Source organism: Pseudophryne corroboree, unplaced genomic scaffold (assembly GCF_028390025.1).
Source record: "Pseudophryne corroboree isolate aPseCor3 unplaced genomic scaffold, aPseCor3.hap2 scaffold_581, whole genome shotgun sequence".
Classification (NCBI taxonomy): Eukaryota; Metazoa; Chordata; class Amphibia; order Anura; family Myobatrachidae; genus Pseudophryne; species Pseudophryne corroboree.
This window is the reverse complement of record NW_026970180.1, coordinates 1-68,531: the sequence shown is the minus strand read 5'-3', so window position 1 is coordinate 68,531 and position 68,531 is coordinate 1. Positions and strand designations below refer to the sequence as shown.

At 48.3% G+C, this 68,531-nt stretch overlaps 27 non-coding genes and 3 pseudogenes across 27 annotated transcripts; 24 read left to right on the top strand and 6 right to left on the bottom strand.

The window, feature by feature from the left end:
* Positions 1-42,429: 42,429 nt before the first annotated feature.
* LOC135034393 (U1 spliceosomal RNA) lies at positions 42,430-42,593 on the top strand. The gene has a single exon (XR_010229632.1). It is a non-coding gene; the product is annotated as a U1 spliceosomal RNA (small nuclear RNA).
* Positions 42,594-42,745: 152 nt separating this feature from the next.
* On the top strand, positions 42,746-42,908 carry LOC135034356 (U1 spliceosomal RNA). Its single transcript, XR_010229600.1, has one exon. It is a non-coding gene; the product is annotated as a U1 spliceosomal RNA (small nuclear RNA).
* Positions 42,909-43,582: 674 nt separating this feature from the next.
* On the top strand, positions 43,583-43,746 carry LOC135034338 (U1 spliceosomal RNA). The gene has a single exon (XR_010229583.1). It is a non-coding gene; the product is annotated as a U1 spliceosomal RNA (small nuclear RNA).
* A 152-nt stretch (positions 43,747-43,898) lies between these two features.
* On the top strand, positions 43,899-44,061 carry LOC135034354 (U1 spliceosomal RNA). Its single transcript, XR_010229598.1, has one exon. It is a non-coding gene; the product is annotated as a U1 spliceosomal RNA (small nuclear RNA).
* Positions 44,062-44,731: 670 nt separating this feature from the next.
* LOC135034396 (U1 spliceosomal RNA) lies at positions 44,732-44,895 on the top strand. Its single transcript, XR_010229635.1, has one exon. It is a non-coding gene; the product is annotated as a U1 spliceosomal RNA (small nuclear RNA).
* Positions 44,896-45,047: 152 nt separating this feature from the next.
* Positions 45,048-45,210, top strand: LOC135034345 (U1 spliceosomal RNA). Its single transcript, XR_010229589.1, has one exon. It is a non-coding gene; the product is annotated as a U1 spliceosomal RNA (small nuclear RNA).
* Positions 45,211-45,881: 671 nt separating this feature from the next.
* On the top strand, positions 45,882-46,045 carry LOC135034394 (U1 spliceosomal RNA). The gene has a single exon (XR_010229633.1). It is a non-coding gene; the product is annotated as a U1 spliceosomal RNA (small nuclear RNA).
* A 152-nt stretch (positions 46,046-46,197) lies between these two features.
* On the top strand, positions 46,198-46,360 carry LOC135034367 (U1 spliceosomal RNA). The gene has a single exon (XR_010229610.1). It is a non-coding gene; the product is annotated as a U1 spliceosomal RNA (small nuclear RNA).
* A 671-nt stretch (positions 46,361-47,031) lies between these two features.
* LOC135034414 (U1 spliceosomal RNA) lies at positions 47,032-47,195 on the top strand. Its single transcript, XR_010229652.1, has one exon. It is a non-coding gene; the product is annotated as a U1 spliceosomal RNA (small nuclear RNA).
* Positions 47,196-47,347: 152 nt separating this feature from the next.
* Positions 47,348-47,510, top strand: LOC135034370 (U1 spliceosomal RNA). The gene has a single exon (XR_010229613.1). It is a non-coding gene; the product is annotated as a U1 spliceosomal RNA (small nuclear RNA).
* A 671-nt stretch (positions 47,511-48,181) lies between these two features.
* LOC135034343 (U1 spliceosomal RNA) lies at positions 48,182-48,344 on the top strand. Its single transcript, XR_010229588.1, has one exon. It is a non-coding gene; the product is annotated as a U1 spliceosomal RNA (small nuclear RNA).
* Positions 48,345-48,496: 152 nt separating this feature from the next.
* On the top strand, positions 48,497-48,659 carry LOC135034365 (U1 spliceosomal RNA). The gene has a single exon (XR_010229608.1). It is a non-coding gene; the product is annotated as a U1 spliceosomal RNA (small nuclear RNA).
* An 8,219-nt stretch (positions 48,660-56,878) lies between these two features.
* Positions 56,879-57,042, top strand: LOC135034384 (U1 spliceosomal RNA). The gene has a single exon (XR_010229623.1). It is a non-coding gene; the product is annotated as a U1 spliceosomal RNA (small nuclear RNA).
* Positions 57,043-57,194: 152 nt separating this feature from the next.
* On the top strand, positions 57,195-57,357 carry LOC135034358 (U1 spliceosomal RNA). The gene has a single exon (XR_010229602.1). It is a non-coding gene; the product is annotated as a U1 spliceosomal RNA (small nuclear RNA).
* A 660-nt stretch (positions 57,358-58,017) lies between these two features.
* LOC135034390 (U1 spliceosomal RNA) lies at positions 58,018-58,181 on the top strand. Its single transcript, XR_010229629.1, has one exon. It is a non-coding gene; the product is annotated as a U1 spliceosomal RNA (small nuclear RNA).
* A 152-nt stretch (positions 58,182-58,333) lies between these two features.
* LOC135034351 (U1 spliceosomal RNA) lies at positions 58,334-58,496 on the top strand. Its single transcript, XR_010229595.1, has one exon. It is a non-coding gene; the product is annotated as a U1 spliceosomal RNA (small nuclear RNA).
* A 670-nt stretch (positions 58,497-59,166) lies between these two features.
* LOC135034385 (U1 spliceosomal RNA) lies at positions 59,167-59,330 on the top strand. Its single transcript, XR_010229624.1, has one exon. It is a non-coding gene; the product is annotated as a U1 spliceosomal RNA (small nuclear RNA).
* Positions 59,331-59,482: 152 nt separating this feature from the next.
* Positions 59,483-59,624, top strand: LOC135034374 (U1 spliceosomal RNA; annotated as a pseudogene).
* Positions 59,625-60,319: 695 nt separating this feature from the next.
* On the top strand, positions 60,320-60,483 carry LOC135034405 (U1 spliceosomal RNA). The gene has a single exon (XR_010229643.1). It is a non-coding gene; the product is annotated as a U1 spliceosomal RNA (small nuclear RNA).
* A 152-nt stretch (positions 60,484-60,635) lies between these two features.
* On the top strand, positions 60,636-60,798 carry LOC135034353 (U1 spliceosomal RNA). The gene has a single exon (XR_010229597.1). It is a non-coding gene; the product is annotated as a U1 spliceosomal RNA (small nuclear RNA).
* Positions 60,799-61,469: 671 nt separating this feature from the next.
* Positions 61,470-61,633, top strand: LOC135034400 (U1 spliceosomal RNA). Its single transcript, XR_010229638.1, has one exon. It is a non-coding gene; the product is annotated as a U1 spliceosomal RNA (small nuclear RNA).
* Positions 61,634-61,785: 152 nt separating this feature from the next.
* Positions 61,786-61,927, top strand: LOC135034369 (U1 spliceosomal RNA; annotated as a pseudogene).
* A 695-nt stretch (positions 61,928-62,622) lies between these two features.
* Positions 62,623-62,786, top strand: LOC135034406 (U1 spliceosomal RNA). Its single transcript, XR_010229644.1, has one exon. It is a non-coding gene; the product is annotated as a U1 spliceosomal RNA (small nuclear RNA).
* Positions 62,787-62,938: 152 nt separating this feature from the next.
* Positions 62,939-63,101, top strand: LOC135034340 (U1 spliceosomal RNA). Its single transcript, XR_010229585.1, has one exon. It is a non-coding gene; the product is annotated as a U1 spliceosomal RNA (small nuclear RNA).
* A 2,075-nt stretch (positions 63,102-65,176) lies between these two features.
* Positions 65,177-65,340, bottom strand: LOC135034413 (U1 spliceosomal RNA). Its single transcript, XR_010229651.1, has one exon. It is a non-coding gene; the product is annotated as a U1 spliceosomal RNA (small nuclear RNA).
* Positions 65,341-66,034: 694 nt separating this feature from the next.
* Positions 66,035-66,177, bottom strand: LOC135034372 (U1 spliceosomal RNA; annotated as a pseudogene).
* A 152-nt stretch (positions 66,178-66,329) lies between these two features.
* LOC135034398 (U1 spliceosomal RNA) lies at positions 66,330-66,493 on the bottom strand. The gene has a single exon (XR_010229637.1). It is a non-coding gene; the product is annotated as a U1 spliceosomal RNA (small nuclear RNA).
* A 670-nt stretch (positions 66,494-67,163) lies between these two features.
* On the bottom strand, positions 67,164-67,326 carry LOC135034375 (U1 spliceosomal RNA). The gene has a single exon (XR_010229615.1). It is a non-coding gene; the product is annotated as a U1 spliceosomal RNA (small nuclear RNA).
* Positions 67,327-67,478: 152 nt separating this feature from the next.
* Positions 67,479-67,642, bottom strand: LOC135034407 (U1 spliceosomal RNA). The gene has a single exon (XR_010229645.1). It is a non-coding gene; the product is annotated as a U1 spliceosomal RNA (small nuclear RNA).
* A 671-nt stretch (positions 67,643-68,313) lies between these two features.
* Positions 68,314-68,476, bottom strand: LOC135034355 (U1 spliceosomal RNA). Its single transcript, XR_010229599.1, has one exon. It is a non-coding gene; the product is annotated as a U1 spliceosomal RNA (small nuclear RNA).
* Between the last annotated feature and the right edge of the window lie 55 nt (positions 68,477-68,531).

Sequence of the window (68,531 nt, the reverse complement as noted above, 5' to 3'; positions counted from 1 at the left end):
AGAGAGCTTTATGACTACCTGGTGTGCACTGGCTCCTCCCCCTATGACCCTCCTCCAGACCTCAGTTAGGATACTGTGCCCGGAAGAGCTGACACTAAGGAAGGATTTTGAATCCCGGGTAAGACTCATACCAGCCACACCAATCACACCGTACAACTCGTGATATTATACCCAGTTAACTGTATGACAACAACGGAGCCTCTGCACAGATGGCTCTCAACAATAACCCTTTTGTTAACAATAACTATGTACAAGTACTTGGGATGGGCGCCCAGCATCCACTACGGACTACGAGAAATAGATTTACCGGTGAGTAAAATCTTATTTTCTCTGACGTCCTAAGTGGATGCTGGGACTCCGTAAGGACCATGGGGATTATATCAAAGCTCCCAAACGGGAGGGAGAGTGCGGATGACTCTGCAGCACCAAATGAGCGAACTCCAGGTCCTCCTCAGCCAGGGTGTCAAACTTGTAAAATCTTGCAAATGTGTTTGACCCCGACCAAGTAGCAGCTCGGCAAAGTTGTAAAGCAGAGACCCCTCGGGCAGCCGCCCAAGAAGAGCCCACCTTCCTCGTGGAATGGGCTTTTACTGATCTAGAATGCGGCAGTACCGCCGCAGAATGTGCAAGCTGAATTGTGCTACATATCCAGCGAGCAATAGTCTGCTTTGAAGCAGGAGCACCCATCTTGTTTGGTGCGTAGAGGATAAACAGCGAGTAAGTTTTCCTGACTCCAGCCATTCTGGAAACATAAATTTTCAGGGCCCTGACTACATCCAGCAACTTGGAATCCTCCAAGTTCCGAGTAGCCGCAGGCACCACAATAGGTTGGTTCAAATGAAACGCTGAAACCACCTTAGGCAGAAATTGGGGATGAGTCCTCAATTCCGCCCTATCCATATGGAAAATCACATAAGGGCTTTTACATGACAAAGCTGCCAACTCTGACACACGCCTGGCCGAAGCCAGGGCCAATAGCATGACCACTTTCGACGTGAGATATTTTAACTCCACGGTTTTAAGTGGCTCAAACCAATGTGATTTAAGGAAATCCAACACCACGTTGAGATCCCAAGGTGCCACTGGAGGCACAAAAGGAGGCTGAATATGCTGCACTCCTTTAACAAAAGTCTGAACTTCCGGCAGGGAAGCCAGTTCTTTTTGGAAGAAAATCGACAGAGCCGAAATCTGGACCTTAATGGACCCCAATTTGAGGCCCATATTCACCCCTGACTGTAGGAAGTGCAGGAATCGACCCAGTTGAAATTCCTCCGTTGGGGCCTTCCTGTCCTCACACCAAGCAACATATTTTCGCCATATGTGGTGATAATGTTTTGCGGTCACGTCCTTCCTGGCTTTGATCAGCGTAGGAATGACTTCCTCCGGAATGCCCTTTTCCTTCAGGATCCGGTGTTCAACAGCCATGCCGTCAAACGCAGCCGCGGTAAGTCTTGGAACAGACAAGGCCCCTGCTGCAGCAGGTCTTGTCTGAGCGGTAGAGGCCATGGGTCCTCCGAGATCATTTCTTGAAGTTCTGGGTACCAAGCTCTTCTTGGCCAATCCGGAATAATGAGTATAGTTCTTACTCTTCTCCTTCTTATTATCCTCAGCACCCTTGGTATGAGAGGAAGAGGAGGAAACACATAAACCGACCGGTACACCCACGGTGTCACTAGAGCGTCCACCGCTATCGCCTGAGGGTCCCTTGACCTGGCGCAATAGTTTTCTAGCTTTTTGTTGAGGCGGGACGCCATCATGTCCACCTGTGGCCATTCCCATCGGTTTGTAATCAGCCGGAAGACTTCTGGATGAAGTCCCCACTCTCCCGGGTGGAGGTCGTATCTGCTGAGGAAGTCTGCTTCCCAGTTGTCCACTCCCGGAATAAACACTGCCGACAGTGCTAACACGTGATTTTCCGCCCATCGGAGAATCTTCGTGGCTTCTGCCATCGCCATCCTGCTTCTCGTGCCGCCCTGTCGGTTTACATGGGCGACCGCCGTGATGTTGTCTGACTGAATCAGTACTGACTGACTTTGAAGCAGGGGTCTTGCCTGACTTAGGGCATTGTAAATAGCTCTTAGTTCCAGAATATTTATGTGTAGGGACATTTCCTGGCTTGACCATAGTCCCTGGAAATTTCTTCCCTGTGTGACTGCTCCCCAGCCTCGAAGGCTGGCGTCCGTGGTTACCAGGACCCAGTCCTGTATGCCGAATCTGCGGCCCTCCAGAAGATGAGCACTCTGCAGCCACCACAGTAGAGACACCCTGGTCCTTGCAGACAGGGTTATCCTCTGATGCATCTGAAGATGCGATCCGGACCACTTGTCCAACAGATCCCACTGAAAGATCCGTGCATGGAACCTTCCGAACGGAATTGCTTTGTAAGAAGCTACCATCTTTCCCAGGACTCGCGTGCAGTGGTGCACCGACACCTGTTTTGGTCTTAGGAGGTCTCTGACTAGCGATGACAACTCCTTGTCCTTCTCCTCCGGGAGAAACACCCTTTTCTGTTCTGTGTCCAGAACCATCCCCAGGAACAATAGACGTGTTGCAGGAACCAGCTGCGACTTTGGAATATTCAGGATCCAGCCGTGCTGTTGTAGCACCTGTCGAGCAAGTGCTACTCCGATCAACAACTGTTCCTTGGACCTCGCCTTTATCAGGAGATCGTCCAAGTACGGGATAATTATAACTCCCTTTTTTCGCAGGAGTATCATCATCTCGGCCATTACCTTGGTAAACACCCTCGGTGCCGTGGACAGACCAAACGGCAGCGTCTGGAATTGGTAATGACAGTCCTGTACCACAAATCTGAGGTACTCCTGGTGAGGAGAGTAAATGGGGACATGCAGGTAAGCATCCTTGATGTCCAGTGATACCATGTAATCCCCTTCCTCCAGGCTTGAGATAACCGCCCTGAGCGATTCCATCTTGAACTTGAACCGTTTTATATACGTGTTCAAAGATTTAAAATGGGTCTCACCGAACCGTCCGGTTTCGGTACCACAAACATTGTGGAATAGTAACCCCTTCCTTGTTGAAGGAGGGGTACCTTGACTATCACCTGCTGCGAATACAGCTTGTGAATTTGCCTCTATCACAGCCTCCCTGTCCAAGGGAGACGTTGGCAAGGCAGATTTTAGGAAACGGCGAGGGGGAGACGTCTCGAATTCCAGCTTGTATCCCTGAGACACTACTTGTAGAATCCAGGGATCCACCTGTGAGCAAGCCCACTGATCGCTGAAGCACTTGAGACGGGCCCCCACCGCACCTGGCTCCACCAGTGGAGCCCCAGCGTCATGCTGTGGACTTAGCGGAAGCGGGGGAGGACTTTTGTTCCTGGGAACTGGCTGTATATATATATATATATATGCACACACACTCATGTATATACATGTATACACAAATACACGTATGTACATGTTTATGTATGTATAATACACTGATAGAGTACATTATATTTATGAATTAATTGCTTCCCGATTCTGCAGCAGCATCATCAGCACCATCAGTGTTACTCACAGTCACTTCACACTGACTGCTGCACAACATATCACTTAATTTCCGGGCCGCCCGCCACCTGGTGAAGAGACATGGGAGATGAAGGACCAGCAGTGCCACGTTGAGCGGAAGTATTGTGAATTAGTTACCCACACACTCCTTGTGACACCTGCTCCCCGTCTGCCCTCCCACCCGCCGCCTGCCATCCGGAACCCGCACTGACAAGTAAGTCTCAGCAGAATGTGTCTGCCGGCGGCTCCCAGTCCCCCCTAGAGGAACACTGCCAGTGGTGTGGCAGCCGCGGCACACTAGGACTGAGAGACCGCAGCGGGAGGAAAGCACGGGTGGGCGGGAGGAGAGCATAGGCGGACATCACCACGTCACATTGCAAGGTGACACCAGTCCCCCCAGTGAGGCCGCCGACGAATGCACTCAGCATAGTATTAGCAGCAGGCAGAGGGGGGGCGGGCGCAGCGGTGGTGGGAGGTACGGAAATGAGCTACAGGCTAGGCTCCACCGATCACACACTCAGCGATCACTGTGCTACAACAAGCGTGGCGTGCAGCGGTGCTGGACATTAGGGAGTGCCTGTGCGCACCGGCCACCCCCTGTACGCACGCCTATGCGCTACCACCCCCCATATGCCACACTACATCACTATGCTATAGCCCTCCCATATGCTGCACTTCATAGTTACACTATACCCCCCATACAACATACTACATCACCACACTACACTACTCACAATAAAATTAAAACATCCCAGTTCCTCATTCTTAATGAGCCACGTGAGTTCTCTCCCCAACGGAGCTCCAGACCAAGTAAGAATGAAGACACCAGCAGCGTGTAGGGGGCAGGCCTGGTCCACTTGTCAGGAGAGAGCAGTCACTGGAGGGTAAGAAGGGGGCGGGGCCTAGTCCTACAGACGGGAGAGAGCACAGACAGGAGAGAGCAAGGTACAGGGGTAGAAGGGGACGGCTGATGTGAAGGGGGCGGGGCCTATTCTTGCATCCTTTCAAAATTCGACTTTTTAAAATTCGACATTTGACAAATTCGACTTTTCTGCAATGGTACAAATGCGGCAATTCAACAAAAGTATATTCAATTGAAGTTTGTCAATTTGACAACAGTGCTTTTAAACAGTAAATTCGTCATTTTCAATCCGCCACACTTTGCAGGCGGAATCTAATAAAAAAAATTTAAAACATGTTTTTTTTGGGGTAATAGCATATCTATTTATATTAGAAGGGATTAGGTACTTGGTTTGTCTTTTTTGGAGGCACAAGTATTATTTATATATTTTTTAAAAGATTATTATTATTTTTTTTTTTTTTTTTAAATGGAATGTGAAAAACCCAGAAAAGAAAAATTGCGTGGGGTCCCCCCTCCAAAGCATAACCAGCCTCGGGCTCTTCGAGCCGGTCCTGGTTCTAAAAAACCGGGGAAAAAACGGACAGGGGATCCCCCGTATTTTTAAAAAACCAGCTCCGGGCTCTGCGCCTGGTGCTGGTGCAAAAAATACGGGGGACAAAGAGTAGGGTCCCCCATTATTTTTACACCAGCATCGGGCTCCACTAGCTGGACAGATAATGCCACAGCCGGGGGTCACTTTTATACAGTGCCCTGCGGCCGTGGCATTAAATATCCAACTAGTCACCCCTGGCCGGGGTACCCTGGGGGAGTGGGGACCCCTTCAATCAAGGGGTCCCCCCCCAGCCACCCAAGGGCCAGGGGTGAAGCCCGAGGCTGTCCCCCCCATCCAAGGGCTGCGGATGGGAGGCTGATAGCCTTGAGAAAATTGAAAGAATATTGTTTTTTTCCAGTAGTACTACAAGTCCCAGCAAGCCTCCCCCGCAAGCTGGTACTTTGAGAACCACAAGTACCAGCATGCGGGAGAAAAACGGGCCCGCTGGTACCTGTAGTTCTACTGGGGAAAAAATACCCAAATAAAAACAGGACACAGACACCGTGAAAGTATAACTTTATTTCACACCTGCCGACACACACATACTTACCTATGTTGACACGAAGCAGTCGGTCCTCTTCTCCAAGTAGAATCCACGGGTACCTGAAAATAAAAATAAGAATTTACTTACCGATAATTCTATTTCTCGTAGTCCGTAGTGGATGCTGGGGACTCCGTCAGGACCATGGGGAATAGCGGCTCCGCAGGAGACAGGGCACAAAAATAAAGCTTTAGGATCAGGTGGTGTGTACTGGCTCCTCCCCCTATGACCCTCCTCCAAGCCTCAGTTAGGATACTGTGCCCGGACGAGCGTACACAATAAGGAAGGATATTGAACCCCGGGTAAGACTCATACCAGCCACACCAATCACACCGTATAACTTGTGATCTGAACCCAGTTAACAGTATGACAAACGTAGGAGCCTCTGAACAGACGGCTCACAACAATAACAACCCGATTTTTTTGTAACAATAACTATGTACAAGTATTGCAGACAATCCGCACTTGGGATGGGCGCCCAGCATCCACTACGGACTACGAGAAATAGAATTATCGGTAAGTAAATTCTTATTTTCTCTAACGTCCTAAGTGGATGCTGGGGACTCCGTCAGGACCATGGGGATTATACCAAAGCTCCCAAACGGGCGGGAGAGTGCGGATGACTCTGCAGCACCGAATGAGAGAACTCAAGGTCCTCCTCAGCCAGGGTATCAAATTTGTAGAATTTTGCAAACGTATTTGCCCCTGACCAAGTAGCAGCTCGGCAGAGTTGTAATGCCGAGACTCCCCGGGCAGCCGCCCAGGATGAGCCCACTTTCTTTGTGGAATGGGCCTTGACAGATTTAGGTTGTGGCAAGCCTGCCACAGAATGTGCAAGTTGAATTGTGCTACAAATCCAACGAGCAATCGTCTGCTTAGAAGCAGGAGCACCCATCTTGTTGGGTGCATACAATATAAGCAGTGAGTCAGACTTTCTGACTCCCGCCGTTCTTGAAATATATATTTTCAATGCCCGGATCACGTCCAACAACTTGGAATCCTCCAACTCGTTAGTAGCCGCAGGCACCACAATAGGCTGGTTCAGGTGAAACGCTGACACCACCTTAGGCAGAAAATGAGGACGCGTCCGCAGTTCTGCCCTGTCCGTATGGAAAATCAGATATGGGCTCTTATATGATAAAGCCGCCAATTCTGATACTCTCCTGGCTGAAGCCAGGGCCAGTAGCATGGTTACTTTCCATGTGAGATACTTCAGCTCCACCGATTTGAGCGGCTCAAACCAATGGGATTTGAGAAAATCCAAGACTACATTAAGATCCCACGGTGCCACTGGGGGCACAACCGGGGGCTGTATATGTAGTACTCCTTTTACAAAAGTCTGGACTTCAGGAACTGAAGCCAATTCTTTCTGGAAGAAAATCGACAGGGCCGAAATTTGAACCTTAATGGACCCCAATTTGAGGCCCATAGATAATCCTGTTTGCAGGAAATGTAGGAATCGACCCAGTTGAAATTCCTCCGTGGGGGCCTTCCTGGCCTCACACCACGCAACATATTTTCTCCAAATGCGGTGATAATGTTGTGCAGTCACCTCCTTCCTGGCTTTTACCAGTGTAGGAATGACCTCTTCCGGAATGCCTTTTTCCTTTAGAATTCGGCGTTCAACCGCCATGCCGTCAAACGCAGCCGCGGTAAGTCTTGGAATAGACACGGTCCCTGCTGAAGCAGGTCCCGTCTTAGAGGTAGAGGCCACGGATCCTCCGTGAGCATCTCTTGAAGTTCCGGGTACCAAGTTCTTCTTGGCCAATCCGGAGCCACTAGTATCGTTCTTACTCCCTTCTGCCGTATAATTCTCAGTACTCTTGGTATGAGAGGCAGAGGAGGGAACACATACACTGACTGGAACACCCACGGTGTTACCAGAGCGTCCACAGCTATTGCCTGAGGATCTCTTGACCTGGCGCAATACCTGTCCAGTTTTTTGTTGAGGCGGGACGCCATCATATCCACCATTGGTTTTTCCCAACGGTTCACAATCATGTGGAAGACTTCTGGATGAAGTCCCCACTCTCCCGGGTGTAGATCGTGTCTGCTGAGGAAGTCTGCTTCCCAGTTGTCCACTCCCGGAATGAATACTGCTGACAGTGCTATCACATGATCTTCCGCCCAGCGAAGAATCCTTGCAGCTTCTGCCATTGCTGTCCTGCTTCTTGTGCCGCCCTGTCTGTTTACGTGGGCGACTGCCGTGATGTTGTCCGACTGGATCAACACCGGCTGACCCTGAAGCAGGGGTTTTGCCAGACTTAGAGCATTGTAAATCGCTCTTAGCTCCAGTATATTTATGTGAAGAGACATCTCCAGGCTTGACCATACTCCCTGGAAGTTTCTTCCTTGTGTGACCGCTCCCCAGCCTCTCAGACTGGCATCCGTGGTCACCATGACCCAGTCCTGTATGCCGAATATGCGGCCCTCTAACAGATGAGCACTCTGCAACCACCACAGAAGAGACACCCTTGTCCGTGGCGATAAGGTTATCCGCTGATGCATCTGCAGATGCGATCTGGACCATTTGTCCAGCAGATCCCACTGAAAAGTTCGTGCGTGGAATCTGCCGAATGGAATCGCTTCGTAAGAAGCCACCATCTTTCCCAGGACTCTTGTGCATTGATGTACAGACACTGTCCCTGGTTTTAGGAGGTTCCTGACAAGTTCGGATAACTCCCTGGCTTTCTCCTCCGGAAGAAACACCTTTTTCTGAACCGTGTCCAGAATCATTCCCAGGAACAGCAGACGTGTTGTCGGGGTCAACTGAGATTTTGGAAAATTCAGAATCCACCCGTGTTGTTGCAGCACTACTTGGGTTAGTGCTACTCCGTCCTCCAGCTGTTCTCTGGACCTTGCCCTTATCAGGAGATCGTCCAAGTAAGGGATAATTAATACGCCTCTTCTTCGCAGAAGAATCATCATTTCGGCCATTACCTTGGTAAAGACCCGAGGTGCCGTGGACAATCCAAACGGCAGCGTCTGAAACTGATAATGACAGTTTTGCACCACGAACCTGAGGTACCCTTGATGTGAAGGGCAAATTGGGACATGCAGGTAAGCATCCTTTATGTCCAGGGACACCATAAAGTCCCCTTCTTCCAGATTCGCTATCACTGCTCTGAGTGACTCCATCTTGAACTTATTTTTGTATGTACAGGTTCAAAGATTTCAGATTTAGAATAGGTCTTACCGAGCCGTCCGGCTTCGGTACCACAAATAGCGTGGAGTAATACCCCTTTCCCTGTTGTAGGAGGGGTACCTTGACTATCACCTGCTGAGCAAACAGCTTGTGAATGGCTTCCAATACCGTCGCCCTGTCTGAGGGAGACGTTGGCAAAGCAGACTTTAGGAACCGGCGAGGGGGAGACTTCTCGAATTCCAACCTGTAACCCTGAGATACTACCTGCAGAATCCAGGGGTCCACCTGTGAGCAAGCCCACTGTGCGCTGAAATTCTTGAGTCGACCCCCCACCTTTCCTGAGTCCGCTTGTAAGGCCCCAGCGTCATGCTGAGGGCTTTGCAGAACCCTGGGAGGGCTTCTGTTCCTGGGTAGGGGCTGCTTGCTGCCCTCTCTTACCCCTTCCTCTGCCCCTAGGCAGATATGACTGTCCTTTTGTTCGCTTGTTCTTATAGGACCGAAAGGACTGCGGCTGAAAAGACGGTGTCTTTTTCTGTTGGGAGGGGGTCTGAGGTAAAAAGGTGGATTTTCCGGCAGTTGCCGTGGCCACCAGATCCGATAGACCGACGCCAAATAATTCCTCCCCTTTATACGGCAATACTTCCATATGTCGTTTGGAATCCGCATCACCTGACCACTGTCGCGTCCATAAACTCCTTCTGGCAGATATGGACATCGCATTTACTCTCGATGCCAGAGTGCAAATATCTCTCTGCGCATCTCGCATATAAAGGAAAGCATCCTTTAATTGCTCTATAGTCAATAAAATACTGTCCCTATCCAGGGTATCAATATTTTCAGTCAGGGAATCCAACCAGACGACCCCAGCACTGCACATCCAGGCTGAGGCGATGGCTGGTCGCAGTATAACACCAGTATGTGTGTATATACTTTTTAAGGTAGTTTCCAGCCTCCTATCTGCTGGATCCTAGAGGGCGGCCGTATCAGGAGACGGTAACGCCACTTGTTTTGATAAGCGTGTGAGCGCCTTATCCACCCTAGGGGGCGTTTCCCAGCGCGCCCTAACCTCTGGCGGGAAAGGGTATAATGCTAATAACTTTTTTGAAATTAGCATTTTTCTATCTGGGTTAACCCACGCTTCATCACATACATCATTTAATTCCTCTGATTCAGGAAAAACTACAGGTAGTTTTTTCACCCCCCACATAATACCCCTTTTTGTGGTACTTGTAGTATCAGAGATATGCAAAGCCTCCTTCATTGCCGTGATCATATAACGTGTGGCCCTACTTGAAAATACGTTTGTTTCATCACCGTCGACACTAGATTCAGTGTCTGTGTCTGGGTCTGTGTCGACCGACTGAGGTAAAGGGCGCTTTACAGCCCCTGACGGTGTCTGAGACGCCTGGGCAGGTACTAACTGGTTTGCCGGCCGTCTCATGTCGTCAACTGATTTTTGTAATGTGCTGACATTATCACGTAATTCCATAAACAAAGCCATCCATTCCGGTGTCGACTCCCTGGGGGGTGACATCACCATTATCGGCAATTGCTCTGCCTCCACGCCAACATCGTCCTCATACATGTCGACACACACGTACCGACACACAGCAGACACACAGGGAATGCTCTTATCGAAGACAGGACCCCACTAGCCCTTTGGGGAGACAGAGGGAGAGTTTGCCAGCACACACCCAAGCGCTATAATATATATGGGAACAACCCTATATAAGTGTTGTTCCTTATAGCCGCTTAAATATATAAAAATATCGCCAAAATAAGCCCCCCCTCTCTGTTTTACCCTGTTTCTGTAGTGCAGTGCAGGGGAGAGTCCTGGGAGCCTTCCTCACAGCGGAGCTGAGCAGGAAAATGGCGCTGTGTGCTGAGGAGAATAAGCCCCGCCCCCTATTCCGGCGGGCTTTTCTCCCGGAGTTTTAGACATTTGGCATGGGTTAAATACATACATATAGCCTCAATGGCTATATGTGATGTATTCTTTTGCCATAAAAGGTATTATATATTGCTGCCCAGGGCGCCCCCAGCAGCGCCCTGCACCCTCCGTGACCGTCTGGTGTGAAGTGTGTGACAACAATGGCGCACAGCTGCAGTGCTGTGCGCTACCTTCATGAAGACTGAAGAGCCTTCTGCTGCCTGTTTCTGGACCTTCAATCTTCAGCATCTGTAAGGGGGGTCGGCGGCGCGGCTCCGGGACGAACCCCAGGGTGAGACCTGTGTTCCGACTCCCTCTGGAGCTAATGGTGTCCAGTAGCCTAAGAATCCAATCCATCCTGCACGCAGGTGAGTTGAAATTCTCTCCCCTAAGTCCCTTGATGCAGTGAGCCTGTTGCCAGCAGGACTCACTGAAAATAAAAAACCTAAAAAACTTTTTCTAAGCAGCTCTTTAGGAGAGCCACCTAGATTGCACCCTGCTCGGACGGGCACAAAAACCTAACTGAGGCTTGGAGGAGGGTCATAGGGGGAGGAGCCAGTACACACCACCTGATCCTAAAGCTTTATTTTTGTGCCCTGTCTCCTGCGGAGCCGCTATTCCCCATGGTCCTGACGGAGTCCCCAGCATCCACTTAGGACGTTAGAGAAAGATAATTATACTCACCTGATCCAGGTTCCAGATTAAATCTACGTACTTGGCAAAACAACAAACCGAACACCCGGACCAGACGGACTGAAAGGGGTCCCATGTTTACACATGGGACCCCTTTCCACGAATGCAGACATCCTAATCTCGCGGGAATCCGACAGCGGGATGATGACGTTCGGGCGCGCTCGGGTTAGCCGAGCAAGGCGGGAAGGTTCGAACCTGCCTCGGACCCATGTAAAATAAGATTTTACTTACCGATAAATCTATTTCTCGTAGTCCGTAGTGGATGCTGGGGACTCCGTCAGGACCATGGGGATTAGCGGCTCCGCAGGAGACAGGGCACAAAACTAAAGCTTTAGGATCAGGTGGTGTGTACTGGCTCCTCCCCCTATGACCCTCCTCCAAGCCTCAGTTAGGATACTGTGCCCGGACGAGCGTACACAATAAGGAAGGATATTGAATCCCGGGTAAGACTCATACCAGCCACACCAATCACACCGTATAACTTGTGATCTAAACCCAGTTAACAGTATGACAAACGTAGGAGCCTCTGAACAGACGGCTCACAACAATAACAACCCGATTTTTTTGTAACAATAACTATGTACAAGTATTGCAGACAATCCGCACTTGGGATGGGCGCCCAGCATCCACTACGGACTACGAGAAATAGATTTATCGGTAAGTAAAATTTTATTTTCTCTGACGTCCTAAGTGGATGCTGGGGACTCCGTCAGGACCATGGGAATTATACCAAAGCTCCCAAACGGGCGGGAGAGTGCGGATGACTCTGCAGCACCGAGTGAGAGAACTCCAGGTCCTCCTCAGCCAGGGTGTGCCCCTGACCAAGTAGCAGCTCGGCAAAGTTGTAAAGCCGAGACCCCTCGGGCAGTCGCCCAAGATGAGCCCACCTTCCTTGTGGAATGGGCATTTATATATTTTGGCTGTGGCAGTCCTGCCACAGAATGTGCAAGCTGAATTGTACTACACATTCAAGTCTCTAGTAGCCGCAGGTACCACAATAAGCTGGTTCAGATGAAACGCTGACACCACCTTAGGGAGAAACTGGGGACGAGTCCGCAGCTCTGCCCTGTCCGAATGGACAATCAGATATGGGCTTTTGTGAGACAAAGCCGCCAATTCTGACACTCGCCTGGCCGAGGCCAGGGCCAACATCATGGTCACTTTCCATGTGAGATATTTCAAATCCACAGATTTGAGCGGTTTAAACCAACGTGATTTGAGGAATCCCAGGACTACGTTGAGATCCCACAGTGCCACTGGAGGCACAAAAGGGGGTTGTATATGCAGTACTCCCTTGTCAAATTTCTGGACTTCAGGAACTGAAGCCAATTCTTTCTGGAAGAAAATCGACAGGGCCGAAATTTGAACCTTAATGGACCCCAATTTGAGGCCCATAGACACTCCTGTTTGCAGGAAATGCAGGAATCGACCGAGTTGAAATTTCTTCGTGGGGCCTTCCTGGCCTCACACCACGCAACATATTTTCGCCACATGTGGTGATAATGTTGTGCGGTCACCTCCTTCCTGGCTTTGACCAGGGTAGGAATGACCTCTTCCGGAATGCCTTTTTTTTCCTTTAGGATCCGGCGTTCAACCGCCATGCCGTCAAACGCACCCGCGGTAAGTCTTGGAACAGACATGGTACTTGCTGAAGCAAGTCCCTTCTTATCGGCAGAGGCCCTGAGTCCTCTGTGAGCATCTCATGAAGTTCCGGGTACCAAGTCCTTCTTGGCCAATCCGGAGCCACGAGTATAGTTCTTACTCCTCTACGTCTTATAATTCTCAGTACCTTTGGTATGAGAAGCAGAGGAGGGAACACATACACCGACTGGTACACCCATGGTGTTACCAGAACGTCCACAGCTATTTCCTGAGGGTCTCTTGACCTGGCGCAATATCTGTCCAGTTTTTTGTTCAGGCGGGACGCCATCATGCCCACCTTTGGTCTTTCCCAACGGTGCACAATCATGTGGAAACAACTTCTCGATGAAGTCCCCACTCTCCCGGGTGGAGGTCGTGCTGAGGAAGTCTGCTTCCCAGTTGTCCACTCCCGGAATGAAAACTGCTGACAGTGCTATCACATGATTTTTCGCCCAGCGAAGAATCCTTGCAGTTTCTGCCATTGTCCTCCTGCTTCTTGTGCCGCCCTGTCTGTTTACGTGGGCGACTGCCGTGATGTTGTCCCACTGGATCAATACCGGCTGACCTTGAAGCAGAGGTCTTGCTAAGCTTAGAGCATTGTAAATTGCTCTTAGCTCCAGTATATTTATGCGGAGAGAAGTCCCCAGACTTGATCACACTCCCTGGAAATTTTTTTCCCTGTGTGACTGCTCCCCAGCCTTTCAAGCTGGAATCCGTGGTCACCAGGACCCAGTCCTGAATGCATAACTGTGGCACTTTAGTAGATGAGCACTCTGCAGCCACCACAGAAGAGACACCCTTGTCCTTGGAGACAGGGTTATCCGCTGATGCATCTGAAGATGCGATCCGGACCATTTGTCCAGCAGATCCCACTGAAAAGTTCTTGCGTGAAATCTGCCGAATGGAATCGCTTCGTAAGAAGCCACCATTTTTCCCAGGACCCTTGTGCAATGATGCACTGACACTTTTCCTGGTTTTTGGAGGTTCCTGACTAGCTCGGATAACTCCCTGGCTTTCTCCTCCGGGAGAAACACCTTTTTCTGGACTGTGTCCAGAATCATCCCTAGGGACAGCAGACGTGTCGTCGGAGACAGCTGCGATTTTGGAATATTTAGAATCCACCCGTGCTGTCGTAGAACTACTTGTAGATAGTGCTACTCAGACCTCCAACTGTTCTCTGGACCTTGCCCTTATCAGGAGATCGTCCAAGTAAGGGATAATTAAGACGCCTTTTCTTTGAAGAAGAATCATCATTTCGGCCATTACCTTGGTAAAGACCCGGGGTGCCGTGGACAATCCAAACGGCAGCGTCTGAAACTGATAGTGACAGTTTTGTACCACGAACCTGAGGTACCCTTTGTGAGAAGGGCAAATTTGGACATGGAGGTAAGCATCCTTGATGTCCAGGGACACCATATAGTCCCCTTCTTCCTGGTTCGCTATCACTGCTCTGAGTGACTCCATTTAGAATAGGTCTCACCGAGCCGTCTGGCTTCAGTACCACAATATAGTGTGGAATAATACCCCTTTACTTGTTGTAGGAGGGGTACTTTGATTATCACCTGCTGGGAATACAGCTTGTGAATTGTTTCCAATACTGCCTCCCTGTCGGAGGTAGACGTTGGTAAAGCAAACTTCAGGAACCTGCGAGGGGGAGACGTCTCGAATTTCCAATCTGTACCCCTGGGATACTACTTGTAGGATCCAGGGGTCCACTTGCGAGTGAGCCCACTGCGTGCTGAAACTCTTGAGACGACCCCCCACCGCACCTGTTTGCACGGCCCCAGCGTCATGCTGAGGACTTGGCAGAAGCGGTGGAAGGCTTCTGTTCCTGGGAATGGACTGCCTGCTGCAGTCTTCTTCCCTTACCTCTATCCCTGGGCAGATATTATGGGGACGAAAGGACTGAGGCTGAAAAGACTATGTCTTTTTCTGCTGAGATGTGACTTGGGGTAAAAAAGGTGGATTTTCTAGCTGTTGCCGTGGCCACCAGGTCCGATGGACCGACCCCAAATAAATCCTCCCCTTTATACGGCAATACTTCCATGTGCCGTTTGGAATCTGCATCACCTGACCACTGTCGTGTCCATAAACATCGTCTGGCAGATATGGACATCGCACTTACTCTTGATGCCAGAGTTTTGCATATATAGAAATGCATCTTTTAAATGCTCTATAGTCAATAAAATACTGTCCCTGTCAAGGGTATCAATATTTCCAGTCAGGGAATCCGACCAAGCCACCCCAGCGCTGCCCATCCAGGCTGAGGCGATCGCTGGTCGCAGTATAACACCAGTATGTGTGTATATACTTTTTAGGATATTTTCCAACCTCTTATCAGTTGGCTCCTTGAGGGCGTCCGTATCTGGAGACGGTAACGCCACTTGTTTTTATAAGCGTGTGAGCGCCTTATCCACCCTAAGGTGTGTTTCCCAACGCGCCATAACTTCTGGCGGGAAAGGGTATACCGCCAATAATTTTCTATCGGGGGAAACCCACGCATCATCACACACTTCATTTAATTTATCTGATTCAGGAAAAACCACATGTAGTTTTTTCACACTCCACATAATACCCTTTTTTGTGGTACTTGTAGTATCAGAAATATGTAACATCTCCTTCATTGCCCTTAACAAGTAACGTGTGGCCCTAAAGGAAAATACGTTTGTTTCTTCACCGTCGACACTGGAGTCAGTGTCCGTGTCTGTGTCCACCAACTGAGGTAAAAGGACGTTTTAACGCCCCTGACGGTGTTTTAGACGCCTGGACAGGTACTAATTGGTTTGCCGGCCGTCTCATGTCGTCAACCGACCTTGCAGCGTGTTGACATTATCACGTAATTCCTTAAATAAGCCATCCATTCCGGTGTCGACTCCCTAGAGAGTGACATCACCATTACCGGCAATTGCTCCGCCTCCTCACCAACATCGTCCTCATACATGTCGACACACAAGTACCGACACACAGCACACACACAGGGAATGCTCTGATAGAGGACAGGACCCCACTAGCCCTTTGGGGAGACAGAGGGAGAGTTTGCCAGCACACACCAAAAACGCTATATTATACAGGGACAACCTTTATATAAGTGTTTTTCCCTTATAGCATTTTAATATATATATACATATCGCCAAATAAGTGCCCCCCCTCTCTGTTTTAACCCTGTTTCTGTAGTGCAGTGCAGGGGAGAGCCTGGGAGCCTTCCCACCAGCCTTTCTGTGAGGGAAAATGGCGCTGTGTGCTGAGGAGAATAGGCCCCGCCCCCTTTTCGGCGGGCTTCTTCTCACGTTTTTCTGAGACCTGGCAGGGGTTAAATACATCCATATAGCCTCCAGGGGCTATATGTGATGTATTTTTAGCCAGAATAAGGTATTATACATTGCTGCCCAGGGCGCCCCCAGCAACGCCCTGCACCCTCCGTGACCGTTGGTGTGAAGTGTGTGACAACAATGGCGCACAGCTGCAGTGCTGTGCGCTACCTTCATGAAGACTGAAAAGCCTTCTGCCGCCGGTTTCTGGACCTTCAATCTTCAGCATCTGCAAGGGGGGTCGGCGGCGCGGCTCCGGGACGAACCCCAGGGTGAGACCTGTGTTCCGACTCCCTCTGGAGCTAATGGTGTCCAGTAGCCTAAGAAGCCAATCCATCCTGCACGCAGGTGAGTTGAACTTCTCTCCCCTAAGTCCCTCGATGCAGTGAGCCTGTTGCCAGCAGGACTCACTGAAAATAAGAAACATAAAAACTTTTTCTAAGCAGCTCCTTAAGAGAGCCACCTAGATTGCACCCTGCTCGGACGGGCACAAAAACCTAACTGAGGCTTGGAGGAGGGTCATAGGGGGAGGAGCCAGTACACACCACCTGATCCTAAAGCTTTAGTTTTGTGCCCTGTCTCCTGCGGAGCCGCTAATCCCCATGGTCCTGACGGAGTCCCCAGCATCCACTTAGGACGTCAGAGAAAATGGGTGAAGATCGGGGGGTCCGGATTCCGACGAACTGAACCCACTCATCACTAGTATGTACGTGTGTGTCAGGTGCCGTGCGCATACGTACGTACGTACGTACGTACGTACGTACGTACGTGTGTGTCAGGTGTCGTGCGTGTGTCAGGTGGCGCGTACCTACATGTGTGTATGTCAGGTGCTGTGCATGTGTGTACGTACACGCGTGTATGTGTCAGGTGCCGCACGTGTACGTGTGTGTGTGTGTGTGTGTGTGTGCCAGGAGCCACGCGTGTATATGCGTGAGGGTGTCAGGAGCCGGGCGTATACGTACATGCGTGTAGGTGTCAGGTGCCGCGCGTATACATACGTGTGTGTGTCAGGAGCCGAGCGTGTACGTACATGTGTGTGTGTCAGGAGCAACGCGCGTGTGTGTCAGGAGCCACACGTGTGCATACGTGTGTGTGTCAGGTGCCACACGTGTACGTACGTACGTACGTACGTACGTGTGTGTTTGTGTGTGTGTGTCAGGTGCCGCACGTGTACGTGTGTGTGTCAAGTGCCGCGTGTGTACGTACGTATGTGTGTGCCTGGAGCCGCGCGTGTACATGCATGTGTGTGTGTGTCTCAGGTGCTGTACGTTTATGTGTGTGTCTCAGGTGCTGCACGTGTATATGTGTGTATTTCAGGTGCTGCATTTGTATGCGTCAGCTGCCACGTGGGTGTCAGGTGTTGAGCGTGTTTGTGTCAGCTGTCGCATCTGTATGTGTGTGACTGTCAGGTGCTGCGCGTGTATGTGTGTGTCAGGTGCTGTTCATGTATGTGGGAGTGGCAGGTGCTGCATGTGTATATATGTGTGAGTGGCAGGTGCTGCGTGTGTATACGAGTGTGTGTGAGGTGCTGCGAGTGTATGTGTGTGTTAGGAGCTCTGAGTGTATATGATTGTGTGTCAGGTGCTGTGCGTGTGTGCGTTAAATGCCACATGTATATATGTGTGTCAGGTGCTGCGTGTGTGTGTGTGTGTGTGTGTGTGTCAGGTGCTGCATGTTTGTATGTGTGTGTGTGTGTGTGTGTGTGTGTGTGTGTCAGGCGCTGCATGTCTGTATGTGTGTGTGTGTGTGTGTGTCAGGCGCTGCATGTCTGTATGTGTGTGTGTGTGTGTGTCAGGTGCTGCATGTCTGTATGTGTGTGTGGGTGTGTCAGGTGATGCATGTGTGTGTGTGTGGGTGTGTCAGGTGATGCATGTGTGTGTGTGTGTGTCAGGCGCTGCATGTCTGTGTGTGTGTGTGGGTGTGTGTGTCTGTCAGGTGCTGCATGTGTGTGTCAGGTGCTGCATGTCTGCGTGTGTGTCAGGCGCTGTATGTCTGCGTGTGTGTGTCAGGCGCTGCATATCTGTGTCAGGTGCTGTGTGTGTGTGTGTCTGTCAGGTGCTGCGTGTCTGCGTGTCTGTCAGGCGCTGCGTGCCTGCGTGTGTCAGGCGCTGCGTGCCTGCGTGTGTGTCAGGCGCTGCGTGCCTGCGTGTGTGTCAGGCGCTGCGTGCCTGCGTGTGTGTCAGGCGCTGCGTGCCTGCGTGTGTGTCAGGCGCTGCGTGCCTGCGTGTGTGTCAGGCGCTGCGTGTCTGCGTGTGTGTCAGGCGCTGCGTGTCTGTCAGGCGCTGCGTGCCTGTCAGGCGCTGCGTGCCTGTCAGACGCTGCGTGTCTGTCAGGCGCTGCGTGTCTGTCAGGCGCTGAGTGTCTGTCAGGCGCTGCGTGTCTGTCAGGCGCTGCGTGTCTGTCAGGCGCTGCGTGTCTGCGTGTCTGTCAGGCGCTGCGTGTCTGTCAGGCGCTGCGTGTCTGTCAGGCGCTGCGTGTCTGTCAGGCGCTGCGTGTCTGTCAGGCGCTGCGTGTCTGCGTGTCTGTCAGGTGCTGCGTGTCTGCGTGTCTGTCAGGCGCTGCGTGTCTGCGTGTCTGTCAGGCGCTGCGTGTGTGTGTCAGGTGCTGCGTGTGTGTGTGTGTGTCAGGTGCTGCGTGTGTGTGTGTCAGGTGCTGCGTGTGAGTATGTCAGGTGCTGCGTGTGAGTGCGTGTGTCAGGTGCATGTGAGTGTCAGGTGCGTGTGTGTCAGGTGCGTGTGTGTGTCAGGCGCTACGTGTGCGTGTGTCAGGCGCTGCGTGTGCCAGGCGCTGCGTGTGCGTGTTTGTCAGGCGCTGCCTGTGCGTCAGGCGCTGCGTGTCTGTGTGTGTCAGGCGCTGCGTGTCTGTGTGTGTCAGGCGCTGCGTGTCTGTGTCAGGCGCTGCGTGTCTGTGTGTGTCAGGCGCTGCGTGTGTCAGGCGCTGCGTGTGCGTGTGTGTCAGGCGCTGCCTGTGCGTGTGTGTCAAGCGCTGCCTGTGCGTGTGTGTCAGGCGCCGCTGTCTGTCAGGAGCCGCGTGTGCGTCAGGCGCCGCGTGTCTATGTGCGTCAGGCGCCGCGTGTGAGTGTGTGCGTGTGTGTCAGGTCCGTGTGAGTGTCAGGTGCTGCGTCTGTGTGTGCGTGTGTCAGGTGCTGCGTGTGTGTCAGGTGCTGCGTGTGAGTGTGCGCACGTGTGTCAGGTCCGTGTGAGTGTCAGGTGCTGTGTGTGTGTGTCAGGTGCTGTGTGTGTGCGTGTGTGTCAGGTGCTGTGTGTGTGTGTGTGTGCGTGTGTGTCAGGCGCTGCATATGCGTATGCGTGTGTCAGGCGTTGCATGTCTGTGTGTGTCAGGCGCTGCGTGTCTGGGGGGGGGTGGCCGGACACACAGCAGAGAGGGGGGGGGGTGGCTGGACACACAGCAGAGAGGGGAGGGTGACCGGACACACGGCAGGGAGGGGAGGGGGTAGGGGGTGGCCGAACACAGCGGGAAGAGGGGGGAGTTGCCGAACACACAGCAGGGGAGGGGAGGGGATGCTGGCCAGACAAACAGCAGGGGGGGGGGAGGTAGGCTGGACACACAGCAGGTGAGGGGGGGGGGGCTGGACACACAGCAGGTGAGGGGGGGGGGGGCTGGACACACAGCAGGTGAGGGGGGGGGGCTGGACACACAGCAGGTGAGGGGGGGGGCTGGACACACAGCAGGTGAGGGGGGGGGGCTGGACACACAGCAGGTGAGGGGGGGGGGGCTGGACACACAGCAGGTGAGGGGGGGGGCTGGACACACAGCAGGGGGGGTAGGCTGGACACACAGCAGGGGAGGGGGGGTAGGCTGGACACGCAGCAGGGGAGGGGGTAGGCCGGACACACAGTAGGGGAGGGGAGGGTGGCCGGACACACAGCAGGGGAGGGGAGGGTGGCCGGACACACAGCAGGGGAGGGGAGGGTGGCCGGACACACAGCAGGGAGGGGGGTGGGGGTAGGCCGGACACACAGCAGGGGAGGAGGGGGGGGCTGGACACACAGCAGGTGAGGGGGGGGGGCTGGACACACAGCAGGTGAGGGGGGGGGGGTAGGCCGGACACACAGCAGGTGAGGGGGGGGGGTAGGCCGGACACACAGCAGGTGAGGGGGGGGGTAGGCCGGACACACAGCAGGTGAGGGGGGGGGTTGGCCGGACACACAGCAGGTGAGGGGGGGGGGGGTAGGCCGGACACACAGCAGGTGAGGGGGGGTAGGCCGGACACACAGCAGGTGAGGGGGGGGGGGCTGGACACACAGCAGGTGAGGGGGGGGGGCTGGACACACAGCAGGTGAGGGGGGGGGTAGGCCGGACACACAGCAGGTGAGGGGGGGGGGTAAGCCGGACACACAGCAGGTGAGGGGGGGGGGTGGGGGGTGGCTGGACACACAGCAGGGAGGGAAGGGCGTAGGGGGGTGGCCTTATTATAATAACCGTGAGGGGGAGGAGTCTGCGGCGGTGGGTGAATGAGATGTGGGGGCAGGCTGCTAAAGTTGCAGGGAAGGAGGGGGAGGGAGCCGGAGGGATCTGAACATGAGCCGCACGTCCCGCTGCCGTTAACTACCGCAGAGTATGTATCTATGCTCCGATGCCACTGCTACTGTTGCCAGTCTCCCCCCCCTCCCCAGGATGGAATACATGGTGGGGGCAGGCTGCTAAGGGTGCAGGGGAGGAGGGGAAGGGAGCCGGATGGATCTGAATGTGAGCCGCACGTAAGGGACCATACTGATCCTCCCCACCTCAGCCCGCTGGTGCTGCCGCTGCTGCCTGACTTCTTCCGTGCAGCACAGCTGTCTTCTCCGGCTGCCGCTCCCGCACTCGCTTCAGGTGTGGGGGTACCACACCGCTCAGTAGGCAAGCGGTGTCAGTCAGGAGTCAGCGCTGCACCGGATGTCTCTTCTGGATGTCCTCTGACTTTCTCCTGCGGCGCAGCTCCAGCTATTCCTCCCGCTGCGGCTCCCACTTCGGGTAAGGGGACCATATTGCTCAGTAGTGAGCACTTTCGGTAAGCCTGCGGCTGCTATGCCGCTACCCCTCTCCTCCACAGTCCTAATGGGTCGCTGCAGTCTGTAAGGGACCGCAGGTGCACACACCCAGGAACCGCTGGCTCTCTTCCCGCCGCCAGCAGCTACTTTTATAACCTCAGCCTGCACGAGACCCCTTCCCTCACTCACTCTCGCTCTCCTGGCGGCCACTGCGCAGCCGCAACAAATTGAAAAGCCCTATCTCTATAATGGGGCATATTTCTCTTAATTAAAAAAACCCTATAACTTTCTGAAAAACCACAACCCCAAAAGGCACTACACTGGGGCATACTCTATCTAGTAAAACAAACCCCAAGTCTTAATTCGTCCTCTATCCGGAGTTATGCCTTCCCAAAAAATATCTAATTCACTCTATAGGAAAATGGTGTCAAAAAGCCACAAAGGAAGTCACAGAAAAAAACTGACAGTTGGAACTTTAGGTTACTCCCAATTCCTCATTTTTTATTATTTTGCCCTGAAATTTGGCATGCAGCACCGGGTGACGATTCTACACGCCCATGCCAAATTTCAGCTCAGTACGTCCAATCAGTTTTGAGGTGTAGCCCCTCAAACACCATGCCCCCATCTCAGAAGTTCCCTATGGGAGAATTCCGTTTGTTCGATTCAGCCTTAATATAAGGGCACGACCGTGCCCTTATAATATATCACAAACATATATGATTCATACATATATCACACACACATTTATGATACATACATGAGAAAGACCTGGGATGGTGATGAGGCCCGGGCCCCCTGCTGATGTTGCGTTGAGGAAGGCAGTGTTCCAGGGCGGATGCCAGTCGGGGAGAGCGCCGCGCAGCCCGGGAAAAATACTGCTGAGGAGCTACATCTGGAAGAGCCCCAGGGAGGGAGAGTGTCACATGCCCCATCCTGCGCGGCACACTCTGCAGGCCTGCACATGGGAAGGGAGGTCTCTGGCCACACATACTCACCCTGCTGCTGAAGCCCCGCTGCTGTCCTCATCAGCGCTCTCCAGCGGGGAGCGGGGCCAGGATGAACCTCAACCTGTGAGAACTATCTTCATGATCAAGAGATCTCATATGCAAGATAAGTATGTGTTGGGAAAGGGCTGGGGAGGGCGGCTGCTCGGGCACACCCTCGTCAAGTTAAGGAGATTTAACTGAGGAAGCACAAGGGAACTCTCGTCTGGGGACAACAACTGCAGGGAGACCACATCTTTTCAGATGAACATGGGAGGGCGGAAGGCTGCCTAATACTGAAGCACCCTCAGACATTAAACCATATGCAACAACTATTGCAAGCATTCCTGGGGGAAGGTCTGCAGCAGACGGATTTGCATTCGGTGATGTCATCCAAGCAGTGGGCCAAAGTTGGCTGGAACCCTCATCTGTATATGAAAAGAGAAAAGTGGCATGCGGGGCATGGCGGTCTTTTGCGGCGCTTGGATAACCCCAAGTTTGCATTAAACACCCCCACCCTCCTTCGGTGTGGGGCTCATGTTGGCCATGCCCAAGCCCCTGAAGCATTCAAGCTGATTTCTTGCAGCAGCTGGGCACTGTAACAGCTTCAGAGCTGCTCTACAAGACAAGTAAAAGGGTGTGGGCCCTGCAGCACCACCGGTAGTTTGCATACACACATATATAGGACAGCATCTCTTATATGCCCCAGGGTCAATAAAATAGTATCCTTGTCTAGGCTATCCATCCCCTCAGATAAGGCATTTGTCCATGCCGCTACAGCACTACACACCAAGGTCGACGCAATTGCCGGTCTGAGTAAGGTACCTGAATGTGTATAAATGGACTTCAGGGTAATCTCCTGTTTGCGGTCAGCACACTCTTTGAGGGTAGCCGTATCCTGGGACGGGAGGGCTACCTTCTTGGATAAGCGTGTTAATGCTTTGTCCACCCTAGGTGAGGATTCCCATCGTAACCTATCCGTTGATGGGAAAGGATACGCCATAAGAATCCTTTTGGAAATCTGCAGTCTTTTATCTGGAGATTTCCAAGCTTTTTCACATAACTCGTTCAGCTCGCGTGAGGGGGGAAAGGTTACCTCAGGCTTCTTTCCCTTGTACATATGTACCCTCTTGTCAGCGACAGGGGGTTACTCTGTGATGTGCAAAACATCTTTTATTGCCATAATCATAAATCGAATGGATTTTGCCAATTTTGGCTGTAACTTTGCATCATCGTAATCGACACTGGAGTCAGAATCCGTGTCGGTATCTGTGTCAACAAACTGGGATAGTGGGCGCTTATGAGACCCTGACAGTCCCTGCAACATAGGATCAGGCATGGGTTGAGACCCTGACTGTCCCAAAGCTTCTGCCTTGTCTAATCTTTTGTGCAATGAGTTTACACTAACATTTAAAACATTCCACATATCCATCCAATCAGCTGTCGGCGGAGACACCACATTCATTTGCTCCCGCTCCTCTCTAATATAGCCTTCTTCCTCAGACATGTCGACACACGTGTACCGACACACCACACACACAGGGAATGCTTTTTCTGAAGACAGTTTCCCCACAAGGCCCTTTGGAGAGACAGAGAGGGAGTATGCCAGCACACACCCCAGCGCTATATAACCCAGGAATAAAACAGTAACTTAATGTTTGCCCAGTAGTGCTGCTGTATGTAATTTGCGAATTATGTGCCCCCCCCCCCCTCTTTTCAACCCTCTTGTCTAACGTGGTATAAGCAGGGTAGAGTCCGGGGAGCTTCCTCTCAGCGGTGCTGTGGAGAAAAAATGGCGCTGGTGAGTGCTGAGGGAGAAGCCCCGCCCCCTCGGAGGCGGGCTTCTGTCCCGCTTAAACTGTAAAATTGGTGGGGGCTCATACATATATACAGTGCCCAGCTGTATATATGTTATATTTTTGCGAAAAAGGTTTATATTGCTGCCCAGGGCGCCCCCCCTGCGCCCTGCACCCTTACAGTGACCGGAGTATGTGAGGTGTATGGGAGCAAAGGCACACAGCTGCAGTGCTGTGCATTACCTCAGTGAAGATCATGAAGTCTTCTGCCGCCTCTTAAGTCTTCTTTTCTTCTCATACTCACCCGGCTTCTATCTTCCGGCTCTGCGAGGGGGACGGAGGCGCGGCTCTGGGACTGACGGCGAGGGTGAGATCCTGCGTACCAATCCCTCTGGAGCTAATGGTGTCCAGTAGCCTAAGAAGCAGGACCTTGCAACTCAGAGAGTAGGGCTGCTTCTCTCCCCTCAGTCCCTCGATGAGGGAGTCTGTTGCCAGCAGTGCTCCCTGAAAATTAAAAACCTAACAAAATACTTTCTGTCAGAAAGCTCAGGAGAGCTCCTGAAAAGCACCCAGTCTCCACTGGGCACAGTATCAAACTGAGGTCTGGAGGAGGGGCATAGAGGGAGGAGCCAGTGCACACCCAGAACTAAAGTCTTTCTTAAAGTGCCCATGTCTCCTGCGGAGCCCGTCTATCCCCATGGTCCTTACGGAGTCCCCAGCATCCTCTAGAACTTTAGAGAAAATAGGATTTTAATACCTACTGGTAAATCCTTTTCTCTTAGTCCGTAGAGGATGCTAAGCACCCATCCCAGTGCGTACTGTGTCTGCAGTTATGAAATGGCCCTTAACTCCAGAACATTTATGTGGAGACAACTTTCCTGACTTGACCATCTTCCTTGGATGTTTTCCCCCTGTGTGACTGCTCCCCAGCCTCGGAGGGTTGCATCCGTGGTCCCTAGGATCCCGTCCTGGATCCCAAACCATCGCCCCTCTAGGTGGTGAGAACTGTGCAGCCACCAATGGAGTGAGATTCTGGTCTTTGAAGACAGGATTATCCTCCGGTGCATGTGTAGGTGGGATCCGGACCACTTGTCCAACAGGTCCCACTGGAACACTCTGGCATGGAGCCTGCCAAACTGAATGGCCTCGTAGGCCGCAATCATCTTCCCCAGCAACCGAATGCATTGATGGATTAACACTCTTGCTGGTTTCAGAATTTGTTTGACCAGACTCTGGATCTCCAGAGCCATTCCACTAGAAGAAAACCTCTTCTGTGTCCAGTATCACTCCCAAAAACAACAACCGCGTCATTAGGACCAACTGCGATTTTGGCAAGTTTAGGAGCCAACCATGGCCCTCATTCCGAGTTGTTCGCTCGTTCTTTTTCATCGCATCGCAGTGAAAATCCGCTTAGTACGCATGCGCAAAGTTCGCACTGCGACTGCGCCAAGTAACTTTACTATGAAGAAAGTATTTTTACTCACGGCTTTTTCTTCGCTCCGGCGATCGTAATGTGATTGACAGGAAATGGGTGTTACTGGGCGGAAACACGGCGTTTCAGGGGCGTGTGGCTGAAAACGCTACCGTTTCCGGAAAAAACGCAGGAGTGGCCGGAGAAACGGTGGGAGTGCCTGGGCGAACGCTGGGTGTGTTTGTGACGTCAACCAGGAACGACAAGCACTGAACTGATCGCACAGGCAGAGTAAGTCTGGAGCTACTCTGAAACTGCTAAGTAGTTAGTAATCGCAATATTGCGAATACATCGGTCGCAATTTTAAGAAGCTAAGATTCACTCCCAGTAGGCGGCGGCTTAGCGTGTGTAACTCTGCTAAATTCGCCTTGCGACCGATCAACTCGGAATGAGGGCCCATGTTGTTAAAGAACTGTCAGGGAGAGTAGATGTTTTGCACCAACTGGTACCTGGATCTCGCCTTTATCAGGAGATCATCCAAGTACGGGATAATTGTGACTCCTTGCTTGCGAAGGAGAACCATCATTTCCGCCAGGCGCGCGCAAAAAAACATAGTGGCGTGGCTCCGTGGTTAAGGGGTGTGGCCACAAAATAATACCAATTCATAAAACGGTGCACAGTAGTCTCCATTATTCAAATTATGCCGCACAGTAGCACCACTATACCAGGTATAGACCCTTTTACACCTTACGGCGGACAGATTCCTCTTTTTACACATTACAGCAGACAGCGTCCTCTTTTTACACATTACAGCAGACAGCGTCCCCTTTTTACACATTACGGCAGACAGCATCCCCCTTTTTTACACAACGGCAGACAACGTGCCCTTGTTACACATAGCGGCAGACAGCGTACATTTTTTTCACATAACAGCAGTCAGCCTGCCCTTGTTACACATAATGGCAGACATCGTACACTTTTTACACATTACAGCAGACAGCTTGCCCTTATTACACATTACAGCAGACAGCTTGCCCTTGTTACACATTATGGCAGACAGCGTGCCCTTGTTACACATTACGGCAGACAGCATCCCCCTTGTTACACATTACGGCAGGCAGATTCCCCCTTGTTACACATTGCGGCAAGCAGATTCCCCCTGTTTACACATTGCGGCAAGCAGCTTCCCCCTTTTTACACATTGCGGCAGGCAGATTCCCCCTTTTTACACATTGCGGCAGGCAGTCCCCCTTTTTACACATAGCTGCAGGCAGATTCCCCCTTTTTACACATTGCGGCAGGCAGATTCCCCCTTTTTACACATTGCGGCAGGCAGTCCCCCTTTTTACACATAGCTGCAGGCAGATTCCCCCTTTTAACACATAGCTGCAGGCAGATTCCCCCCTTTTACACATAGCTGCAGGCAGATTCCCCCTTTTTACACATAGCGGCAGGCAGATTCCCCCTTTTTACACATAGCGGCAGGCAGATTCCCCCTTTTTACACATAGCGGCAGGCAGATTCCCCCTTTTTACACATAGCGGCAGGCAGTCCCAACAAAGAAAGAAAGAGACGAAAGAAAGAAAGAAAGAAAGAAAGAAAGAAAGAAAGAAAGAAAGAAAGAAAGAAAGAAAGAAAGAAAGAAAGAAAGAAAGAAAGATAGAAAGAAAGAAAGAAGAATTATACTTACCCTCTCTGCTGGCTCAGGCTCCTCATGCAGCTTGACGATTCCCGGGCAGTAGAGAATGAGGAGGAGGGAGGTGGAGGAGGGAGCCGCAGCAGCGCTGTGTTATTGGTGGAGGCGCTGCTGCTGCTGCTGCCCCTCTGCTTCACTATAGGCTGTTCTCGGAAGACAGCCTATAGTGAAGCAGAGGGGCAGCAGCAGCGCCTCCACCAGTAACAAAGCGCTGCAGCGGCTCCTTCCTTCACCTCCCTCCTCCTCCTCCTCCCCCCCGTGCCGCTGCTCCTCTCATCTCCAAGCGACCCTCCTCCCTCTTCGTGTGTTACAGAGGCGGCAGCGTGTCTGGTGCTGCGGCTGCTGCCCGTAGTGCCCTGGCCTGATCTGTTCGTTACGACGGGCGGGCGGCGGGAGTCGCAGGACGCAGACCCGACGGGAGCGCTGGTGTGCGTCTGCGGCATGATACAATGAGTCATTGTGACTCATTGTAATGCCGGCGGCTGTGGGCCCTTGAGTGCGGCGGGGCCCCAGTGCAATGCACTGCCTGCCCTGCCAGTAGTTCCGCCCCTGGTGCCCCCCACTGGTGTGGGCTCCTGCAAGAGAGCCCCAGCGTCATGCAGTGGATTTGGCGGAAGCAGAGGACTCTGCTCCTGCGATCTTGAAGAGGCTTCTTGGAGTCAGCATCAGCATTCCCTTGGTGAATCCACAATGTCCTCCTATCCGAGACTGCCATGAAATTGGCCCGTGAGCACTTGTGCCCGGTGTAGGATTTTTAAATATGTGTAGTTTACTGTATGCAAGGGTTTAAAACCTTTTAGGAACTGAGATCTAAGGTGTATTACATGTAGTTTAAAAAAAAACAAAAAAGGTTTATTTTATGGCAGTAGTTTCCAAACTGGGGTTCTTGCACTGGTAGCATAGTTTGGTGGTCCAGGACCAATTAAAATTATTTATACTTTATTAAATTGGCAAAACCATTCCCTCACAACATAACTGAACCTGAGGATGACATGCTATAAACACAATTTACTTAATTTTATATTTTTTTCTGAATTTCTCAATAAAAACAACTTTGGCCTAGGGGTGCCGTGAAACAAATTTTGATACTATTTATTTATATAGTGCTCTTTCTCCAACAGGACTCAAGGCGCTTGAGATATGGCTTCTGGAACTGAACACAGGATTCTAAATGTGGCTGTACCAAGGACCTATACAGTGGCATTACAGGTTGAGTATCCCTTATCCAAAATGCTTGGGACCAGAGGAATTTTGGATATCGGATTTTTCTGTATTTTGGAATAATTGCATACCATAACGAGATATTATGGTGATGGGACCTAAATCTAAGCACAGAATGCATTTATGTTTCATATATACCATATACACACAGCCTGAAGGTCATTTTAGCCAATATTTTTTATAACTTTGTGCATTAAACAAAGTGTGTGTACATTCACAGAATTCATTTATGTGTCATATACACCTTATACACACAGTCTGAAGTTCATTTAATACAATATTTTTAATAACTTTGAGTATTAAACAAAGTTTGTGTACACTGAGCCATCAAAAAACAAAGGTTTCACTATCTCAGTCTCACTCAAAAAAGTCCGTATTTCGGAATATTCCGTATTTCGGAATATTTGGATATGGGATACTCAACCTGTATTACTTTTTTCTGCTACTGGTTCTTTACCTATGCAAACAAGCATCTGACTTGCCTTTCCTATTGCTTTGTTACATTGCTCACCTGAAATAGTAATACTTAGATAGCTTTCCTCTTGCCATTATAATGCCCTTAATATTATAGTTAGCCTTTGTATTTTTGAGACGTGTATGATTTTGCATTTTTTGGCATTAAATGTTGCCATGTTCTTGACCATTCCTCTAGTCCAGGGGCGGAACTGCCAGAGACAACGGAGTCAGTTGCCGCCGGGCTCCAGCCCTAAAGGGGCTTCCTCCATTGCCCTCCGGCTGTTACGTGCCCTTCCTACTAAATAGACAAAGGTGCTACCAGCAGGGTCTCGCAGTTTGTACATTCCATGCCGTAACACCCTTCTTTCCACCTTTTTCAAGACCCAGCCCAGCAGCCTCGCCGCTGCCACCACCGCTAGCTGCAGCACTGCCAGCGGTGGGGTGCCCCTGCTTCTTCTCACACCACAGATAGCTGGGCAGCACTGCAACTGCCTGCCTGATTGCTCCGCCCCCTTCCGGCTCCCAAGCACCTCTGCTGCCCAGTGATCCAGGAGCCTGCTGCTAGGAAGAAGTGGCCGAGCTTCAGCAAGCGAGTCTGGACACTGGCGGAGGAAGCCATGATAACCAGATAATGGGGAGTGGAGAGCCAGTTCCAAGGTAATACTTTATACAGCTGGTTGAGATCCTGGTCGGTGGATATGGATTCCAAGAAAACCCTGGAGGTGCTTCCTTTCAAGGGAGACACTCTCTTTGGAGAAGACCTCAATAAGATTGTAGCTGATCTGGCTACTGCTAAAACAGCTTGCCTACCTAGTATGACTCCTACCACGCAGAAGGCTAAAAGTACTTTCCCTTGGCCCTTTCATCCTCAAGGTAAAGCGTACCCAAGGTCAGGCATACCCAAAGCAAGCTCATGCTTCCAGACCTGCCAAGCCCAGACTGAAGCAAGCCTGGGCTGCCCATCAGCCTGCTTCCAAAACAGACAAGCCTGCCGCATGACGGTGCAGGCCTCCCTCTGGGAGATCCCAGGATGGGGGGCCCGACTTCTAGGTTTGGCATAATTCTAAGCTAGAGAATTCTGTTTGGAGCTCACCTTGTACTTTGTGAAGAAATAATCAGCATTGTGGCTGAGCAGATACATGTAGTGTGTGGCTGCAAACTGCATGGATCTGCTGCGTTGTAATGCTGATACTTTTTTTTTCAAAGTACCAATAGCTTTATATAATGTTCACAATTTTTATGCAGGATCAAATAGCTCAATAGGTAGGGGGTTTGATTAGAATTCAACAGGTTATAGGTTTGAATCCTGGGTATGGTAGTTTGAGATGTGTTATTCAATAAAGTATGTTGTTCTGACTGCTGGCATCCTATCACCTGGGATATCATACTAAATAAATGGAGTTGATCAATTTTTTTTTTATTTTTTTTTAAACTAGGGACAATTTCCAGATACTTTTCTTTATAACTGAGATTGCCCCCTGGAACTTCACATCAGTTGACAACTATGCATGAGTGGGCAGTGCTTGCTCTGGATCTGCCCACCCATTTATGTGCCGTCATAAAAGAAAGCACAACTGACAGTTATCCTGGGCGTACACTACACAATTATCTGTCAGGCTATCTATCCAGTCTGGATGGATGGAATGAAAATCTGGTAATGTATAGGAGCAAATGTCAATTAACCATTTGCTCCCAAACACTAGAAAAGTGGTCAAAAATGGTCATAACACAAATTGGTTAAACCCAAAATTTAACCAATTTGTTTAGGGGACCATTTTTGTCCATTTTCTAGTGTTTGAGAGTAAATCGTTGATGGTCATTTGCTCACATAGATAACCGGATTTCTATTCCAACCAGCCAGTGTTGGAGATATGGTCTGCCAGATTACATAATGCATACCAGAGCCATAACTAGACTTTTTGGTGCCCTGTAACAGATAATTATATGCCCCCCTCCCCATTTTTGCAATATGGACAAAAGGCGCATGCCTTGTGGGGAAGGGGCATAACAAGATTGGTCTCAGAGAAAGCACATGAGATATGAAGATATATCTAGTATACTTGACACTCAATGGTTTGTGGTATTGCCGGGGTGCCCTCCTTAAATGCATATACAGTCACACATGGCGTGTTTGTGCAAATGGCATATCAGCAGTCAGCACTAACTGGTGACATGCCATTTGTACAAGTAAGCCATGTGTGACTAATATATAAACATACTTTATTAAATAACACCTCAAACTATCATACCCAGGATTCAAACCTATAACCTGTTGAATTTTAATCAAATACCCTACCCATTGAGCTACTTGATCCTGCATCTATTCTAACCTCCAAAAACAGATTCAGTTGCATTTTCCAGCGTGTTTTGGATGCACCTTTGCAAATGTCTTACATCGACAAACTTATTTAGTACTATTTTGCAAATAGGGTTACATTGTTGCAACATTGTGTTCCCTAATTGCTTGATTTTTTAAATGCAACAATTGATAAAGACACCTGATAACTGCTCTGTGGAGTCTTATTTTGTGTCTACTTCTTATCTACATTTAATTCTCTACCTCTAATCAAGGCATTTTTAAATGCTGGGGGCTGCCAGGACGTGAGGCCTACCTAGACTTTAGATCTGAATTTGAATGTACTTGTGAACTAACTTAATTTCCTACTTCTAAATTCATTCCTAAATTCACTACTTACATGAATCCTGTAGTTGGGCATTTTGGGACTTCGATTGTGGGCATTGTTTTGTGTCCAGACCAGCAGCAGGTGGTGTGCATTTGCTGGAAAGGCATCGAAGACCTCCGATATGCTGCATCTCCTGATGTGTGTCTCCCTCAAGTGTCTGTCAGCAAATGCCTGCTAGACACCCCATTCCAAGCTGATTGTGACATCACGGTACATGCATCATAGAACAGGCATGCTAGAACATGGGTCTTCAACCTGCGACTCTCCAGCTGCTGTGGAACTACACATCCCAGCATGCCCTGCCTCAGTTTTAGCATACCTTAATAGCAAAACTGTGGCAGGGCATGCTGGGATGTGTAGTTTCACAGCAGCTGGAGGGCCACAGGATGAAGACCCATGTGCTAGAGCCAAGCCGCAGGTACATTGAATGCTAGCAAGCTGAATATTTAAATCCTTTTTGTTCCGCAGCATTCCAATGTGGAAGATTCCATGGAACCAGAGATCCTTCCATTGAGAAGGACATGCTGCCTGGATGACTACACTGTGCAAATTAAATCACGGAGCCAGTTGGTTTGTGGGTGGCTCTGGTGACTGGGTGGTTGGGTGGGTGGTGTGTCGGAGGTGGAGCACATGCAAATGATTGTGTATCATCCAGCTAGTGAGAGAGAAAACTCATGCAGGAGTGTGCCTGCTTGTCAGTGGGTTATGCACCTTGCCAGACGTCAAATCTACATAGAGCAGCTGGAGGGGACAAGAGCAGGTTTGCAAAATATAGATAGAAGAGCATATATGCTGGCACATTCTCCATGATTGTGACAGCTTATGTTTTGGTGCACTGCACTTTCCTCCACTAAGTTTTAGCCATTTTTGTTAAGCTCAAGTGTAGTTGCTTCTCGGCCTTTTGGCTGTGATCTTGTATCGTGGTTGAAGGGTCTGCTGGAGGGAGGGATTGTTTTCTTCATTGGCGAAAGACCAAAGATATTCCAGGATGGAAGGCTTGGGAACACTATCCGTTTTTCAGTTGTGGAAGAGCACAGAGGTCGGATTGGACTACATTCTATAGTAAAGGATACCTTTTTATTTATTGCCCCTCCCCTTATATGTGTCTGTGTTACAATAAAGCTTCGGTCTTGTGATTCCCTCACCCTCTTACACTCCACACACATAGCCTTATTAACTGTTGTATTATTGTATAGTTTAAATGTATAGTGCAGTTCATGATTTATAGTGTAGGCCACAGTTGCCAATTCAGTTTATAACAAGCGGAATTGGGCTTGTTTTTTCTTCTGGTTGCTTATTTTTTGGGGTGGTTGCTTGTTGCTTGTTTTTGGGCTTATAATTTTTTTTGCTGCTTGTTTTTGGGCTTCTTTTGTTTTTAGGTATCACTGATACCGACTTCCAGAGATAATTAGTTATTCATCCATATAACACAGATCCTCACACAGACATACTGTAGGTGAGACGTTGTGGATGAATAGAGTCTTAAAGAAATGATGAGTCATTCATTATGTCTATTGTTGCCGACTGCCGGTTGTGTGTATTCAGTAGGGCTAATTTGTTTTTAACAATGACAACAACAAAGACACTGACCAGACACACAACAGTGAAGCAATTTAGGACCACTTTATGTGGTATTCTTTATGTCAGATATGGTTTAAGACGCTTGGGTATTTGTTGCAAGGATTTTTAAACCAACTACCAATATGCTTCAGCGCTTCAACTCAGGAATATATAACATGGAAGCTTCTATAGACGATGGAGACAGCTCAGATGAATTTGCTTATATCCATTTTACATAAAACCTTTGTAATTCAGTGTGCTATGTACTTTACCTCGCAGTATGCCATCTGCAATGCACTTTACTTCACACAGTGTGCCATGCACTTTACCTCACACAGTGGGGGTCATTCCGAGTTCGCTCGCTAGCTGCTTTTAGCAGCATTGCACACGCTAGACCGCCGCCCTCTGGGAGTGTATCTTCGCTTAGCAGAATTGCGAACGAAAGATTAGCAGAATTGCGAATAAATAATTATTTTCAGTTTCTGAGTAGCTCGAGACTTACTCCTACACTGCGATCAGCTCAGCCCGTTTCGTTCCTGGTTTGAAGTCACAAACACGCCCTGCGTTCGGACAGCCACTCCCCCGTTTCTCCAGACACTCCTGCGTTTTATCCTGGCACGCCTGCGTTTTTCCGCACACTCCCAGAAAACGGCAAATTTCCGCCCAGAAACACCCACTTCCTGTCAATCACACTCCGATCACTTCAATGATGAAAATTCTTCGTTCGGACGTGAGTAAATCTACTAAGTTTTGTTCTAAATTACTTAGTGCATGCGCACTGCATACCATACGCATGCGCATTTTTGCCTTAATCGTTCCGTTGCAAAAATCGGCAACGAGCGAACAACTCGGAATGACCCCCAGTGTGCTATCTGCAATACACTATACTTCACACAGTGTGCCATGCACTTTACCTCACATAGTATGCCATCTGCAATGCACTTTACTTCACACAGTGTACCATGCACTTTACCTCACAGTGTGCCATCTGCAATGCACTTTACCTCTCAGTAATTCCTTTGTTATTTATTGAATTGAGTTACTATTTAATGTTTATATATGCATTTATTATTTTGAATTGTCTTAATAATCTTTTGTTTTGTTACCTTGATTTGGCCTCTTAATTTATTTAATAGAAGTACAAAGTTGGATGTTGTAAGATTATTTGTTTTATCTTTCCATAGAATAAATATTTCACAGTGAATACAAATGACCACAGATACAGTATATACAGTTGGCAATTTTCACTTGAGATTTTTCTTTAGAGGAAACATGAAAGCATAGTATCTTAAATTCACAACTCTAACTATAATATTTATAAAAATTCCAGTATTCTTTAAAAGCCAGTTTTGTGCTGATAAATATCATTGTAAAGACCTTAAAGGCAGATTATATAAATAATTATATGTATTTTAATAAGACAAACAATAATGTCTGTTTACATATATATATATATATATATAAACAACGGTAGTGTTCAGCACTCCATTAAAAATAACAAAACTGCTGCGGGTGCCATCACACGTGTAAACTGAATCCTCACACTTACATTTGTAGACCAGGGTGCGGCACTCCGTCAAAATAACTCAATGCAGTCGGTTTTAGTAGAAAATCAACGTTTCAATGTTAATACATTTTCGTCAGGATTACAAATAACACAAGAACATACATACCTTAAATAGTAACACCCGTGCTCTTGCCGCGGTTGTCAGCGGGTTCTCCGCCCCGGACCGCCGCTTTGAGATGACGTCATTACGCAAATAGCGTGTGGCGTCAGTGCATACCCATCACCATAGTAACCAAATAAACAGGAACTGTCAAAGATAACAACGTGTATTACATGTCGTCGTATAGCAATATATGGTAATTTGTCTGAAAGGATGTTTATCTATATTCAACCAATCCCTAATATCACATCAATTAACTACCAAAATTGGTAGATTATATCTCAATCATCGCATAAAATAGCGACGGATATTTCATCTCCTAGTGTGAATCCCATGGTCTAAATGGGTAACAACTGACATGTAAATCATACCAGATCGGATATAACCAATAATGATACCAATTAAATAGTAAAATGCATCCTAATTCTCAAAAGTATCTTAATCATTAATTAGGTAAAACATGAAAAGGATAAATGTTCATTGAGACCCTTTGGGCTAATAACATCTAGTCGATGTATCCATCGAGTCTCACATTTCAGTAATTGTAGGTTGCGGTCTCCACCCCTTCTTGATAGTGGGATGTGGTCAATCATTCTATATTTAAGATTAGGTAACCCATGACCCTTCTCAGCAAAGTGGCGTGCTACGGGTTGTTCACTAGTGCCACTAGAGATGGCTAATCTTATAGAGTGGCGGTGAGCTGCCATCCTCTCCTTAAATTTACATTGGGTCTTTCCTATATAGGAGAGGCCGCAGGGACAAATGATCTGATAGACCACATGTGTACTATTACAATCCAAATGATGTCTGATCTGGTATGTTTTCCCTGAATGCGGATGATTAAATTTATCCCCCTGTATTAAATAATTACAGGTGGTGCATCCACATTTAAAGCATCCCCATCTCTTTGTAGACAAAAAATGTTGTTGTCTTGTTGATCCTATATCTGAGATGTCAGTGCGGACCAGTAAATCCCTCAGGTTTTGTCCCCTAGTAAAGCAGGGCATAATTCTGCTTTCCGTTAAATTTAAGGTGTCATCGCTTTTAATCATAGGCCATAATTTCTTGGCTGTTGTAATGATCTTGTCAGATACGCAATTGTATCGATTGACAAATGGTAGTGCATGCATTAAGGATTTACGTGGTTTTTTCTTTAGTAAATCCGTCCTATTAAGGGACATCACTTTTTGTTTTGAGGACATTAACAGTTTATAGTCGTATCCTCTCTGTACAAATTTGTTGATAAGTTTATCAATTTGTATATTCGCTACTTCACTATTGTCATTGATGCGGCGTATTCTGATCATTTGAGAAAAGGGAAGACCCATTTTCAATTTCCTAGGGTGACCACTATTCATGTGCAATAATGTATTACGATCAGTATCCTTAGAGTATACTGTAGTACTAATCCCCTGTGTGGTAATCGAAATGGTTACATCCAAAAAATTCAACTGTTCCTGACTCATCTTAACCGCTGTTCTTGTTGGACACTACCATGTTTCTAAACAAATTATCAATTGTGGGCACATTACCGACAGGAGTCTGGCTCATTAGTATTGATGTAGCCAGCCTCTACACGGTGATTCCCCACAATCTTGGTATAACTGCGGTTAGAAATTTGTTAATGAAAGAAAATCATTTTTCTGCTCCATATATACAGTTTTTGTTGCAATTATTGGAATTTGTTTTGACAAAAAATTATTTTTTATTTGATGGTTCATATTATTTACAGTGTACTGGATGTGCGATGGGGTCTTCTATGGCCCCGGCATATGCTAATTGTTTTATGTTTGAGGTGGAGGAGGATATTTTCTTTACAGATGAATTTATTAAGTCAAATATTTTGATGTACACTCGTTTTATAGATGATGTGTTCATCATCTGGCAAGGCTCCAAAGACACATTCCTGCAGTTAATTCAAGCACATAACACATCTGACAACCCAGTTAAATTAGCGGTTAAGATGAGTCAGGAACAGTTGAATTTTTTGGATGTAACCATTTCGATTACCACACAGGGGATTAGTACTACAGTATACTCTAAGGATACTGATCGTAATACATTATTGCACATGAATAGTGGTCACCCTAGGAAATTGAAAATGGGTCTTCCCTTTTCTCAAATGATCAGAATACGCCGCATCAATGACAATAGTGAAGTAGCGAATATACAAATTGATAAACTTATCAACAAATTTGTACAGAGAGGATACGACTATAAACTGTTAATGTCCTCAAAACAAAAAGTGATGTCCCTTAATAGGACGGATTTACTAAAGAAAAAACCACGTAAATCCTTAATGCATGCACTACCATTTGTCAATCGATACAATTGCGTATCTGACAAGATCATTACAACAGCCAAGAAATTATGGCCTATGATTAAAAGCGATGACACCTTAAATTTAACGGAAAGCAGAATTATGCCCTGCTTTACTAGGGGACAAAACCTGAGGGATTTACTGGTCCGCACTGACATCTCAGATATAGGATCAACAAGACAACAACATTTTTTGTCTACAAAGAGATGGGGATGCTTTAAATGTGGATGCACCACCTGTAATTATTTAATACAGGGGGATAAATTTAATCATCCGCATTCAGGGAAAACATACCAGATCAGACATCATTTGGATTGTAATAGTACACATGTGGTCTATCAGATCATTTGTCCCTGCGGCCTCTCCTATATAGGAAAGACCCAATGTAAATTTAAGGAGAGGATGGCAGCTCACCGCCACTCTATAAGATTAGCCATCTCTAGTGGCACTAGTGAACAACCCGTAGCACGCCACTTTGCTGAGAAGGGTCATGGGTTACCTAATCTTAAATATAGAATGATTGACCACATCCCACTATCAAGAAGGGGTGGAGACCGCAACCTACAATTACTGAAATGTGAGACTCGATGGATACATCGACTAGATGTTATTAGCCCAAAGGGTCTCAATGAACATTTATCCTTTTCATGTTTTACCTAATTAATGATTAAGATACTTTTGAGAATTAGGATGCATTTTACTATTTAATTGGTATCATTATTGGTTATATCCGATCTGGTATGATTTACATGTCAGTTGTTACCCATTTAGACCATGGGATTCACACTAGGAGATGAAATATCCGTCGCTATTTTATGCGATGATTGAGATATAATCTACCAATTTTGGTAGTTAATTGATGTGATATTAGGGATTGGTTGAATATAGATAAACATCCTTTCAGACAAATTACCATATATTGCTATACGACGACATGTAATACACGTTGTTATCTTTGACAGTTCCTGTTTATTTGGTTACTATGGTGATGGGTATGCACTGACGCCACACGCTATTTGCGTAATGACGTCATCTCAAAGCGGCGGTCCGGGGCGGAGAACCCGCTGACAACCGCGGCAAGAGCACGGGTGTTACTATTTAAGGTATGTATGTTCTTGTGTTATTTGTAATCCTGACGAAAATGTATTAACATTGAAACGTTGATTTTCTACTAAAACCGACTGCATTGAGTTATTTTGACGGAGTGCCGCACCCTGGTCTACATATATATATATATATATATATATAAAAAAACAACAACCTTGAGTTGGGCTTTTTTGGGGGCTTTTTAGGATTGTTTTGGGCTTGTTTTGGGCTTATTTTTCAGTCATCGGTTGCTTGTTTTCCATTTCAGAGTTGGCAACACTGGTGTAGGCTGGCCTGTGCTGTAGTTCTTGAACTGTACTATACCGACAGCATTTATATTGTGTTTTGGCTGTGCTGCAACACAGTACTTATGTGTGTAATGTTTATGTATGTTTTTTTGCTTCTTTATGTCAATAAAGACTGCTTTTTCAATCCAATATCTGAAAACAATCAATGTTTATCTTTGATGGCAATAGAAGTGGTATGATATTTGCTGCTTTTGAAAGGCAATATCTGATATGTCCCCTATCTGGGAACCATATATTAAATGGCTTTTCAGAAAAGGAAGATGGTAGAAGAGCTTTCAGTACTTGTTGGACCGATGCACATTTCCTATTCTAGCCTCCAAAAACAGATTCAGTTGCATTTTCCAGTGTGTTTTAAATGCGCCTTTGCAAATGTCTTACATCGACAAACTTATTTAGTACTATTTTGCAAATAGGGTTACATTGTTGCAACATTGTGTTCCCTAATTGCTTGATTTTTTAAATGCAACAATTGATAAAGACACCTGATAACTGCTCTGTGGAGTCTTATTTTGCGTCTACTTCTTATCTACATTTAATTCCCTACCTCTAATCAAGGCATTTTTAAATGCTGGGGGCTGCCAGGACGTGAGGCCTACCTAGACTTTAGATCTGAATTTGAATGTACTTGTGAACTAACTTAATTTCCTACTTCTAAATTCATTCCTAAATTCACTACTTACATGAATCCTGTAGTTGGGCATTTTGGGACTTCGATTGTGGGCATTGTTTTGTGTCCAGACCAGCAGCAGGTGGTGTGCATTTGCTGGAAAGGCATCGAAGACCTCCGATATGCTGCATCTCCTGATGTGTGTCTACCTCAAGTGGCTGTCAGCAAATGCCTGCTAGATACCCCATTCCAAGCTGATTGTGACTTCACGGAACATGCATCATAGAACAGGCATGCTAGAACATGGGTCTTCAACCTGCGACCCTCCAGCTGCTGTGGAACTATACATCCCAGCATGCCCTGCCTCAGTTTTAGCATACCTTAATAGCAAAACTGTGGCAGGGCATGCTGGGATGTGTAGTTTCACAGCAGCTGGAGGGCCACAGGATGAAGACCCATGTGCTAGAGCCAAGCCGCAGGTACATTGAATGCTAGCAAGCTGAATGTTTAAATCCTTTTTGTTCCGCAGCATTCCAATGCGGAAGATTCCATGGAACCAGAGATTATTCCATTGAGAAGGACATGCTGCCTGGATGACTGCACTGTGCAAATTAAGTCACGGAGCCAGTTGGCTTGTGGGTGGCTCTGGTGACTGGGTGGTTGGGTGGGCGGTGTGTCGGAGGTGGAGCACATGCAAATGAATGTGTATCATCCAGCTAGTGAGAGTGAAAACTCATGCAGGAGTGTGCCTGCTTGTCAGTGGGTTATGCACCTTGCCAGACGTCAAATCTACATGGAGCAGCTGGAGGGGACAAGAGCAGGTTTGCAAAATATAGATAGAAGAGCATATATGCTGGCGCATTCTCCATGATTGTGTCAGCTTATGTTTTGGTGCACTGCACTTTCCTCCACTAAGTTTTAGCTATTTTGGTTAAACGCAAGTGTAGTTGCTTCTCGCCCTTTTGGCTGTGATCTTGTATCGTGGTTGAAGAGTCTGCAGGAGGGATTGTTTTCTTCATTGGCGAGAGACTGAAGATATTCCAGGATGGAAGGCTTGGGAACACTATCCGTTTTTAAGTTGTGGAAGAGTTGAAAGACCGGATTGGACTACATTCTATAGTAAAGGATATCTTTGTATTTATTAATCCTCCCTTTATATGTGTCTGTCTTTCAATAAAGCTTCGGGCTTGTGATTCCCTCACCCTCTTACACTCCACACCCATAGCCTTATTAACTGTTGTATTATTGTATTGTTTAAATGTATAGTGCAGTTCATGATTTATAGTGTAGGCTGGCCTGTGCTGTAGTTCTTGAACTGTACTATACCGACAGCATTTGTATTGTGTTTTATCTGTGCTGCAACACAGTACTTATGTGTGTAATGTTTATGTATGTTTTTTTGCTTCTTTATGTCAATAAAGACTGCTTTTTCAATCCAATATCTGAAAACAATCAATGTTTATCTTTGATGGCAATAGAAGTGGTATGATATTTGCTGCTTTTGAAAGGCAATATCTGATATGTCCCCTATCTGGGAACCATATATTAAATGGCTTTTCAGAAAACGGAGATGGTAGAAGAGCTTTCAGTACTTGTAGGACCGATGCACATTTCCTATTCTAGCCTCCAAAAACAGATTCAGTTGCATTTTCCAGCGTGTTTTGGATGCGCCTTTGCAAATGTCTTACATCGACAAACTTATTTAGTACTATTTTGCAAATAGGGTTACATTGTTGCAACATTGTGTTCCCTAATTGCTTGATTTTTTAAATGCAACAATTGATAAAGACACCTGATAACTGCTCTGTGGAGTCTTATTTTGTGTCTACTTTTTATCTACATTTAATTCTCTACCTCTAATCAAGGCATTTTTAAGTGCTGGGGGCTGCCAGGACGTGAGGCCTACCTAGACTTTAGATCTGAATTTGAATGTACTTGTGAACTAACTTCATTTCCTACTTCTAAATTCATTCCTAAATTCACTACTTACATGAATCCTGTAGTTGGGCATTTTGGGACTTCGATTGTGGGCATTGTTTTGTGTCCAGACCAGCAGCAGGTGGTGTGCATTTGCTGGAAAGGCATCGAAGACCTCCGATATGCTGCATCTCCTGATGTGTGTCTCCCTCAAGTGGCTGTCAGCAAATGCCTGCTAGACACCCCATTCCAAGCTGATTGTGACATCACGGTACATGCATCATAGAACAGGCATGCTAGAACATGGGTCTTCAACCTGCGACCCTCCAGTTGCTGTGGAACTACACATCCCAGCATGCCCTGCCTCAGTTTTAGCATACCTTAATAGCAAAACTGTGGCAGGGCATGCTGGGATGTGTAGTTTCACAGCAGCTGGAGGGCCACAGGATGAAGACCCATGTGCTAAAGCCAAGCCGCAGGTACATTGAATGCTAGCAAGCTGAATATTTAAATCCTTTTTATTCCGCAGCATTCCAATGTGGAAGATTCCATGGAACCAGAGATCCTTCCATTGAGAAGGACATGCTGCCTGGATGACTACACTGTGCAAATTAAATCACGGAGCCAGTTGGCTTGTGGGTGGCTCTGGTCACTGGGTGGTTGGGTGGGTGGTGTGTCGGAGGTGGAGCACATGCAAATGATTGTGTATCATCCAGCTAGTGAGAGAGAAAACTCATGCAGGAGTGTGCCTGCTTGTCAGTGGGTTATGCACCTTTCCAGACGTCAAATCTACATGGAGCAGCTGGAGAGGACAAGAGCAGGTTTGCAAAATATAGACAGAAGAGCTCTCCAGCCTAGTTTGCTGTCTGTTTCCACTTCTCTTTTCTTGAGCCGCTCCCTTCTATGCCCTTGCGCACTATCCTGACTTCTCCCATCTGCTTACTTTGTGCCTTCCAACGCACAATGCGAACTACAGGTAGTGTTGCAGGGCCCACACCCTTTTACTTGCCATACAGAGCAGCTCTGGAGCTGTTACAGTGCCCAGCTTCTGCAAGAAATCAGCTTGAATGCTTCAGGGGCTGGGGCATAGCCAACATGAGCCCCACACCGAAGGAGGGTGGAGGTGTTTAATGCGAACTAGGGGTCATCCAAGCGCCGCAAAAGGCCGCCATGCCCTGCACGCCCCTTTTCTCTTTTCATATGCAGACGAGGGTTGAAGCCAAATTTGACCAACTGCTTGGATGACATCACCATATGCAAATCCATCTGCTGCAGGCCTTCCCCCAGGAATGCTTGCACTAGTTGTTGCATTTGGTTTGTTGTTTGGGGGTGCTTCAGTATTAGGCAGCCTTCTGCCCTCCCATGTTCATCTGAAAATATGTGTTCTCCCTGCAGTTGTTGTCCCCAGATGAGAGTTCCCTTGTGCTGCCTCAGTTGAATCTTCTTTACTTGACAGAGATGTGCCTGAGCAGCGGCCCTCCCCAGCCCTATCCCAAATCATACTTATTTTGCATAGGAGATACCATGGTCATGAAGATTGTTCTCCAAGGGTGAGGTTCATTCATTGCATTCTGGGTATGCTGACCCCTGTGATTTCCCCAAATGTGGGAAACTTGACTGCATTATTTGTGGTAGTGGGGGACTGTGTTTGTGCTTTCCTCTGGTCAGCTCTGGTAAAAGTCAGATTTCTTTATCTCAGATCTTCCTCTAGCCTTGTTCTTCTTTCGAGAGTTCCCTTGTGCTGCCTCAGTTGGATCTCCTTTACTTGACAGGGGGGTGCCCAAGCAGCGACCCTCCCCAGCTCTAGCCCAACTCCTACTTACCTGCCAGGTGAGATACTATGATCATGAAGGTGCTTCTCCCAGGGCAAGGCTCACCCATTGCACTCTGGGTGTGCTGCCCCTGTGATTTCCCCAAATGTGCGAAACTTGACTGCATAATTTGTGATTCCACTGGTCGGCTTTCATATAATTCAGATCTCTTTGTCTCAGGTCTCTCTCCAGCCTAGTTTGCAGTCTGTTTCCACTTCTTTTTTTTTGAGCCCCTCCCTTCTATACCCTTGTGCACTATCCTGACTTCTCCTCCTGTCTGCTTACTTTGTGCCTTCCAATGCACAATGCAAACTACAGGTAGTGCTGCAGGGCCCACAAACTTTTACTTGCATTACAGAGCAGCTCTGGAGCTGTTACAGTGCCAAGCTGCTGCAAGAAATCAGCTTGAATGCTTCAGGGGCTGGGGCATTGCCAACATGAGCCCCACACCGAAGGAGGGTGGGGGTGTTTAATGCGAACTAAGGGTCATCTAAGCGCCGCAAAAGGCCGCCATTCCCTGCATACCCCTTTTCTCTTTTCATATGCAGATGAGGGTTCCAGCCAACTTTGGCCCACTGCTTGGATGACATCACTGTATGCAAATCCGTCTTCTGCAGACCTTCCCCCAGGAATGCTTGTACTAGTTGTTGCATTTGGTTTGTTGTTTGGGGGTGCTTCAGTATTAGGCAGCCTTCTGCCCTCCCATGTTCATCTGAAAATATGTGTTCTCCCTGCAGTTGTTGTCCCCAGATGAGAGTTCCCTTGTGCTGCCTCAGTTGAATCTCCTTTACTTGACAGAGATGTGCCTGAGCAGCGGCCCTCCCCAGCCCTATCCCAAATCATACTTATTTTGCATAGGAGATATCATGGTAATGAAGACTGTTATCCCAGGATGAGGTTCATTCATTGCATTCTGGGTATGCTGACCCCTGTGATTTCCCCAAATGTGGGAAACTCGACTTCATTATTTGTGGTAGTGGGGGACTGTGTTTGTGCTTTCCTCTGGTCAGCTCTGGTAAAAGTCAGATTTATTTGTCTCAGATCTTCCTCTAGCCTTGTTCTTCTTTCGAGAGTTCCCTTGTGCTGACTCACTTGGATCTCCTTCACTTGACAGGGAAGTGCCCGAGCAGCGACCCTACCCAGCTCTAGCCCAGCTCCTACTTACCTGCCAGGTGAGATACTATGATCATGAAGGTGCTTCTCCCAGGGCAAGGCTCACCCATTGCACTCTGGGTGTGCTGCTCTTGCGATTTCCCCAAATGTGGGAAACTTGACTGTATTTTTTGTGTTTCCCCTGGTCGGCTCTCGTATAATTCAGATCTCTTTGTCTCAGGTCTCTCTCCAGCCTAGTTTGCTGTCTGTTTCCACTTCTCTTTTCTTGAGCCGCTCCCTTCTATGCCCTTGCGCACTATTATGACCTCTCCTGTCTGCTTACTTTGTGCCTTCCAACGTCAATGCAAACTACAGGTAGTGCTGCAGGGCCCTCACCCTTTTACATGCTTTACAGAGCAGCTCTGGAGCTGTTACAGTGCCCAGCTGCTGCAAGAAATCAGCTTGAATGCTTCAGGGGCTGGGGCATAGCCAACATGAGCCCCACACCGAAGGAGGGTGGAGGTGTTTAATGTGAATTAGGGGTCATCCAAGCGCCGCAAAAGGCCGCCATGCCCTGCACATCCCTTTTTTCTTTTCATATGCAGACGAGGGTTGAAGCCAACTTTGACCTACTGCTTGGATGACATCACCATATGCAAATCCATCTGCTGCAGGCCTTCCCCCAGGAATGCTTGCACTAGTTGTTGCATTTGGTTTGTTGTTTGGGGGTGCTTCAGTATTAGGCAGCCTTCTGCCCTCCCATGTTCATCTGAAAATATGTGTTCTCCCTGCAGTTGTTGTCCCAAGATGAGAGTTCCCTTGTGCTGCCTCAGTTGAATCTCCTTTACTTGACAGAGATGTGCCTGAGCAGCGGCCCTCCCCAGCTCTATCCCAAATCATACTTATTTTGCATAGGAGATACCATGGTCATGAAGATTGTTCTCCCAGGTTGAGGTTCATTCATTGCATTCTGGGTATGCTGACCCCTGTGATTTCCCCAAATGTGGGAAACTTGACTGCATTATTTGTGGTAGTGGGGGACTGTGTTTGTGCTTTCCTCTGGTCAGCTCTGGTAAAAGTCAGATTTCTTTGTCTCAGATCTTCCTCTAGCCTTGTTCTTCTTTCGAGAGTTCCCTTGTGCTGCCTCAGTTGGATCTCCTTCACTTGACAGGGGGGTGCCCGAGCTGCGACCCTCCCCAGCTCTAGCCCAACTCCTACTTACCTGCCAGGTGAGATACTATGATCATGTAGGTGCTTCTCCCAGGGCAAGGCTCACCCATTGCACTCTGGGTGTGCTGCCCCTGTGATTTCCCCAAATGTGGGAAACTTGACTGCATAATTTGTGTTTCCCCTGGTCGGCTCTCGTATAATTCAGATCTCTTTGTCTCAGGTCTCTCTCCAGCCTAGTTTGCTGTCTGTTTCCACTTCTCTTTTCTTGAGCCGCTCCCTTCTATGCCCTTGCGCACTATTCTGACCTCTCCTGTCTGCTTACTTTGTGCCTTCCAACGCACAATGCAAACTACAGGTAGTGCTGCAGGGCCCACACCCTTTTACATGCTTTACAGAGCAGCTCTGGAGCTGTTACAGTGCCCAGCTGCTGCAAGAAATCAGCTTGAATGCTTCAGGGGCTGGGGCATAGCCAACATGAGCCCCACACCGAAGGAGGGTGGAGATGTTTAATGCGAATTAGGGGTCATCCAAGCACCGCAAAAGGCCGCCATTCCCTGCACATCCCTTTTTTCTTTTCATATGCAGACGAGGGTTGAAGCCAACTTTGACCCACTGCTTGGATGACATCACCATATGCAAATCCATCTGCTGCAGGCCTTCCCCCAGGAATGCTTGCACTAGTTGTTGCATTTGGTTTGTTGTTTGGGGGTGCTTCAGTATTAGGCAGCCTTCTGCCCTCCCATGTTCATCTGAAAATATGTGTTCTCCCTGCAGTTGTTGTCCCAAGATGAGAGTTCCCTTGTGCTGCCTCAGTTGAATCGCCTTTACTTGACAGAGATGTGCCTGAGCAGCGGCCCTCCCCAGCCCTATCCCAAATCATACTTATTTTGCATAGGAGATACCATGGTCATGAAGATTGTTCTCCCAGGGTGAGGTTCATTCATTGCATTCTGGTTATGCTGACCCCTGTGATTTCCCCAAATGTTGGAAACTCGACTGCATTATTTGTGGTAGTGGGGGGCTGTGTTTGTGCTTTCCTCTGGTCAGCTCTGGTAAAAGTCAGATTTCTTTGTCTCAGATCTTCCTCTAGCCTTGTTCTTCTTTCGAGAGTTCCCTTGTGCTGCCTCAGTTGGATCTCCTTCACTTGACAGGGGGGTGCCCGAGCAGCGACCCTCCCCAGCTCTAGCCCAACTCCTACTTACCTGCCAGGTGAGATCCTATGATCATGTAGGTGCTTCTCCCAGGGCAAGGCTCACCCATCGCACTCTGGGTGTGCTGCCCCTGTGATTTCCCCAAATGTGGGAAACTTGACTGCATAATTTGTGTTTCCCCTGGTCGGCTCTCGTATAATTCAGATGTCTTTGTCTCAGGTCTCTCTCCAGCCTAGTTTGCTGTCTGTTTCCACTTCTCTTTTCTTGAGCTGCTCCCTTCTATGCCCTTGCGCACTATCCTGACTTCTCCCGTCTGCTTACTTTGTGCCTTCCAACGCACAATGCGAACTACAGGTAGTGCTGCAGGGCCCACACTCTTTTACTTGCCTTACAGAGCAGCTCTGGAGCTGTTACAGTGCCCAGCTGCTGCAAGAAATCAGCTTGAATGCTTCAGGGGCTGGGGCATAGCCAACATGAGCCCCACACCGAAGGAGGGTGGAGGTGTTTAATGCGAACTAGGGGTCATCCAAGCGCCGCAAAAGGCCGCCATGCCCTGCACGCCCCTCTTCTCTATTCATATGCAGATGAGTGTTGAAGCCAACTTTGACCCACTGCTTGGATGACATTACCATATGCAAATCCATCTGCTGCAGGCCTTCCCCCAGGAATGCTTGCACTAGTTGTTGCATTTGGTTTGTTGTTTGGGGGTGATTCAGTATTAGGCAGCCTTCTGCCCTCCCATGTTCATCTGAAAATATGTGTTCTCCCTGCAGTTGTTGTCCCCCGATGAGAGTTCCCTTGTGCTGCCTCAGTTGAATCTCCTTTACTTGACAGAGATGTGCCTGAGCAGCGGCCCTCCCCAGCTCTATCCCAAATCATACTTATTTTGCATAGGAGATACCATGGTCATGAAGATTGTTTTCCCAGGGTGAGGTTCATTCATTGCATTCTGGGTATGCTGACCCCTGTGATTTCCCCAAATGTGGGAAACGGGACTGTATTATTTGTGGTAGTGAGGGACTGTGTTTGTGCTTTCCTCTGGTCAGCTCTGGTAAAAGTCAGATTTCTTTGTCTCAGATCTTCCTCTAGCCTTGTTCTTCTTTCGAGAGTTCCCTTGTGCTGCCTCAGTTGGATCTCCTTCACTTGACAGGGGGGTGCCCGAGCAGCGACCCTCCCCAGCTCTAGCCCAGCTCCTACTTACCTGCCAGGTGAGATACTATGATCATGAAGGTGCTACTCCCAGGGCAAGGCTCACCCATTGCACTCTGGGTGTGCTACTCCTGCGGTTTCCCCAAATGTTGGACACTTGACTGCATAATTTGTGTTTCACCTGGTCGGCTCTCGTATAATTCAGATCTCTTTGTCTCAGGTCTCTCTCCAGCCTAATTTGCAGTCTGTTTCCACTTCTCTTTTCTTGAGTTGCTCCCTTCTATGCCCTTGCGCACTATCCTGACTTCTCCCGTCTGCTTACTTTGTGCCTTCCAACACACAATGCAAACTACAGGTAGTGCTGCAGGGCCCACACCCTTTTACTTGCCTTACAGAGCAGCTCTGGAGCTGTTACAGTGCCCAGCTGCTGCAAGAAATTAGCTTGAATGCTTCAGGGGCTGGGGCATAGCCATCATGAGCCCCACACCGAAGGAGGGTGGAGGTGTTTAATGCGAACTAGGGGTCATCCAAGCACCGCAAAAGGCCGCCATGCCCTGCATGCCAATTTTATCTTTTCATATGCAGACGAGGGTTGAAGCCAACTTTGACCCACTGTTTGGATGACATCACCATATGCAAATCCATCTGCTGCAGGCCTTCCCCCAGGAATGCTTGCACTAGTTGTTGCATTTGGTTTGTTGTTTGGGGGTGCTTCAGTATTAGGCAGCCTTCTGCCCTCCCATGTTCATCTGAAAATATGTGTACCTCCTGCAGTTGTTGTCCCCAGATGAGAGTTCCCTTGTGCTGCCTCAGTTGAATCTCCTTTACTTGACAGAGATGTGCCTGAGCAGCGGCCCTCTCCAGCCCTATCCCAAATCATACTTATTTTGCATAGAGATACCATGGTCATGAAGATTGTTCTCCCAGGGTGAGGTTCATTCATTGCATTCTGGGTATGCTGACCCCTGTTATTTTCCCAAATGTGCTAAACTTGACAGCATTATTTGTGGTAGTGGGGGACTGTGTTTGTGCTTTCCTCTGGTCAGCTCTGGTAAAAGTCAGATTTCTTTGTCTCAGATCTTCCTCTAGCCTTGTTCTTCTTTCGAGAGTTCCCTTGTGCTGCCTCAGTTGGATCTCCTTCACTTGACAGGGGGGTGCCCGAGCAGCGACCCTCCCCAGCTCTAGCCCAACTCCTACTTACCTGCTAGGTGAGATACTATGATCATGAAGGTGCTTCTCCCAGGGCAAGGCTCACCAATTGCACTCTGGGTGTGCTGCTCCTGCGATATCCCCAAATGTGGGAAACTTGACTGCATAATTTGTGTTTTCCCTGGTCGGCTCTCGTATAATTCAGATCTCTTTGTCTCATGTCTTTCTCCAGCCTAGTTTGCTGTCTGTTTACACTTCTCTTTTCTTGAGCCACTCCCTTCTATGCCCTTGCGCACTATCTTGACTTCTCCCGTCTGCTTACTTTGTGCCTTCCAACGCACAATGCGAACTACAGGTAGTGCTGCAGGGCCCACACCCTTTTAGTTGCCTTACAGAGCAGCTCTGGAGCTATTACAGTGCCCAGCTGCTGCAAGTAATCAGCTTGAATGCTTCAGGGGCTGGGGCATAGCCAACATGAGCCCCACACCGAAGTAGGGTGGAGGTGTTTAATGCGAACTAGGGGTCATCCAAGCGCCGCAAAAGGCCGCCATGCCCTGCACGCCCCTTTTCTCTTTTCATATGCAGACGAGGGTTGAAGCCAACTTTGACCCACTGCTTGGATGACATCACCATATGCAAATCCATCTGCTGCAGGCCTTCCCCCAGGAATGCTTGTACTAGTTGTTGCATTTGGTTTGTTGTTTGGGGGTGCTTCAGTATTAGGCAGCCTTCTGCCCTCCCATGTTCATCTGAAAATATGTGTTCTCCCTGCAGTTGTTGTCCCCAGATGAGAGTTCCCTTGTGCTGCCTCAGTTGAATCTCCTTTACTTGACAAGGGAGGCATTTTGGATTTTTTCTTTGGGTACCCTTACACCTGATGGTCTGAATGAGAGCATCGAACTGAACAACATTGGCAGTCTCTGAAGATTTTATCTATTGATTTACCTAATATATTATTTATTGAATATCCATTTATTGTATGTTTAATAAATAAACAAAATTATTAGAAGTAGCTATTTTGGAAACAGCTTTCCTCTTAGGATGAAACTGTATAATCCTGTTGTGTGTGTTCCTTTAAAGTTCTTTAGTAAAATCCACTAGTAATGATGAACATCAGATTTCTTCCTCCATCCTCTTTTTACACTTTCTCTTGGTTCTATATATATATTTTTTTTTTCTATTTTTATTTTTTTCCCCTCCTTCTCCCAAAAGGCCCCCCTCCCTCCCCCCCCTCCCTGTTTTAAATTTTAAAATCTTTAAATATTTAAATCTTCGAATCCTTAAATTGTCTGTTTAATATTTATTTTTTCTTCAATTCTTTTTGTTGTTTAAACAGCAATGTAGTTATTCCAGGGGTTAAAATAATGAAATATAGAAATAATATTAACAAAAATTAAAGGTAAAAATGAATTGATAGAATGATCCCATTAAAAGTAAATAAATAATATGGATGTTAAGCTGAGCGGGTTGGATTCGAACATGGGACTAGCTGTATAGAGTGCATTTGATGTTTCCCCTGCACCACAAGAACTGCTTTAGTAGTGGCATGGATTTATGTTACCCTAAAAGGTTTTATATAAGTAAATGGGGATCCTTAGTGCTGAGTCTCTTAATTATGTATATGTGATTATAGATATGAGGTATTGATTGAAAGATTATAGGTTAATCTGTATATAGATTATATATTTTCTGTTATTTTTTAAACCACCTTGTTGCTTATTTTATTATTATTTTTAATCACCATGTTGCTTATTTTTATATTATGAAATGCCTTTATATGTGCAATTGCAATTAGAAAGTTGTTCCATATGTGAGTCATTACATGTATGCATCCAATTAGTACATGTATGTATCCAATCAACTAATTAGTAATGCTATTGGTCCGGTGCATTTTAAAAAGAGCCTGCTAGGCTGCTGATGTATCCTCTGACAAAACCGCTCTTGGATAACAGCGGAGAAACGCGTAAGGAAGGTGATTACCGGACACTCTGATTGCTGAGATATAAGCCCGTTCATGAACGAGCTACATCACGGCGGATGTCTGATGTAAAGACAGCGGTGAAGGGGAAAAAGCAATTTGAGACCGAGCAAAAGGAGGTCTCTACCCCACGGCAGGGAGAAATATCCCGACCGCGAGTGCCAATAAGATCCAGCCACGGTTAACGGGGGTCGTAGCATACCGCTGTGTTTCACCAACTATCACAGCGCTCTCCCCCTGTTTTCTTTCATTACTCACGTGAGTTACATATGAACTATAACTGCAGTAAATAATAAGAATTTACTTACCGATAATTCTATTTCTCATAGTCCGTAGTGGATGCTGGGGACTCCGTAAGGACCATGGGGAATAGCGGTACCGCAGGAGACTGGGCACATCTAAAGAAAGCTTTAGGACTATGTGGTGTGCACTGGCTCCTCCCCCTATGACCCTCCTCCAAGCCTCAGTTAGGATACTTTGCCCGGACGAGCGTACACAATAAGGAAGGATTTTGAATCCCGGGTAAGACTCATACCAGCCACACCAATCACACCGTATAACTTGTGATCTGAACCCAGTTAACAGTATGATAACAGAGGAGCCTCTGAAAAGATGGCTCCCAACAATAATAACCCGATTTTTGTAACAATAACTATGTACAAGTATTGCAGACAATCCGCACTTGGGATGGGCGCCCAGCATCCACTACGGACTATGAGAAATAGAATTATCGGTAAGTAAATTCTTATTTTCTCTAACGTCCTAAGTGGATGCTTGGGACTCCGTAAGGACCATGGGGATTATACCAAAGCTCCCAAACGGGCGGGAGAGTGCGGATGACTCTGCAGCACCGAATGAGAGAACTCCAGGTCCTCCTCAGCCAGGGTATCAAATTTGTAGAATTTAGCAAACGTGTTTGCCCCTGACCAAGTAGCTGCTCGGCAAAGTTGTAAAGCCGAGACCCCTCGGGCAGCCGCCCAAGATGAGCCCACTTTCCTTGTGGAACGGGCTTTTACAGATTTTAGCTGTGGCAGGCCTGCCACAGAATGTGCAAGCTGAATTGTACTACAAATCCAACGAGCAATAGTCTGCTTAGAAGCAGGAGCACCCAGCTTGTTGGGTGCATACAGGATAAACAGCGAGTCAGATTTCCTGACTCCAGCCGTCCTGGAAACATATTTTCAGGGCCCTGACAACATCCAGCAACTTGGATTCCTCCAAGTCCCTAGTAGCCGCAGGCACCACAATAGGTTGGTTCAGGTGAAAACGCTGGAACCACCTTAGGGAGAAACTGAGGACGAGTCCTCAATTCCGCCCTGTCCGAATGGAAAATCAGATAAGGGCTTTTACAGGATAAAGCCGCCAATTCTGACACGCGCCTGGCCCAGGCCAGGGCCAACAGCATGACCACTTTCCATGTGAGATATTTTAACTCCACAGATTTAAGTGGTTCAAACCAATGTGACTTTTGGAACCCAAACTACATTGAGATCCCAAATTGCCACTGGAGGCACAAAAGGAGGCTGTATATGCAGTACCCCTTTTACAAACGTCTAAACTTCAGGGACTGAAGCTAGTTCCTTTTTGGAAGAAAATTGACAGGGCCGAAATCTGAACCTTAATGGACCCCAATTTCAGGCCCATAGACACTCCTGTTTGCAGGAAATGTAGGAATCGACCCAGTTGAATTTCCTCCGTCGGGCCTTACTGGCCTCGCACTACGCAACATATTTTCGCCAATTGCGGTGATAATGTTTTTGCGGTTACATCCTTCCTGGCTTTAGATCAGGATATGGATGACTTCATCCGGAATGCCTTTTTTCCTTCAGGATCCGGTGTTCAACCGGCATGCCGTCAAACGCAGCCGCGGTAAGTCTTGGAACAGACAGGGTCCTTGCTGGAGCAGGTCCCTTCTTAGAGGTAGAGGCCACGGATCCTCCGTGAGCATCTCTTGAAGTTCCGGTTACCAAGTCCTTCTTGGCCAATCCGGAGCCACGAATATAGTGCTTTCTCCTCTCCATCTTATCAATCTCAGTACCTTGGGTATGAGAGGCAGAGGAGGGAACACATACACTGACTGGTACACCCACGGTGTTACCAGAGCGTCTACAACTATTGCCTGAGGGTCTCTTGACCTGGCGCAATACCTGTCGAGTTTTTTAATCATGTGGACTACTTCTGGGTGAAGTCCCCACTCTCCCGGGTGGAGGTCGTGCTGAGGAAGTCTGCTTCCCAGTTGTCCACTCCCGGAATGAATACTGTTGACAGTGCTATCACATGATTTTCCGCCCAGCGAAGAATCCCTGCAGCTTCTGCCATTGCCCTCCTGCTTCTTGTGCCACCCTGTCTGTTTACGTGGGTGACTGCCATGATGTTGTCCGACTGGATCAACACCGGCTGACCTTGAAGCAGAGGTCTTGCTAAGCTTAGAGCATTGTAAATGGCCCTTAGCTTCAGGATATTTATGTGAAGTGATGTATCCAGGCTTGACCCTAAGCCCTGGATATTCCTTCCCTGTGTGACTGCTCACCAGCCTCGCAGGCTGGCATCCGTGGTCACCAGGACCCAGTCCTGAATGCCGAATCTGCGGCCCTCTAGAAGATGAGCACTCTGCAACCACCACAGGATGGATACCCTTGTCCTTGGTGACAGGGTTATCCGCTGATGCATCTGAAAATGCGACCCGGACCATTTGTCCAGTAGGTTCCACTGGAAAGTTCTTGCGTGGAATCTAACGAATGGGATTGCTTCGTAGGAAGCCACCATTTTTACCCAGAACCCTTGTGCATTGATGCACTGAGACTTGGTTCGGTTTTAGGAGGTTCCTGACTAGCTCGGATAACTCCCTGGCTTTCTCTTCCGGGAGAAACACCTTTTTTCTGGACTGTGTCCAGGAACATCCCTAGGAAACAGAAGACAAGTCGTCGGAACCAGCTGCGATTTTGGAATATTGAGAATCCAATCGTGCTGCCGCAACACTACCTGAGATAGTGCTACACCGACTTCCAACTGTTCCCTGGATCTTACCCTTATCAGGGAATCGTCCAAGTAAGGGATAACTAAAATTCCCTTCCTTCGAAGGGATATCATTTCGGCCATTACCTTGGTAAAGACCCGGGGTACCGTGGACCATCCCTACGGCAGCGTCTGAACTGATAGTGACAGTTCTGTACCATAACCTGAGGTACCCTTGGTGAGAAGGGTAAATTTTGACATGAAGGTAAGCATCCTTGATGTCCCGAGACATCATGTAGTCCCCTTCTTCCAGGTTCGCAATCACTGCTCTGAGTGACTCAATCTTGAATTTGAACCTCTGTATGTAAGTGTTCAAAGATTTTAGATTTTAGATTTAGAATCGGTCTCACCGAGCCGTCTGGCTTCGGTACCACAATAGTGTGGAATAATACCCCGTTCCCTGTAGCAGGAGGGGTACCTTGATTATCACCTGCTGGGAATACAGCTTGTGAATGGCTTCCAAAACTGCCTCCCTGTCAGAGGGAGACGTCGGTAAAGCCGACTTTTGGAAACGGCGAGGGGGAGACGTCTCGAATTCCAATATGTACCCTTGAGATATTACCTGAAGGATCCAGGGGTCTACTTGCGAGTGAGCCCACTGCGCACTGAAATTCATTGAGAACGGGCCCCCACCGTGCCTGAGCTTGTAAGGCCCTAGCGTCATACTGAGGGCTTGGCAGAGGCGGGAAAGGGTTTCTGTTCCTGGGAACTGGCTAATCTCTTCAGCCTTTTTCCTCTCCCTCTGTCACGAGCAGAAAAGAGGAACCTTTTGTCCGCTTGCCACCAAAGGACTGCGCCTGATAATACGGCGTCTTATTTTGAGAGGCGACCTGGGGTACAAACGTGGATTTCCCAGTTGTTGCCGTGGCCACCAGGTCTAAAAGACCGACCCCAAATGTCCCCTTTCAAAGGCAATACTTCCAAATGCCGTTTGGAATCCGCATCACCTGACCATTTTACTGGTAGAATTGGACAACGCACTTATACTTGATGCCAGTCGGCAAATATTCCGCTGTGCATCATGCATATATAGAAATGCATCTTTTAAATGCTCTATAGGCAATAATATACTATCCTTATCTAGGATATCAATATTTCCAGTCAGGGAATCCGACCATGCCAACCCAGCACTGCACCTCCAGGCTGAGGCGATTGCTGGTCGCAGTATAACACCAGTATGTGTGTGAATACATTTTTGGATACCCTCCTGCTTTCTATCAGCAGGATCCTTAAGGGCGGCCATCTCATGAGAGGGTAGAGCCCTTGTTCTTACAAGCGTGTGAGCGCCTTATCCCCCCTAGGGGGTGTTTCCCAACGCACCCTAACCTCTGGCGGGAAAGGGTATACAGCCAATACTTTTTAAGAAATTATCAATTGTTATCGGGGGGAAACCCACGCATCATCACACACATCATTTTATTTCTCAGATTCAGGAAAACTACAGGTAGTTTTTCCCTCACCGAACATAATACCCCTTTTTGGTGGTACTCGTATTATCAGAAATGTATAAAACATTTTCCATTGTCTCAATCATGTAACGTGTGGCCCTACTGGAAATCACGGTTGTCTCTTCACCGTCGACACAGGAGTCAGTATCCGTGTCGGCGTCTGTATCTGCCATCTGAGGTAACGGGCGCTTTAGAGCCCCTGACGGCCTATGAGACGTCTGGACAGGCACAAGCTGAGTAGCCGGCTGTCTCATGTCAACCACTGTTTTTTTTTTTTTTTTTTATACAGAGCTGACACTGTCACGTAATTTTCAACAGTACATCCACTCAGGTGTCGACCCCCTAGGTGGTGACATCACTGTTACAGACACTCTGCTCCGTCTCCACATCATTTTTCTCCTCATACATGTTGACACAAACGTACCGACACACAGCACACACACAGGGAATGCTCTGATAGAGGACAGGACCCCACTAGCCCTTTGGGGAGACAGAGGGAGAGTATGCCAGCACACACCAGAGCGCTATATATATATATACAGGGATAACCTTATATAAGTGTTTTTCCCCTTATAGCTGCTGTATGTTTTAATACTGCGCCTAATTAGTGCCCCCCTCTCTTTTTTTAACCCTTTCTGTAGTGTAGTGACTGCAGGGAAGAGCCAGGGAGCTTCCCTCCAACTGAGCTGTGAGGGAAAATGGCGCCAGTGTGCTGAGGAGATAGTCTTCGCCCCCTTTTCGGCGGCCTTATCTCCAGTTTTTCTGTATATTCTGGCAGGGGTTAAATGCATCCATATAGCCCAGGAGCTATATGTGATGTATTTTTTGCCATGTAAGGTATTTTTATCATGTTTTATTGCGTCTCAGGGCGCCCCCCCCAGCGCCCTGCACCCTCAGTGACCGGAGTATGAAGTGTGCTGAGAGCAATGGCGCACAGCTGTGCGCTACCTTATTGAAGACAGGAACGTCTTCTGCCGCCGATTTTTCCGGACCTCTTCGCTCTTCTGGCTCTGTAAGGGGGCCGGCGGCGAGGCTCCGGGACCCATCCAGGCTGGGCCTGTGATCGTCCCTCTGGAGCTAATGTCCAGTAGCCAAGAAGCCCAATCCACTCTGCACGCAGGTGAGTTCGCTTCTTCTCCCCTTAGTCCCTCGATACAGTGAGCCTGTTGCCAGCAGGTCTCACTGAAAATAACAAACCTAAACTAAAACTTTCACTAAGAAGCTCAGGAGAGCCCCTAGTGTGCACCCTTCTCGTCGGGCACAGAAATCTAACTGAGGCTTGGAGGAGGGTCATAGGGGGAGGAGCCAGTGCACACCACATAGTCCTAAAGCTTTCTTTAGATGTGCCCAGTCTCCTGCGGAGCAGCTATTCCCCATGGTCCTTACGGAGTCCCCAGCATCCACTTAGGACGTTAGAGAAAAGAGGCGTTGGTTACAACTGTTGCTGTTCATCCACAAGAAGGAATTTAATGTATCAATTACAATTGGAAAGTAACGATTAAATTACAACAGCTGTATCCAGTAGGATTTTTTGGACCCTTTAATAAACATTCCGTTGTCATCAAGGGCAATATGAAATAGATCCTGATTACATTTAGATATGGATAGTGGTGCCTATATATGTTGACTCCATTGTATTTTATTGAATGTGGGTTTCTTCTGTCTATATATATTTTTTAAAAATAAAGAGCTTGTATATTTTATTTTTTGCGCTCCCTTGATAACAAGTGTGATTATCTTTAAAATTTGGTTTATTATTGGTAGAACAGTACTACCTATGGGAGCAGCATTTTATAATATATGGTGAAAATTAATAGATGTATAAAGATTAAATAAGCAACAAATTGGTGAAATAGATAAGTTTTGATAGGAGCGCTGGGTTCTATATATATATATTGACATTTGGTTATATATATGTATAGACTTTATAAATTCTTGACAGAGATGTGCCTGAGCAGCGGCCCTCCCCAGCCCTATCCCAAATCATACTTATTTTGCATAGGAGATACCATGGTCATGAAGATTGTTCTCCCAGGGTGAGGTTCATTCATTGCATTCTGGGTATGCTGACCCCTGTGATTTCCCCAAATGTGGGATACTCGACTGCATTATTTGTGGTAGTGGGGGACTGTGTTTGTGCTTTCCTCTGGTCAGCTCTGGTAAAAGTCAGATTTATTTGTCTCAGATCTTCCTCTAGCCTTGTTCTTCTTTCGAGAGTTCCCTTGTGCTGCCTCAGTTGGATCTCCTTCACTTGACAGGGGGGTGCCCGAGCAGCGACCCTCCCCAGCTCTAACCCAACTCCTACTTACCTGCCAGGTGAGATACTATGATCATGAAGGTGCTTCTCCCAGGGCAAGGCTCACCCATTGCACTCTGGGTGTGCTGCTCCTGCGGTTTCCCCAAATGTTGGACACTTGACTGCATAATTTGTGTTTCCCCTGGTCGGCTCTCGTATAATTCAGATCTCTTTGTCTCAGGTCTCTCTCCAGCCTAGTTTGCTGTCTGTTTCCACTTCTCTTTTCTTGAGTTGCTCCCTTCTATGCCCTTGCGCACTATCCTGACTTCTCCCGTCTGCTTACTTTGTGCCTTCCAACGCACAATGCAAACTACAGGTAGTGCTGCAGGGCCCACACCCATTTACTTGCCTTACAGAGCAGCTCTGGAGCTGTTACAGTGCCCAGCTGCTGCAAGAAATCAGCTTGAATGCTTCAGGGGCTGGGGCATAGCCCCACACCGAAGTAGGGTGGAGGTGTTTAATGCGAACTAGGGGTCATCCAAGCGCCGCAAAAGGCCGCCATGCCCTGCACGCCCCTTTTCTCTTTTCATATGCAGACGAGGGTTGAAGCCAACTTTGACCCACTGCTTGGATGACATCACCATATGCAAATCCATCTGCTGCAGGCCTTCCCCCAGGAATGCTTGCACTAGTTGTTGCATTTGGTTTGTTGTTTGGGGGTGCTTCAGTATTAGGCAGCCTTCTGCCCTCCCATGTTCATCTGAAAATATGTGTTCTCCCTGCAGTTGTTGTCCCCAGATGAGAGTTCCCTTGTGCTGCCTCAGTTGAATCTCCTTTACTTGACAGAGATGTGCCTGAGCAGCGGCCCTCCCCAGCCTATCCCAAGTCATACTTATTTTGCATAGGAGATACCATGGTCATGAAGATTGTTCTCCCAGGGTGAGGTTCATTCATTGCATTCTGGGTATGCTGACCCCTATGATTTCCCCAAATGTGGGAAACTCGACTGCATTATTTGTGGTAGTGGGGGACTGTGTTTGTTCTTTCCTCTGGTCAGCTCTGGTAAAAGTCAGATTTATTTGTCTCAGATCTTCCTCTAGCCTTGTTCTTCTATCGAGAGTTTCCTTGTGCTGCCTCAGTTGGATCTACTTCACTTGACAGGGGGGTGCCCGAGCAGCGACCCTCCCCAGCTCTATCCCAAATCCTACTTACCTGCCAGGTGAGATACTATGATCATGAAGGTGCTTCTCCCAGGGCAAGTCTCACCCATTGCACTCTGGGTGTGCTGCTCCTGCGATTTCCCCAAATGTGGGAAACTTGACTGCATCATTTGTGTTTCCCCTGGTCGGCTCTCGTATAATTCAGATCTCTTTGTCTCAGGTCTCTCTCCAGCCTAGTTTGCTGTCTATTTCCACTTCTTTTTTCTTGAGCCGCTCCCTTCTATGCCCTTGCGCACTATCCTGACTTCTCCCGTCTGCTTAATTTGTGCCTTCCAACGCACAATGCGAACTACAGGTAGTGCTGCAGGGCCCACGCCCTTTTACTTGCCTTACAGAGCAGCTCTGGAGCTGTTACAGTGCCTAGCTGCTGCAAGAAATCAGCTTGAATGCTTCAGGGGCTGGGGCATAGCCAACATGAGCCCCACACCGAAGGAGGGTGGAGGTGTTTAATGCGAACTAGGGGTCATCCAATCGCCGCAAAAGGCCGCCATGCCCTGCACGCCCCTTTTCTCTTTTCATATGCAGACGAGGGTTGAAGCCAACTTTGACCCACTGCTTGGATGACATCACCATATGCAAATCCATCTGCTGCAGCCTTCCCCCAGGAATGCTTGCACTAGTTGTTGCATTTGGTTTGTTGTTTGGGGGTGCTTCAGTATTAGGCAGCCTTCTGCCCTCCCATGTTCATCTGAAAATATGTGTTCTCCCTGCAGTTGTTGTCCCCAGATGAGAGTTCCCTTGTGCTGCCTCAGTTGAATCTTCTTTACTTGACAGAGATGTGCCTGAGCAGCGGCCCTCCCCAGCCCTATCCCAAATCATACTTATTTTGCATAGGAGATACCATGGTCATGAAGATTGTTCTCCCAGGGTGAGGTTCATTCATTGCATTCTGGGTATGCTGACCCCTGTGATTTCCCTAAATGTGGGAAACTCGACTGCATTATTTGTGGTAGTGGGGGACTGTGTTTGTGCTTTCCTCTGGTCAGCTCTGGTAAAAGTCAGATTTCCTTGTCTCTGATTTTCCTCTAGCCTTGTTCTTCTTTCGAGAGTTCCCTTGTGCTGCCTCAGTTGGATCTCCTTCACTTGACAAGGGGGTGCCCGAGCAGCGACCCTCCCCAGCTCTAGCCCAACTCCTACTTACCTGCCAGGTGAGATACTTTGATCAGGAAGTTGCTTCTCCCTGGGCAAGGATCACCCATTGCACTCTGGGTGTGCTGCCCCTGTGATTTCCCCAAATGTGGGAAACTTGACTGCGTAATTTGTGTTTCCCCTGGTCGGCTCTCATATAATTCAGATCTCTTTGTCTCAGGTCTCTCTCCAGCCTAGTTTGCTGTCTGTTTCCACTTCTTTTTTCTTGAGCCCCTCCCTTCTATACCCTTGTGCACTATCCTGACTTCTCCTCCCGTCTGCTTACTTTGTGCCTTACAATGCACAATGCAAACTACAGGTAGTGCTGCAGGGCCCACGCCCTTTTACTTGCCTTACAGAGCAGCTCTGGAGCTGTTACAGTGCCCAGCTGCTGCAAGAAATCAGCTTGAATGCTTCAGGGGCTGGGGCATGGCCAACATGAGCCCCACACAGAAGGAGGGTGGGGGTATTTAATGCGAACTAGGGGTCATCCAAGCGCCGCAAAAGGCCGCCATGCCCTGCATACCCCTTTTCTCTTTTCATATGCAGATGAGGGTTCCAGCCAACTTTGGCCCACTGCTTGGATGACATCACCGTATGCAAATCCGTCTTCTGCAGACCTTCCCCCAGGAATGCTTGTACTAGTTGTTGCATTTGGTTTGTTGTTTGGGGGTGCTTCAGTATTAGGCAGCCTTCTGCCATCCCATGTTCATCTGAAAATATGTGTTCTCCCTGCAGTTGTTGTCCCCAGATGAGAGTTCCCTTGTGCTGCCTCAGTTGAATCTCCTTTACTTGACAGAGATGTGCCTGAGCAGCGGCCCTCCCCAGCCCTATCCCAAATCATACTTATTTTGCATAGGAGATACCATGGTCATGAAGATTGTTCTCCCAGGGTGAGGTTCATTCATTGCATTCTGGGTATGCTGACCCCTGTGATTTCCCCAAATGTGGGAAACTTGACTGCATTATTTGTGGTAGTGAGTGACTGTGTTTGTGCTTTCCTCTGGTCAGCTCTGGTAAAAGTCAGATTTCTTTGTCTCAGATCTTCCTCTAGCCTTGTTCTTCTTTCGAGAGTTTCCTTGTGCTGCCTCAGTTGGATCTCCTTCACTTGACAGGGGGCTGCCCGAGCAGCGACCCTCCCCAGCTCTAGCCCAACTCCTACTTATCTGCCAGGTAAGATACTATGATCATGAAGGTGCTTCTCCCAGGGCAAGGCTCACCCATTGCACTCTGGGTGTGCTGCTCCTGCGATTTCCCCAAATGTGGGAAACTTGACTGCATAATTTGTGTTTCCCCTGGTCGGCTCTCGTATAATTCAGATCTCTTTGTCTCTGGTCTCTCTCCAGCCTAGTTTGCTGTCTGTTTCCACTTCTCTTTTCTTGAGCCGCTCCCTTCTATGCCCTTGCGCACTATCCTGACTTCTCCCGCCTGCTTACTTTTTGCCTTCCAACGCACAATGCGAACTACAGGTAGTGCTGCAGGTCCCACACCCTTTTATTTGCCTTACAGAGCAGCTCTGGAGCTGTTACAGTGCCCAGCTGCTGCAAGAAATCAGCTTGAATGCTTCAGGGGCTGGGGCATAGCCAACATGAGCCCCACACCGAAGGAGGGTGGAGGTGTTTAATGCGAGCTAGGGGTCATCCAAGCGCCGCAAAAGGCTGCCATGCCCTGCACGCCCCTTTTCTCTTTTCATATGAAGACGAGGGTTGAAGCCAACTTTGACCCACTGCTTGGATGACATCACCATATGCAAATCCATCTGCTGCAGGCCTTCCCCCAGGAATGCTTGCACTAGTTGTTGCATTTTGTTTGTTGTTTTGGGGTGCTTCAGTATTAGGTAGCCTTTGGCCCTTCCATGTTCATCTGAAAATATGTGTTCTCCCTGCAGTTGTTGTCCCCAGATGAGAGTTCCCTTGTGCTGCCTCAGTTGAATCTCCTTTACTTGACAGAGATGTGCCTGAGCAGCGGCCCTCCCCAGCCCTATCCCAAATCATACTTATTTTGCATAGGAGATACCATGGTCATGAAGATTGTTCTCCCAGGGTGAGGTTCATTCATTGCGTTCTGGGTTTGCTGACCCCTGTGATTTCCACAAATGTGGGAAACTCGACTGCATTATTTGTGGTAGTGGGGGACTGTGTTTGTGCTTTCCTCTGGTCAGCTCTGGTAAAAGTCAGATTTCTTTGTCTCAGATTTTCCTCTAGCCTTGTTCTTCTTTCAAGAGTTCCCTTGTGCTGCCTCAGTTGGATCTCCTTCACTTGACAGGGGGCTGCCCGAGCAGCGACCCTCCCCAGCTCTAGCCCAACTCCTACTTACCTGCCAGGTGAGATACTATGATCATGAAGTTGCTTCTCCCTGGGCAAGGATCACCCATTGCACTCTGGGTGTGCTGCCCCTGTGATTTCCCCAAATGTGGGAAACTTGACTGCGTAATTTGTGTTTCCCCTGGTCGGCTCTCATATAATTCAGATCTCTTTGTCTCAGGTCTCTCTCCAGCCTAGTTTGCTGTCTGTTTCCACTTCTTTTTTCTTGAGCCCCTCCCTTCTATACCCTTGTGCACTATCCTGACTTCTCCTCCCGTCTGCTTACTTTGTGCCTTACAATGCACAATGCAAACTACAGGTAGTGCTGCAGGGCCCACACCCTTTTACTTGCCTTACAGAGCAGCTCTGGAGCTTTTACAGTGCCCAGCTGCTGCAAGAAATCAGCTTGAATGCTTCAGGGGCTGGGGCATGGCCAACATGAGCCCCACACAGAAGGAGGGTGGGGGTATTTAATGCAAACTAGGGGTCATCCAAGCGCCGCAAAAGGCCGCCATGCCCTGCATACCCCTTTTCTCTTTTCATATGCAGACTAGGGTTCCAGCCAACTTTGGCCCACTGCTTGGATGACATCACCGTATGCAAATCCGTCTTCTGCAGACCTTCCCCCAGGAATGCTTGTACTAGTTGTTGCATTTGGTTTGTTGTTTGGGGGTGCTTCAGTATTAGGCAGCCTTCTGCCCTCCCATGTTCATCTGAAAATATGTGTTCTCCCTGCAGTTGTTGTCCCCAGATGAGAGTTCCCTTGTGCTGCCTCAGTTGAATCTCCTTTACTTGACAGAGATGTGCCTGAGCAGCGGCCCTCCCCAGCCCTATCCCAAATCATACTTATTTTGCATAGGAGATACCATGGTCATGAAGATTGTTCTCCCAGGGTGAGGTTCATTCATTGCATTCTGGGTATGCTGACCCCTGTGATTTCCCCAAATGTGGGAAACTTGACTGCATTATTTGTGGTAGTGAGGGACTGTGTTTGTGCTTTCCACTGGTCAGCTCTGGTAAAAGTCAGATTTCTATGTCTCAGATCTTCCTCTAGCCTTGTTCTTCTTTCGAGAGTTTCCTTGTGCTGCCTCAGTTGGATCTCCTTCACTTGACAGGGGGGTGCCCGAGCAGCGACCCTCCCCAGCTCTAGCCCAACTCCTACTTACCTGCCAGGTGAGATACTATGATCATGAAGGTGCTTCTCCCAGGGCAAGGCTCACCCATTGCACTCTGGGTGTGCTGCTCCTGCGATTTCCCCAAATGTGGGAAACTTGACTGCATAATTTGTGTTTCCCCTGGTCGGCTCTCGTATAATTCAGATCTCTTTGTCTCAGGTCTCTCTCCAGCCTAGTTTGCTGTCTGTTTCCACTTCTCTTTTCTTGAGCCGCTCCCTTCTATGCCCTTGCGCACTATCCCAGGATAATTATTGTAGCTGGTCTGCGGGTAACAGCTCTCAGATCCACTTCTAGAAAAAATGCAACAATGTAATTTGAGTGACAAACTGCAGAGATGAACCCTTTCTGTGACTGCTGCACAGGGATCACACAAACTCTATTCATAGGGCTGACTTCACTTAGGGGAGATGTTCTCGCCCCGCAAAGAAGTGCGAGTATATACCGCACTTACGGTACCATTGGATTTACAGATATTTTCTTGCAATACACTATGGGGGTCATTCTGAGTTGATTGCTCGCTAGCAGTTTTTAGCAGCCTTAAAACGGTGGAGTTAACATATCTCACGTGGAAGGTGGTCATGTTATTAGCCTTGGCTTCGGCTAGGCGAGTGTCGGAATTAGCGGCTTTGTCACATAAAAGCCCATATTTGGTGTTCCATGTGGATAGAGCGGAATTGCGGACCCATCCTCAATTCCTACCAAAAGTGGTCTCATCTTTTCATATGAACCAATCTATTGTGGCGCCTTTGGCTACGCGTGACTTGGAGGATTCCGAGTTACTTGATGTGGTCAAGGCTTTGAAAATTTACGTGGCCAGGACGGCTAGAGTCAGGAAAACTGAAGCGCTGTTTGTCCTGTATGCAACCAACAAGATTGGTGCCCCTGCTTCAAAGCAGGCTATTGCTCGCTGGATTTGTAACACGATTCAGCAAGCGCATTCTATGGCTGGATTGCAGTTACCGAAATCGGTCTAGGCCCATTCCACGAGGAAAGTGGGCTCTTCTTGGGCGGCTGCCCGAGGGGTCTCGGCACTACAGCTGTGTCGAGCTGCTACTTGGTCAGGTTCAAACACCTTTTCAAAATACTATAAGTTTGATACCCTGGCTGAGGAGGAACTCATGTTTGCTCAATCGGTGCTGCAGAGTCATCCGCACTCTCCCGCCCGTTTTGGAGCTTTGGTATAATCCCCATGGTCCTTACGGAGTCCCCAGCATCCTCTAGGACGTTAGAGAAAATAAGATTTTAAACCTACCGGTAAATCTTTTTCTCGTAGTCCGTAGAGGATGCTGGGCGCCCGTCCCAAGTGCGGACTACTTCTGCAATACTTGTATATAGTTATTGCTTCAATAAGGGTTATGTTATAGTTGCATCGGTCCTGCACTGATGCTACAGTATGTTGTTTTTTCGTACTCATAACTGGGTAGTTTATCACAAGTTATACGGTGTGATTGGTGTAGCTGGTATGAATCTTGCCCTGGATTAACAAAATCCTTTCCTCATACTGTCAGTCTCCTCTGGGCACAGTTTCTCTAACTGTGGCATAGAGGCGCATAGAGGGAGGAGCCAGTGCACACCCAGAACTAAAGTCTTTCTTAAAGTGCCCATGTCTCCTGCGGAGCCCGTCTATCCCCATGGTCCTTACGGAGTCCCCAGCACCCTCTACGGACTACGAGAAAAAGATTTACCGGTAGGTTTAAAATCTTATTTTCTACTTTATTCTTTTCTATCCTAGTTTATTACGACCAACTCTCATCCAAGGAGTTTGATATTCTACTACCTGCATGCAATTTAAATTGCTTAAATTGTTTATATGGTTGATTTGTCCTTCACAACCCATAATCTGCAACTTGGATGTACTTGTGTCATTGAAAATCTTATAATAAAAATGTTTATATATTGAAAAAAAAAGTTATAAGACATATGCATTCAATATTTGAAGAAACAAAATAAAATAAAGCTATGTATTGGGTTTCACTAACAAGCACATTGGAAGACTTGACTACTGTTAAAAGACATGCATTACATGGTATAGAGCCACAAACCACAATGTAGTAAAATAAAAACAAACTTACATGTGCTAGAGCTGGGGAGGGTCGCTGCTCGGGCAGCCCCCTGTCAAGTGAAGGAGATCCAACTGAGGCAGCACAAGGGAACTCTCGAAAGAAGAACAAGGCTAGAGGAAGATCTGAGACAAAGAAATCTGACTTTTACCAGAGCTGACCAGAGGAAAGCACAAACACAGTCACTCACTACCACAAATAATGCAGTCAAGTTTCCCACATTTGGGGAAATCACAGGGGTCAGCATACCCAGAATGCAATGAATGAACCTCACCCTGAGAGAACAATCTTCATGACCATGGTATCGCCTATGCAAAATAAGTATGATTTGGGATAGGGCTGGGGAGGGCCGCTGCTCAGGCACATCTCTGTCAAGTAAAGGAGATTCAACTGAGGCAGCACAAGGGAACTCTCATCTGGGGACAACAACTGCAGGGAGAACACATATTTTCAGATGAACATGGGAGGGCAGAAGGCTGCCTAATACTGAAGCACCCCCAAACAACAAACCAAATGCAACAACTAGTGCAAGCATTCCTGGGGGAAGGCTGCAGCAGATGGATTTGCATATGGTGATGTCATCCAAGCAGTGGGTCAAAGTTGGCTTCAACCCTAGTCTGCATATGAAAAGAGAAAAGGGGTATGCAGGGCATGGCGGCCTTTTGCGGCGCTTGGATGACCCCTAGTTTGCATTAAATACCCCCACCCTCCTTCTGTGTGGGGCTCATGTTGGCAATGCCCCAGCCCCTGAAGCATTCAAGCTGATTTCTTGCAGCAGCTGGGCACTGTAACAGCTCCAGAGCTGCTCTGTAAGGCAAGTAAAAGGGTGTGGGCCCTGCAGCACTACCTGTAGTTTGCATTGTGCATTGTAAGGCACAAAGTAAGCAGACGGGAGGAGAAGTCAGGATAGTGCACAAGGGTATAGAAGGGAGGGGCTCAAGAAAAAAGAAGTGGAAACAGACAGCAAACTAGGCTGGAGAGAGACCTGAGACAAAGAGATCTGAATTATATGAGAGCCGACCAGGGGAAACACAAATTACGCAGTCAAGTTTCCCACATTTTGGGGAAATCACAGGGGCAGCACACCCAGAGTGCAATGGGTGATCCTTGCCCAGGGAGAAGCAACTTCATGATCATAGTATCTCACCTGGCAGGTAAGTAGGAGTTGGGCTAGAGCTGGGGAGGGTCGCTGCTCGGGCACCCCCCTGTCAAGTGAAGGAGATCCAACTGAGGCAGCACAAGGGAACTCTCGAAAGAAGAACAAGGCTAGAGGAAAATCTGAGACAAAGAAATCTGACTTTTACCAGAGCTGACCAGAGGAAAGCACAAACACAGTCCCCCACTACCACAAATAATGCAGTCGAGTTTCCCACATTTAGGGAAATCACAGGGGTCAGCATACCCAGAATGCAATGAATGAACCTCACCCTGAGAGAACAATCTTCATGACCATGGTATCGCCTATGCAAAATAAGTATGATTTGGGATAGGGCTGGGGAGGGCCGCTGCTCAGGCACATCTCTGTCAAGTAAAGGAGATTCAACTGAGGCAGCACAAGGGAACTCTCATCTGGGGACAACAACGGCAGGGAGAACACATATTTTCAGATGAACATGGGAGGGCAGAAGGCTGCCTAATACTGAAGCACCCCCAAACAACAAACCAAATGCAACAACTAGTGCAAGCTTTCCTGGGGGAAGGCTGCAGCAGATGGATTTGCATATGGTGATGTCATCCAAGCAGTGGGTCAAAGTTGGCTTCAACCCTCGTCTGCATATGAAAAGAGAAAAGGGGCGTGCAGGGCATGGCGGCCTTTTGCGGCAATTGGATGACCCCTAGTTCGCATTAAACACCTCCACCCTCCTTCGGTGTGGGGCTCATGTTGGCTATGCCCCAGCCCCTGAAGCATTCAAGCTGATTTCTTGCAGCAGCTAGGCACTGTAACAGCTCCAGAGCTGCTCTGTAAGGCAAGTAAAAGGGCGTGGGCCCTGCAGCACTACCTGTAGTTCGCATTGTGCGTTGGAAGGCACAAATTAAGCAGACGGGAGAAGTCAGGATAGTGCGCAAGGGCATAGAAGGGAGCGGCTCAAGAAAAAAGAAGTGTAAACAAACAGCAAACTAGGCTGGAGAGAGACATGAGACAAAGAGATCTGAATTATACGAGAGCCGACCAGGGGAAACACAAATTATGCAGTCAAGTTTCCCACATTTGGGGAAATCGCAGGAGCAGCACACCCAGAGTGCAATTGGTGAGCCTTGCCCTGGGAGAAGCACATTCATGATCATAGTATCTTACCTAGCAGGTAAGAAGGAGTTGGGCTAGAGCTGGGGAGGGTCGCTGCTCGGGCACCCCCCTGTCAAGTGAAGGAGATCCAACTGAGGCAGCACAAGGGAACTCTCGAAAGAAGAACAAGGCTAGAGGAAGATCTGAGACAAAGAAATCTGACTTTTACCAGAGCTGACCAGAGAAAAGCACAAACACAGTCCCCCACTACCACAAATAATGCTGTCAAGTTTACCACATTTGGGGAAATCACAGGGGTCAGCATACCCAGAATGCAATGAATGAACCTCACCCTGGGAGAACAATCTTCATGACCATGGTATCTCCTATGCAAAATAAGTATGATTTGGGATAGGGCTGGGGAGGGCTGCTGCTCAGGCACATCTCTGTCAAGTAAAGGAGATTCAACTGAGGCAGCACAAGGGAACTCTCATCTGGGGACAACAACTGCAGGAGGTACACATATTTTCAGATGAACATGGGAGGGCAGAAGGCTGCCTAATACTGAAGCACCCCCAAACAACAAACCAAATGCAACAACTAGTGCAAGCATTCCTGGGGGAAGGCCTGCAGCAGATGGATTTGCATATGGTGATGTCATCCAAGCAGTGGGTCAAAGTTGGCTTCAACCCTCGTCTGCATATGAAAAGAGAAAATTGGCATGCAGGGCATGGCGGCCTTTTGCGGTGCTTGGATGACCCCTAGTTCGCATTAAACACCTCCACCCTCCTTCGGTGTGGGGCTCATGATGGCTATGCCCCAGCCCCTGAAGCATTCAAGCTGATTTCTTGCAGCAGCTGGGCACTGTAACAGCTCCAGAGCTGCTCTGTAAGTCAAGTAAAAGGGTGTGGGCCCTGCAGCACTACCTGTAGTTTGCATTGTGCGTTGGAAGGCACAAAGTAAGCAGACGGGAGAAGTCAGGATAGTGCGCAAGGGCATAGAAGGGAGCAACTCAAGAAAAGAGAAGTGGAAACAGACTGCAAATTAGGCTGGAGAGTGACCTGAGACAAAGAGATCTGAATTATACGAGAGCCGACCAGGTGAAACACAAATTATGCAGTCAAGTGTCCAACATTTGGGGAAACCGCAGGAGTAGCACACCCAGAGTGCAATGGGTGAGCCTTGCCCGGGGAGAAGCACCTTCATGATCATAGTATCTCACCTGGCAGGTAAGTAGGAGCTTGGCTAGAGCTGGGGAGGGTCGCTGCTCGGGCACCCCCCTGTCAAGTGAA